This window comes from Micropterus salmoides, unplaced genomic scaffold (assembly GCF_014851395.1).
Source record: "Micropterus salmoides isolate LMB-PRFRI ecotype aquatic unplaced genomic scaffold, ASM1485139v1 Ms_hic_scaffold_14, whole genome shotgun sequence".
Lineage (NCBI taxonomy): Eukaryota > Metazoa > Chordata > Actinopteri > Centrarchiformes > Centrarchidae > Micropterus > Micropterus salmoides.
Genome location: NW_024040485.1, coordinates 26080874 through 26150551, shown reverse-complemented (window position 1 = coordinate 26150551; position 69678 = coordinate 26080874). Strand labels below are relative to the sequence as shown.

The 69678-nt window shown below is 39.7% G+C and overlaps 6 protein-coding genes across 6 annotated transcripts; 2 read left to right on the top strand and 4 right to left on the bottom strand.

Moving 5' to 3' along the window:
- Positions 1-9046: 9046 nt before the first annotated feature.
- On the bottom strand, positions 9047-24278 carry LOC119903000 (gastrotropin-like). The gene is given in 6 exon segments (XM_038719393.1): positions 9047-9956; positions 10560-10649; positions 10792-10967; positions 11085-11253; positions 11255-11277; positions 24263-24278. Coding segments are annotated over 6 exon segments (525 nt in total). The 3' UTR covers positions 9047-9905.
- An 8012-nt stretch (positions 24279-32290) lies between these two features.
- elovl8a (ELOVL fatty acid elongase 8a) lies at positions 32291-36616 on the bottom strand. Its single transcript, XM_038719392.1, is given in 6 exon segments — positions 32291-32439; positions 32583-32697; positions 34282-34361; positions 34364-34463; positions 34587-34705; positions 36463-36616. Coding segments are annotated over 6 exon segments (717 nt in total).
- Positions 36617-37690: 1074 nt separating this feature from the next.
- On the bottom strand, positions 37691-42849 carry selenop2 (selenoprotein P2). Its single transcript, XM_038718770.1, has 5 exons — positions 42700-42849; positions 41515-41773; positions 40163-40375; positions 39648-39756; positions 37691-39033 (listed from the first exon to the last, which is right to left on the bottom strand). Exons 1-5 carry the CDS (start codon positions 42728-42730, stop codon positions 38815-38817), a joined length of 831 nt encoding a protein of 276 aa, XP_038574698.1. The 5' UTR covers positions 42731-42849; the 3' UTR covers positions 37691-38814.
- A 1740-nt stretch (positions 42850-44589) lies between these two features.
- On the bottom strand, positions 44590-50084 carry si:ch73-382f3.1 (uncharacterized protein LOC100151273 homolog). The gene is given in 5 exon segments (XM_038718768.1): positions 44590-46109; positions 46419-46523; positions 46526-46593; positions 49242-49398; positions 49640-50084. Coding segments are annotated over 5 exon segments (864 nt in total). The 5' UTR covers positions 49790-50084; the 3' UTR covers positions 44590-45725.
- A 240-nt stretch (positions 50085-50324) lies between these two features.
- toe1 (target of EGR1, exonuclease) lies at positions 50325-56397 on the top strand. Its single transcript, XM_038718767.1, has 8 exons — positions 50325-50676; positions 51603-51643; positions 51793-51889; positions 52164-52322; positions 53228-53341; positions 53969-54117; positions 54560-54722; positions 54951-56397. The coding sequence occupies exons 1-8, from the start codon at positions 50563-50565 to the stop codon at positions 55692-55694; spliced, it is 1581 nt and encodes a 526-aa protein (XP_038574695.1). The 5' UTR covers positions 50325-50562; the 3' UTR covers positions 55695-56397.
- Positions 56398-56782: 385 nt separating this feature from the next.
- On the top strand, positions 56783-59017 carry tmem53 (transmembrane protein 53). Its single transcript, XM_038718769.1, has 3 exons — positions 56783-57038; positions 57229-57332; positions 57473-59017. The coding sequence occupies exons 1-3, from the start codon at positions 56984-56986 to the stop codon at positions 58172-58174; spliced, it is 861 nt and encodes a 286-aa protein (XP_038574697.1). The 5' UTR covers positions 56783-56983; the 3' UTR covers positions 58175-59017.
- Positions 59018-69678: the final 10661 nt, after the last annotated feature.

The following is a 69678-nucleotide window of genomic DNA, read 5'->3' as shown; positions in this document are numbered from 1 at the left end:
GCAGGTCTCTCAGCTCATTGTTTTGGTTTTCTGGCCCACAATTTCACTTGTTTGGTTCGGTCTCTGTTTGCTAAAAGGTGAGCCATACATTTATAAGGTTATCACAAGTCCAAAGTGGTGATAAAAAGGATTAACACTCCTTAAAGTTCTTATTGTTTATTATTATCCATACCCAAAATCCTTCAACTCTGCCTGTAATCAGTTCCGCCAACTTGAGCTGACTTGTCTGCTTTGCCTTTTGCTGTAACTAATCCAGATTCATATTTAAGTAGCTAAACTGTCTGTTGTGATACTGAGAGTGTTATGGTGTATATTCAAGAGGACCTGAGAACAGGACATGGAGGCAGTCCATTTATTAACAATTTCAAAAGAATGTGCAATGGTGAGATGTTGGAAATGTTGTGAGCAGGCAGGAATAGGAACACAGGAATAGGCAAACTAAGACCTCTCACCAAAAACCTGAGGCACAAGCTAAAACACAGGAAGGCAAAACGAAAACAAACAAAAGCTTAAACACAGGTTACACTGAAGTGAACCGAAAATGGAGAGACGAGACAGGGTTTATACACCGCAGGTCTCTGATTGCTGGATGATTCTCAGGTGAGCGGATAAGTCACAGGTGAGTTGGTGATAAGCTAGCTATGCCCAGACAACACACACACACACACACACACACACACACACACATGTGCACACACACACACACACACACACACACACACGCGCGCACACACACACACACACACACTCATGAATTCAGCAAAGGCATGAGTATGTGTAGACTTTAAGCATTATTACTGCCACATTATTAAAACCAGTGTCAATTTATTTGGGTTTAAGCACTGATGCAACGGTTTCATTCCAGGGTACCATAGCCCTCAAATTGTTTTACAGATGACTGCATTGTGGAAAATATTTCTTTTGAATTTAGGTCCTTAAGTTAGCAATAGATTAAAAATCTGATCCCATCATTTCTCCACTGAATGGAATAGCAAAACAAAATCAGGAAGAATATTCCAATAACAACACTGGGGTGAATGCAAAATGAAGGTGATCAGAATATGTTAGTGAAAGTTCAGAACTGTAGCCACTTACACCCCAGATTGCAATTTCCAGCCCATACGTGGTAATGTGTGCAATGGATTACATTTTTAATTCCCAACTGTGTCCCCAAGGGCCGGTCCTCCAACCCAACACTGGATCTCCATTAGCTGAAACCTCCAGAGGAACGTTGTAACCTTACCTTGCCCCAAGGTTCTGCTCCAGTTTTCATTTTTTGGCAGAGGACAGACAAAGACACTTGTCAGCATCCACATTCACCCAAGCACATCTCATGTGTAACACTGAGCCATTCAAAACGCACACACACAGCCTCACAAGTGGGTGGAATGTTCTGCATGTTTTTAAACATCCTGAAATACACACAAAAAACACTGCCTCTCTCGTCTTAATCTCAGTGTATTTTTTGAACAATAATCATGCTGCGGGGGAAATGTTACCTGCCAACAAGCCCACGTTTTTGTTCAGGCAACTGCAACACACTCCTAATCGTAATTTGGATGCATGCTAATGAACGCAGTGTGCAGATGGGAAGTGACAGGGCTGCAAATGATTAATTTCCACTCTGATGCACAATATCTAAAGTCAGTCTGCCGCTGACAAATTTATCAACACCAGACACCACAAATTTAAAATCCCAGTGACTCACACTTTTTCCCATGTCTTTGTTTCCTCTCTCCGTTGGATTCTCCCCCCTTTACCTCTCCTCCTCCTCCTCTCCAGCTGTTAAACCAATTAAATGCTCACAGAGGGTAGACTGCCCACTCTCCTGTTGAGAAAAATACATGCAATAAAAGCCGTCTCTGAGCAGAGCCATTGTGCGACGGCAAGGCCGCCATCTTTAATTATGGCCTACGCCCCCGCCCTTCTCCTCACTGAATAGAAGTGGGCTGTAGGTGCAGACATCCACTGGCACTGGATCAGGGTTTTGTGTTGAGCGACTGGCTAAAAGGAGGTGAGCTGGTGGATGGTGCTGAGGTTGCATTACAGAATGGTTTGAATAGCTGATCTCAGATTGAAAAGTTAAGTAGTAGAGAGTTACAGAGAAAGAGAAAAGGTTGAAAAAGGGTCAGAGAGAATAAGGGGAAGAAAGTATAATTCAGGGTATAACATATATCATTTTGGTATATACTCTGTTTATATCAATCCAACCAACAAAACTGAATTAGGAAAAAATGTATGTATTTTGTGAAAAGAAGAGGGAGAACTGCTGTAAAAGACTGTGAGAGAAGACAAGACAAGTTTATCAGTTTTTTGGCTTGGTGGGGAAAAAGGACAGAGCAAGAAAGGGCATCAGTAAAAGCTTAGTGTTGGAGAGAGACAACCTTCAGAACAGAAGTGATGTGGTGCTGGTAGTGGGGTCTAAAGGAGCGATAATATCAGAAAAAGAAAGAGAAATGGGGGCGTAAAGAGGCCCGTGCCCCTCCCAGTGCCCTGTGCCTTGAGGGGGGACCCAGGGCAGGTCTGGGGAATGCGAGACATGGAGAGGGGGGGGGGGGTGACAAAGCCAACTACTGTCCCCCAGAGAGAGGCCTTGTTCTGTACAAGAAGTCAGCCGCTCAAATGTATGAATAGATGGATGGCTGGCTGACCCGCTGTCTGGATGGATGCTGGTTCCCTGACTGGCAGGCTGGCTGGCCTGCTTGCCCACAGAGCAGGCATGTAAGGAACCAGGGCAAGTCTGGGGAATGCAAGGCATGATAGGGTAACAATGCCGGCTACTGTCCCCTGGAGAGAGGCCCTGTCCTGGGCTACAGGGGATGAGGAATCATCCTCCCTAGATGGATGGACAGAAGAATGAATAGATGACTGACTAGCCTGCTGACAAGAAAGCAGACCAATAGTTTGAGTGAATACCATGTGCACACTTCTGAAACTTTGCAGGACCTTTTTTCCTGAATGAGCAAATATTTCAAATGAATCTGTAATGTGCACAGAAGGATGGATGTGCTCAAATTGTATATAGGTTTTGAGTCAGGTTTTGCAACAGTGGCCCCCTTAAAACTAAATATGTTCCGTCACTGCGACCTCTTCTTCCCCAAATGTCTCCATGAAAACAAGATCAGAATCAATTTCATAAATTAGCTGCAAAATAAAAACGGTTTGCTGTTTTCTCGGAAATGTCTGCATAGATGGCCAAATATGAATTGTTATGTAAAGAGTAGTGTATATATTAATATATGCATTCATGCATAGCCAAATACACTGAAATTGTTTTCTGTGTTAAATTTCCAATACTGTGACTACTCCCTCTAACTTCTTGTCTTTAACTCCTCGCTGTTAAAGCTGTGTGACATACTGAATGCAGGACTGTAAGCAAGAAGATTCATGTAATTCTATACTGTATGTAGGACTGATTGTAAGAGTGAATGCAGAACTCATTGTAAAGTTGAACAGTAAATGAAAGACTGAATAGCACAGTTGTACCAGTCATCTTAACAGTGCACTCCTTTATTGTAGAAACCCCCAGTCCCACCTCTACCGCCAACCCACTCTTCTTTACCATACTGCTGCTCTGATGATGAATGATTGAAAAGGGCATTTGAATTTTTATTTAATTATAAAATCATATGAATGGAAAAAAAGTACCAGAAATGACACTAATTTGTTTAAACAGGTCTTAATCCATCCATTCATCGCTAAAATGCTTATCTGTTCACGGCTGCAGTGGGCTGGATCTTATCTAGTACAGCGGGTACTCATTTAGTTACTTAAAAAGTCAATTTAAAAGCAGCACAAGTGCTTTATCAATGTGCAAGAACAAACATCACAGATATGGAAGACATGGTAGGACATATAAGTGAATTGTAGGGCTCCAAAAGCTTTTCTGTTTTTCTTTTTTTACAATAAAATTTGAAAACATTTTTAAAATATTTCTTTGTGTATTTCATAAAGTCAATTTAATTTGATTTGTTGCACTTACAGAGAAAGCTGCCACCAGTACAAAATATGATTATGTCTTCTGCAAACCGGTGTCAGAACATTTGGTAGTCTGAATAGAAACTCAGAGCACGGGTCACATGTTGCGACAGAATATAAGTTGTAGATATTTTGCCTGTACTGGATTCAGTCGACTATTTTGGGAGTGTTACACCACTTCCAGCCACAAGAGCAAGCATGAAGTGACAATGAATTTACTCTTTTAAGATTCAAGATTCAAGATTTCTTTATTGTCATTCCACAGTACACTGTAGTACGAAATTACGTGCAAAGATCACAGCTTAAAAATATAGCACAGAACCAATTGGACTACAGTTGAAAATTAGCCTGCTGGCTAACACTGGCACATTTACAGAAATGTTGATTAATGTGCACTGTCCTTAAATAAATAAATGAAATGAAATGAAATTAAAAACACAGTAGAAATGCCAGATATTAGCTATTTAAAATAAAAGTGAATAAAAATGCTTATATGGGTGTGCAGAGCATGTAGAGTGATAAATATAAATATACAACTAAGAGAAGGCTGAAATATCTGTTTTCTCTACAATTTTGAGCTATGTCACATAAACAATTTCAATATAAAAAATCATTCAAATTGGGATGACGCTGCACACTTTCAGACACTGGCTGCTGGAAGGCATTCAGGGTGAGAAGTCTTGAGAGAGTTCAAATACTGCTTACTTTCCCACCTCTACACATCTGTTTGAAGTGGATGTCGGACTGTCAGTTTTGGAAAGTTAAATAATGATCACACACACACCCCTTAATGCTGATGTTACAAAATGATGTGGGTGGGTAGAGAGGGTTTCAGATCATCTGACAAGCACTTACTTTATCCAACACCTTTACAATGCTTGTGAAGGTAGAAAATGGCACGTACCATTATCTGTGCTTGTAGATGTATCTGCAATCATGTGGACATGGGATAAGAAAGGGATCTTGAAGAAATGAACTCACTGCTTTGCTCAGGTACAATCCATTTTGTAAACCGTGTACAAATGGGATAGTTGGAAAAATCTCTTTTAAAGTCGACTTATATATTCCAATTTTTGGTGGAGTGCATTGTGATACAACCACAATGAAACAATAGAGGCATAGTGTGAGAAAAGCAGCTGGGTTCTTTGTCCCAGGCTATAGCTATGAGCTGGAAATGCATGCAGTTAATTCTAAATTGAACTCCCTGGTTTTGTTCTCCAACCAGTTCGATCAACCATCTTTCACCAAGACAGGAAAACTTCCAGCAAATTGCCAGTGTTACCTTGGTTATCACAGGTAATTCCAGGTTATTAATGCCTAATGTGCCAATCACATCGTGGTATGTCACCCCTTCATTATCCTACCGAGAGTATTTTCTCTCTCTTGCTGTTTCTAGTTTTTATTATTGCCTCAATCCGTCTCTCATCCCCTCTGAATCACTTTCTCTTTTGTCTCTCTGTATATCTTTATTCAGTGCATTCCCCAAAGCACTATGATTTAAGCCGGTGTGATTGAAATTGGAGCGGGGGGAAGATAGAGGTACTTCAGTGGTAGCAAATAGAAAATCAAGTTTTTTTTGTTTTTTTTAAGAAATTGGGGAACAAAAACAAGCATTTCTGAGTCCATTTCATAAAGTAAATGTTGACTAAGTTGACTAGTGCTACTCACATATGAAGGAAGCTGCCACCAGTACACAATGGGACTATGTGTTTTGCAAACCAGTGTCAAAACATTTGATGAAATAAACAGAACTCTGAACACAGGTCAGATTTTGCCTGTACTAGATTCAGTCACAGTTGACTATTTTGGGAGAGTTATTTTCAGTCATAAGAGCAAGTACAAAGTCACACCTACCAGTATTATTAGGAAAATTAATTTACTTTTAATTTAGAGGAGGGTAAAATGTCTTCTCTGCTGTAATGCAAGTTAATGTTAAGAATTTTGAGCTGTGACCCATAAACCATTTCCTAACGGCAAATGGTAGGACAGTTGTCCAGTTTTATACCCCAAAGCCGAAACACAAATGTTAAATGTTATGTGGGCAGTGAGCCTTTAGCATTATAAATAAGTGTCTGTACTCAATGAGATCATGGTCCATTTATCTTTGGGGGGTCTGATCCTCTTAATTAAGACTTGAACCACCAAAAAGAGGGAGACAACAGTTCAGGGGTGTCTTTCTTACCTGTAATTGCAAATAATACAAAATATTTCCCATATTCATGCCTCAAGAAATACGATTTCAGACGCCCCCTAAAATGGACCATACGATTTCTTAACCTTAACGTCCTGTCACCAGCGGCTGTGCCAGTCCAGCTGGCCAGTCCATTGCATCACACGCTAATGGAGACATTGTAAGTTAATGTCACTATTTAGCTATCTAGCTTGTTTAATACACTTTCCTAACTTCAGAGTTTCTTAATTAGCATTTATTTTACTTAATATGATCTGACATTAGCTAGCTGATATCCCACTAAATCATTTCCAATGTTGGCTTGGCATTTCATTACCTTTATAAAATTTCATATTTTATCTACTGATGCTTAGGCATGAGCAGTAAAATTGAGGCTTAGATATATTTTCCTTGGAATCGGCACTCAAAAATGTGTAGTAAAGTGTGTGCGTTCTTACAATTAATGGGTTAAATCTGTAGTTATGTCTGTCTTTCTTCAGTAAATTTTTGTGCATTCTCTGCATGATCATTTCATTGTGCACTAGCAAAAGAGGAACACAAACCAAGGACAGAAAGAGAGGACTCTCCTTTGCCTCTAACAGTGTTGTGCTTTGACATAGACTAGTAGTAGAAGACTAGACGGTTTATCCTATGCAGGTTTGCAGAGACTCAGCACATTTCGCAAGAGGCTGTCTATGACAGGGCTAACACATCCAGACAGATGAACATTTACTGTTGGAGTCACACCTGTGGGATATTTAGAGGGTCCAGTTAACCTAAGCTGTAAATGTTTGTTTGGCAATGTGAAGTAATACTGAAGTGAAATTAGTCACAGACAAAATACACTCTCTGAATAACAAATTAAGTTATTAACAAGTTAAGAAAATGCAAGTTCATATTGTGGCTTGGCTCCAAGTGGGCTTGCAATGTACACGGTCACAAAAACAGAAGGAGAAACCCAACATGGAGATGTTAACAAGTCATTTTCTCTCCACATCTGGTTGCCTTTAAGGAGACCAATCAGAAAGAGGCAGAATGGCCAATCAGAAATAGTAGCCTTGGAAATAGCTAATTTGGCCTGTTTGTCTGCGAGGACAAAGGAAGTGATATTGCAGAGTGATTGCACCAGCGCTGAGCTACACAAACATTCTCAAATGACACCTTGCTTGTTGCCTTCCAACCCTAATTTTCCAGGAGTGTAAGATCTTGATTGCATCGTTGCCGGCAAGAGAGGACGTCTCAATATTACACCAAAACAATCGCCACCTCAGAGGGCAAAAAATAAATAAATTTTGTTGTCATTAGGGAGCTATTGAGTCACCAGCTCTCAAGTCAAGGCCAACACACACACACACACACACACACACACACACACTCTGAGGCACTAGTCTGGCAATTTTATTCAAAAGATTTGTACCTTACTCCAGTCCACTTAATGAAGCTGTAAATTTAGAGACATGAGAGCCTTTACAGTGCTCCTCTGAGAGCTGCTACAATGATCCTGGGACTGAGCTGGTTAATTAACTGATTATTTGCTTGGCTGGAAGCCACAGAGAAATAGGGTAGATGTGGAGAGAGACAAGAAGGAGGGGAAAAGAGAGGACAGAAGAGAAGGGGAGAATAGAAACAAAAATCAAAAGAGGACATAGATGAGGAACACTGGGCAGGCAAAACGCAAGTGTAGAGGAGAATAAATAGGGAGGAAAACAGAAGAGATGATGAATGAAGAATAGAATATGGTTATTATCAATGTTATGCTCTCAGTTATAGTAAAAAAAAAAAATTCAAAGGAATTAACATGTGTCTCATATAAGATAATATTCAGAGACTACCATTTTTATCAATAGTGTTGCAGCAATATAGCTTCCATCCACCAGGGACAGCACTGAGTGTACTGCAGCAGCTCAGTACACAGACAGAGGAAGAAATCCATACCATATTTGATTTGACATGATTTGTGTCGGTTTGTATTGACTTAGTCAGAGTAAATCCCTTGCATGACAAAAGTTCAAGACAATAGTTTATATTTTCAGCATTCTTGTAATGAAAAGAAACCCACGGTAATTGAAAAGTCTGGGGTCTTTGAGATGGCGGTTCAGCATAGAAGGAGGAAGTAGCGGTGCTGAGGAGTCTGCAGCCCCCCCCTAAAATCAGGGAATACACACAGATGAAGCCCTGAAGCTGATGCTGCTCTGCTCACGTCCTGTGCATGCCCAACTCCTGTGTAGACGAGCTGTAATACTTCCTCACTGTCACTCACAGTAGGTCAGAGCTTTTCTATCGCACACAAACATATCGAGGTGTTTTAGTGATTTTTGAGTTTTTCAAGTGTCCAACTGAATCAAAGCAATAAGAGGCGTCTGGGCACTGATCACCAAGTTAAATAGGCCTTTTTTACAATAGGGTATGTGATTTGGTTAACAGCTCTTGATTATAAAATAAGTCTAGTGACTTAGTGAGGTTCTTCTACAGTTTTTTAAACCAGACACCTGTATCTTCAGTACAGACTGACAGACTAGTCCACCAGTTGATGTATGTGATGGGCTCTTTAGTGATTCTGCCATTACTATGATGACAGAATGACACAACATTTACTGACAGTAAGAGAATGGATGGCTGTACAGGAGACACCTGTACAGCAAATCTCCTGTATATCTCTTTACTTTTTCTATGTTTATGTTCATATGTTTCCATGTAAGCACCAATAAACACCAAGGTCCTAGTATGTGAAAATGTACCTGGCAATAAACCTCATTCTGATTCTGATTGTGAAATTATTAAACTTGCAATGCATGATTTGACTTGCATTGTAAACAGATAAGATACATAATTTAATACAAATCAGAAACCGCAGAAATATAAAAAATTTGATATTAGTAAGAACAGAGAAAACCCAGCTAGCAAGAAATCTGAAGTTTATTGTTGAAATAGGTGAAGCTGACTGAAAAACCCAGTCACTGAGGTTTTGCTTTTGCAGGGGAAAAGCTGTCCAGCTGTCCATTAAAAACTGTCAAAATTCTGTTAAAAAGTGTAAATGTTTAAGGTTATAATCTGTATTATTATTATTTTTTTGTAAAGGCTAATCCAAAGTGGTTTAAAAGAAAAATCATTTACATACATTACAGTGTTGTGAGATGCCACGGCAGTAATTGTAACTAATCCAGTTGTAGGTAGACGACTTGTTTACGTCTACCTACAACCCAGATTAGTAATATTGCTAACAAAAATCCACATATTTGTCATCCTCTATCACCACCTCTTGTTATATTAGTCTTATATAACTGACAAACATATTTTAACTTTATTGCATATTGCACACTAAATGGCCATTTTCCATTTCTAGTTTGTGATTAGAGACACATTTACACGTTGATGCTAATGAGACATAAACAGTGTCTAGCGAACCTTTGCGACCCCATTCATATGGCTCATAGGTTAACTCATTGAGTTAAGAGTCAAAAACATTTTAATAGCGCTGCTACTTCTGCTGCCAATCCCTGCAAAGTTGAACCCATTGACCCCCTTTAAGCTGTGGCATTAATCAAAAGCCCGGATTCTTCTTGCATAACCTCTTATATTAAAAAAACAAAAACAGAAGCAGTGGCTTAAAATCACACATTACCCTTAAAAGTATGGCACTACAATAGGATACAAACAAAAACAAACACTAGGAAGTGTAGATGGAAACATGTTGTGGTTCATGTTCATATTCTAAGTTTATTAATCCATTTTTAAGCGGTCAAAGGTCAGTCAGCAGTTAGATCTTTTTGCTGGTTCTCTTCAGCACTACAGAACCAGCTTTGGAGGTCTAAAGACAGAGAGAGAGGAAAAATCACGACATTATTAAAGTAAGGAATATTTCATTCCAGTGCCTTGTTATAATTCAGAACATATCAAAACGTTTTTTGTGCTTTTTATAGCAGCAGTGTAACGTGTAAAATGTATATAGTGACCATAGAAGTTCCCAAACACTTTTACTGTATGTATGTTAGCTCGTGACTGATGACATATATATATATATATGACATATATCTATGAAAACATAGATATATATGTATTTTAACAACTTTCACTCACAAAATCCATTAAAGACAATCAGTCTTTTTAAAATCCATTTTTGAGCCTTAAAATCAAAAATACAATGTTTTATTTCTCAAAAGCAAAAATTGGAATAGATACTCTTTTACTGCAAATGGGTAACATTTGGAAACATTTGGAGAATTATCTCAGACTCAGGTTTAAAGGGTTAAACGTGAGACAGATGTGTCTATGTTTCCCGTTAGCAAATGCCTATCCCCGCCTGCAGAAATACAACATTAATGAGTCTAATAATCCCTGCAGGGTGTTGAGTATAATAACTGCTGTCATCGTGCTAGGTTCTCAGGACTAAAAGCCTAAGTGAGTGTATTACCTCAACGAGCTTGCCTCCGCTGATCTCAGAGGTGTGGTGGTAGTTGGGGAAGGTCACGCTCAGCTTGCCTCCCTCCATGTGCACTGTGGCCTGAAAACACAGGTTAAAATCAGTCAGGGAACCAGGGTACATTCATCCTCTATTCCCTTTCTGCTGTGTTTAAAGCCACCTTCATGGATTCATGTTTTTGCAATGCACAGCTGAAACCTTATGCTCTGGATTTGCTTCCTACCTTGAATTTCTTTCCTCCGATGGTCTCCATGTCGCACTCCTTGCCAACGGTGAACTTGTTGGTGACCTTGGCGTTTGTGGGGTAGATCTGGGTCCAGGAGAAGTCGTCGCCGCTCTGAGTGACCTCTGTGATCAGCTTGTAGTCACGGCCCTTCTCAATAATGTCATCAGGGATACCTAGAGTGGGAAAAGAGGTGGAGTGTGAGGTTATAATAGCCCAAATTAGTACAGAAAATCATAGGACAGAAGTAGGTAAGTAAAATGCATCTGTTGTTTGGCAGAGATCCATCTCACCAAGCAGTTTGCAGAACTCATCGTATCCCTCCTGGGACTCAGTTTCCCATCTTCCAGCAAAGGCCATTTTGGTGGTGTTGGTGGGTGGAGGCGTGAGAGCAGAGATGCTGAGGCAAGCTGAGGGAAATACAAGGTACTGAGACCAAGACTGTTCCCTGTTTATATACTGTACAGCCCTCTCCACCTCCTTCATCTGCATGTGATGACACAAGAGAGCAATTACAGCTGAAGATGATGACTACAATAGGCTACGAGGGAGAGGGCATTAACCTGCATAATCGGGAGTTTATGGAGTTTCCAAGCTGTGAGTAAAATGCTGACTGCTCATCAGGGCGAGCTAGTCGCTCACCTCCAGGTCAATGAACTCTCCTGCAATGGCTTTATGATCGCACCCCCCACTTTTACTGCTGCAGACTCTAAAATCAAATAAAGAGCTTTGTTTTAAAATACAATCCATCCATTTAAAGTAATTTTTTATCTTAAATGATCTGATCTGTAAAAAGATCATCATGTACTTTCTCAAGGTCTTTATTTATATGCTGTCATTGAAAAAAACACTCTACGATATAATGAAAGGAAAAATGAGTCATTTCAGTGCTTTATAACTTTTACATTTATGTAAGGAGCCCATGTTCATCACAATAAAGGAACATGTCACGGTGTAGCCTATCACCTATACATGCATCATTTTTGAACAACAATGTAGCTCTATAACACAGAGGAACAAGCTAAATCAGGCTCTCGCTATACAGACAATGTGTTTATATGATCCATTCATTGTTGATTTTGGTCTTTTTATGGGATTTATTGGCTTCTGAGAAAATGAAAAGAGAATGTGACTGATTGACAAGCTACATAAGTGTGGAGTTTACTACGTTATGCTTTAATGGAAATTTTATAATCTGTGTCTTCAAATATTTATTCTCTGTGAGATTACTTGATCTGGAATCGAGTAGATTGACTCCTGAACGTCACTATCAACATGCATACTGTACAGCTGAGGCTGCAATTTATAATGTAGCAACTAAAGCCAATCAGCTAAAGCAAGTTGACATCAATGCTCCACTGGAACTAACTAATGTTCCATGTTTGTGGGTGTGGGCGTTAATAGGAGCCCAACAGAATACCAAATATGTTATCCTAGCCATGATTTGTGTTTTTGTACATGTACTGCCTCTTATTATCCTAATTTTAACATTGTGTAACTTGTGATTAACATTCTGTTATTGATCAAGATGTTTGTGGATGACTTAGATGTTTGGGGAAGTTTGCATTTATTATTTTACTGTTTTATGTTTTGATTTATTGTTTTGCTTTCTTTTGTCTGAAAACTCTGAAAACCTACTAAAACGTTGATCTTAAAGATAAAATATATATTTTTATATAATTAACTGAAATTCCCTACAGGTAAATGAAACAGTTCTGACAGTAGATGTGCACGAGCAAATGAAATAAAAACAGCAAACTGGAGACAAAAGCAAGCACCTCTTAAATCTTCCTTTGAGAAAAACATAGTACATGGTCACACTGTTAAAAATACAGTATAATGTTGATTGTACACATTTGTGGTTGAAAATTGTCCATTAAGGTGACTACATGACTGAAGCACCACAGGCTTTCAACTCAGTCAAACTGTGAATAGGTAAAAGCTTTTGATGCTGCACTTAACTTCGATCTCACACAATACAACCATTTTCAGACCACTGATAGTGTTTCTAAACCATGAAAAGTCAACATGGCCTTGGAGCTCTTTATAGATACATAAAACACCATATTGGCCAACATCCTATAAAATACACCCACTATCTCTATCCCTCTTTTTACTATGTGTGTCTGTCTCTCTCTCTCTCTCTCTCTCGCACACACACTCACACACAAGGTCAGTGTGCTGAAGTTCACAAATGCAGTTAAAAAAACCCATTTCTCATCAGATTTAACATGCTATCCCCCACTGCAGCATCTTTTCCACATCATTTGGGTGAATTGTGTTTGTAAACGTCTGGTTGACCTTTGACTCCCTTGCATCTGACCTTCCAGAATATACTGCGTGATACAGCATTTTCTGCGTAATATGAAAGCTACTGAATGTATTTTTTGTGCATATTTCTTCAAGTTGTTTCCACAGGTATTGTTCTGTTTGAATGTGCTTTATACATCCTTCCCTTCTGTTGTCACTTTTTGTAAATGAATAGTTGGAATCAACCTTTATAAAGAAGGTAGGCAGTGGTGGAATGTACATGTGCTGTACTAAAGTACAATTTTGATTATTTCCATTTTATGATGCTTTATACTTCTATCCACTGCATTTTGGAAACAGATACTACAGATTCAAGTTATTTATTACAATATATCATCTAATCAACTAATAAATCACGATATATTATAGATTAAGCTAACTGGAAGTATGTAAAATGGTCCTTCACCTGCTGCAACATTAGTGATGCTTAGTAATACTGTATTATACTATACTTTTGCTTAATTAAAATTCCAAATAGATAAACATTTGTTAAGAACCACTAAACACTGTCTTGTGTTTTAACCTTCATGTAATTAAGAAAAATGAATGAATAAATGAAAAGCATGATGAAATGGAAGGCTTCAGGTTTGGCATATCCTTCACTGGTAATGAAAATACATTCAGGATTAGCCTAATAATTATGCATTCACCTTATAAATAACACACTGCTCTCAGCAGATTTTAATAATAAAAAAATAATCGGTGTCACTGGCCCTGGTGTTACTTGGTATCAAATTGGTAATACATTTTGTGGTATTGCACACCCCTAGTTTGAGGTAACTGGTGTGTGCAAATAAGTCAGCACATGTGTCAAACATAACCAGACTGCATATTTGGAAATACCAATTTAAAATATTATAAATGATAAGATTGATATTAGTTCATATTTTAATGGACTCTTAATGGACTGTTTGGCTTCACATTTTCCCTTTCTCCGATGTTTTATACTTTTAATTTGAGTATTAAACAGATTACTGCTGACTGCACCCACTCTTTTTTTTTTATTTATGCCATTGTTTCTCAAAACTATGCAGTTTGAAATATGCTGTATGGCTTCAAGAATACAATGCTATTGTTCAGATGTGGCTAAGTGCTCTGGTATAAAGGACGATGTCCAGTTTTCCAGCCTGTCTTTAGGTATTTGGATACTAATCAATTTACACTCAATTTGTACAACTTACAATGCAGAGATAGGCCTTCATGACATACAGTATATTATACACTGTACATAATATGTGGTAGCATCAATGCTTTTCCGAGAGAGAAACTACATTTTTATTTGCAGTGATTGCTGGTTACAGTAGGATGATCACCACCTGAAGGCTACTACCTTTACACACATTTAGATCATCATTTTATATCTGGCACAGGTGTAGAGCAAGACACTGTACCTGACAAATAAATCACATGCATAAATCTCAGTGGTGTGGTGGTGTGGGTTATGGAGCTGTGTAGTGTTTTCTTCATGCCGAGAAATACCGTCTATGGCAAGTAAGCAGAAAGTTAAGTGTGTTCAGATCTTCTGCCACCAGAATTTGATTTTATGCAGAATGTTCTGGACTTAAAAATGATCATCTATTCTCTCTCAGTTTAATTGTGTTTATTTGTCTCAAGGTCAAACCAAACCACAGCAGTGAATATGAACAAAGTGCAGTTGTTTATTGTCGATGTTGTAACCTTGCGGTTACACTTTAATAGTAGGCTGTAATTTAAACTTTTGCTGAAACATTCTCTTTTTTTTCTCATCTCTTTTTCCCAGAGTGTGAATCCCACTGGACAATAAGTAACTAGGATTACTGGCCATTACCTAACATCCAATCACATCTCGATGAAGTCATGCTTTACTATTGCCTCTCTTGTTGTTTTATGATAGAGATCTTTCAATATATGCGAGAGAGGAGAGAAATAAAGAGGACTAAGCTGAGCTGATGATGACTATGAAAAATAAGAAAAGAAAACACAAGAATATGAACAAATGAACAAGGAGTTAATGCACAAGAGAGGAGAAGAGGGGGACGGAAGAAAAGATTCTAAAGAAAGATACATATAGATAGATTCCTTTTATCTACAACTATAAAGAGGGGATTTGCGATGGAGGAATTAAAGGGGGGGAGGCCTTGATATGCAAATTAAGCTGCTGCTAATCAAAGCAATAAGATTAGCCTTCCAAATTGAGATGAAGAAAGGCTCCATTATCTGGGCCGAGTGTCATGTTTAATAACGCGGAACGGCATGGTAATTCACTAGTGATGCAACTGTATTCTATGTGTGTATGTGACTGTGTGTGTGTTTATGTGTGTGTGAGTGTGAAAGAAAGAGGAAAAAAGTATATAGAGAGAATTAAACATGTGAAAGACAAATTGTGACCTTGCCTGCCCATGGTGTCACCCAGCAAAAGTTTGTATTTGTGTGTAGAGATAGTGACAGAGGGAGTGAGAGGGCACAAAAAGCTGGATCCCATGAGAAAAAAAAGTGTGTGTATGTGTGTGTGTGTGTTTGTGTGCGTGTGCATGCTTGGCTTTGATGCAAATGTTTTGTGCTATGTTGTATAGAGAGATCAACACATGGGTATGGTATGGAAAATGCAGCCTTAGACAGACACTGACACAGAAAATTCAGCCTCACATGGTTTGATTAGAGACATTTTGTCAAGATAATTTCTAAAAGAGCGAGATAGAGGTGAACGGGCGTAACTGAATCAACTGCAGGTGGACTGCTATACATAAAAACACTTTAACAAGCGCACATTTTAACACATGCTTCCAATACGTCCTCAACGATTATCAAGTGTCCCAAAATGACATATAAGACCTATTTGTACTTGACGTTGGTAAGTAACAGTCCAGCGACAGGCTAATCAGACCATGAGTATGTTACGTAAGTGTCCTGTCACATGACGTTTTAACACATGGTAAATGTTGTGAAACGGTCTAGTTTGGTTAGCTTTAGGCAATAAATCCACTTGGTTAGGTTTAGGAAAAGATTGTGTTTTGGGTTAAAATAAGTACATTACGTAAGTCACATGAAGTAAGTAATCTGCAAAACATTATTTTACTTAAAACATGTCAACTTTGACTTTTTACCACACGGCACACGAACCTCAGTTTCCTGAGGGAAAGTCCTGAGTTTTCTTGACACATCCATCCACCCCACCGCCCTCCTTAAATGGACTTTGATGCTCTTTATACAACATCACCTGACATCTTCTGCCACTAGAGGTCGTGTCCTAACAAAAACGTGAATATGGTTCATAATAAGCTATATAATAATCAACCTATACGGCTGTTTGTTTGGTGAGGAAGTGTGTTTCACTTTGTACCAGTCTTGCTAAAATAGTGAGGAGACTGTATGCTTCCTGCCCAGCACCAAACGTTCAAGCAAAATTAGCAGCTAGTTGGTGACCATAGTGCAGCATTTAGCAGCTAAAGAGCGCTGATGGAGGAATCTAACAGAGCTAAAAGAGAGTGAATATTTGATTTACATTTGTAAAATGTTCAGAAATATGACTTCAAATGAATGTTAAAGTTCCTTCATGATATGTAAACAGGCTGCAGTTTGCTAACATGTCTGCCACAACAGCGTATTTAGGTGATCACATTTCATTAAATGATTGTGCTGTATAATTTGTGTGTAAAATTTGTATCTTCTAAGTAACACATATTATACCTGTCAAGTGTAGTAAATTAAACAGTACAATATTTCTTTCTGAAATGTTGTGGTGTAGAAATAAATAGCATTAAATTGAAACACTTAATTTATAATTGAGTATAGTAAAGCACTAAATGTACTTATTTTTCACTACTACTATCCTTAAGATGACCAAGAGAGATGTTAGCTTCCTCTACTGACCGCTACACTGCATTCAGTTCAGATTTTGGGTAAAATTTACGACTGCTTTACACCACAAAGGGAGATTGACTTATGTAAGAAGGAGTAACAGAAGGGGAGCTTCATTCTTTCAGCATAGGCAGTGTGCAAAATGTCACACAAAAGAACATGGTAGATTAAGTCATAGATGAAAAAAAGAAACCAGACGGAAGCATATGGAGAGAGAAAGGAGATAGAAAGGAAAGAGAAACAAGTAGAAACATCTGCAGAAAAGTGGTCTATGGGAAATATGAGATATATAAATACCACTGGTGTGTAAGAGAGGCTTCCAAATGTTTATGGTAATTAAACCAGTCTATCACAACTGATTTGAGCATGACTCTTGATGGTTGAGAAATGCTGCACATAGCACCTTTAACTTTGAAAACCCTGACAAGGAGAGCTGCCTCAGTAACTCTGGCAATGAGCCAATACCACCATTAAACACAGAGACAGAAATAGGCCATGGTAGCCGCCAACAGTAAGCATTCTGTTGTTGTTATCTTTACTGTTTCTCAATCCATCCTGACAGCCTTACCATCCTTTGGGGAAGGAAATGGCAGTCACTGGTGATTATAAAGCCTCCACATCCCCCCACCTCCACCCCTCATCCAGGGAGCCAAATTATGCCTGCATTAATATTTCATATTACACAGGACTTGTAGGGAAACCACATGTGTACTCAGCCCTTTGTCTTCATGTCAAATGAAATGTGCTCGGCAATCATCAGAGGGTGAACCAAAGTGGTGAGAGGAGGGGTGACGGCAGGAGGGGAGGAGGAGAAAGGAAGGGGTGAAGGGAGATGAGTGGAAACGATGGGCGGGAAGGAGAAGAGGGAGGAGAAGGAGGATAACAAGTGAAAGAAAGAGTTTACAGCTGAGGGAAAAGAAGAAGAAAGACCAGAATGTATGGGTGCAAGGAGAGATGAGGCAAGAAGGGGAGAGGAGTGGGGCTCAGCAGAGTAGATGAAAGGCAAGTAGACCAAAGAAAAAAATACAGGGAAAGAGGAGAAGAAAGGGGGGAGTCGAGGAATACCTTGGTGCTTTAAATAATGTAAAGAGGTGAAGGCATACGCTGGGCTGAACACAGAGGGTTGTTATGCATTTGAGAAAAGCCAGTGACCAGACAAGCTTTAATATTTTAGTTAGCTTTTAATATCAGCTGATTATATTTTTAAGAGACAATGAAGCATTACTGCAAGATAGAAACATGTTTTAAGGCACTAGATTTAGAAGCACATTCAGTAACAACTTTTAACATTTAATATTGCTTTAATATATTGCATATGTATCATAAAGACTGGAAGTAGTTTGATTCAAGAATTACCAGCATTGACAAATATGGAAAAGCTGGGAAACTTGATGACAATGAAGACAGTTTTTTCGTTTCTACATGCAGTCGCTGTGCCCATCTGTTAATGGTCAGCAAATAAAACTGAGGTCCCACCACAGAAAAATCACAATATCATGGCTTCAGAAAGACCAATGAAAAAAACATCCTTTGAGAAAACCCGTAAGCTAACAAAACAGAAGCTAGCTAGGAGGGCAGGTGGGACTAATTTATTGTCACTGAACGCATAGCAGTAAAAATGTTGCTGATGAAAATAGGTATGGTAATTAAGAACTAAAATGTAACATGCCACAGTATTGCATTTACTCTAAAAATGCTAAATCACCTATACATTTTGTTTTTTCTTCATTGCTATCCCTGTCTGCATGGACGTCTTTGTCTCACTCTATAGGCTTTCTCCTATGCAGCCCCCAAAAGGGTCACGGTGGGAATTGTGTTCCTTAACTGCTTTTGCATTATATCTTGCAATACTTCTGTCCTCACTTTGAATACATTTCCTTTGTTGTGAGATAATACAAAAGTAGTTTTAAAAATCCCCACCGTGACCCTTCAGGGGGGTCCATTCTCGTATGTTCTCGACTAGTCCAATGTTCCTTCCAGTTTGTCCCAGAGAAAGTGTTTGACTTTCTCAATGTGACCCACCAAGTTTTGCTGAAGACTGAGAACAAGAAGGTTGGTTAACAACACCGGTGCACAAGTGAAAAAGGGGGTCATGTAGTTGTCATACTGACCTTAAAGTTGCCATAACTAAGTTTTTAAAGCTCACACGGCAAAAATATATGACTTTCTTAAGGTGTAAAAGAGGCCAGGGTCGATGTACTGTAAATAGACCTATATAGATCTCCTAATGGAAATGTAGCTGCAAAATGCATTTGGTCTTTTCCATCACATTTTATATAATGGCAGAGTATTCTAATCTAATCTACATGCAAATAGACTTAGATCCGTCTTGTTTTGCTCTGTAGCTGATCATGATGCAGTTGTATACATCATTCATGTTTCATCAGCAGAATTTTGATGGATCAATCTAAATTAAGTTCAATTTAAGCTTAGAGGCAACAGAGGCAAGATAAACCATGTTCTTTTGCCTGCTGAATATGAGTTAGTGAAAGGCTGAAGGCAAAATTTGTGTGACCAGACCATGTGTCTGCACAATCACCTCCTGTAGCCTTAAATATCTGCTTAAAATTTAGAGAGTGAAATAGGAGAAAATCATGCACTTTTAAGTTGTGATTGTGAATAGATGTGTTTAAAGAAAGGGATCAAAGTTTTGGCACAGTGATTGGTTTAGTGATTGGTTGAAGGTTTTCAAGTGTCTTGTAATGTTGGGTTTGTGGTGCCAAAGATAGTAATTTTCATTCTGAAGTCTGTTATTTGACCTGCTGTGCTTGCTGGTAATACACAGACAAAGAAAGTAAAAGCAATGACCCGAGAAACATGGACATGAGTTTTATTTTTATTCTGACTACAAAATGTTTTATTTTGAAACAATGAAATCTATTTTTAATGATACATAAGGTGACTTTATCAGCAATGTCCAGTGGTAGATATCTGATATTTGTTTGGATTTTCATTTACAATTTCTAACAACTGCTTACACACAAAATCTTTACATGTCACACAATTTTTGAAACCTCTTACTCAAAGAGCAAAACTGCACCTCAAATCTCCAAAACCATAAGCTATTTCTCCAGCCTTTCACTCAGTTTTAAATTGCATAAAACAAACATTTCAAAATTCCTTGCACAATTATCTACCCAAGACACAAAAATCAACAGGCAGTGACTTGCATTCCTTTTCCAAACACAACCAATCAAAATGCTACACTTCTTCACCAGGTCACACAGCCACTCCTCACATGTGCAAACATCAACTGCTTAACTGATCACTAACAAATCACTGCTTTAGTATAGGCCTATAAATAGGTCAAAGGTCAGATTACCTGTTTTGAACATTGGAGGCCAACAATGGACAGAGAGCAAGGAGAATAGAAGGGAGAGGCAGGGGACGACAACGAGGACAAGTTCAAGGAGGAAGAGTTGGAAGACGAGAAAGAGGAGGATGAGGACGACAAGTTGGAGGAGGACGAGGGCAAAAAAGAGAAGGAAGGAGATCCATCTCTGATGAGATTAGTGCCACACTTATTGATCATGTGATCAACCAGAGGTTGACCATGAAAGAAGCTGGACTAAGAGTCCAGCCCAACTTAAGTCGCTTTACATTTGTATCCATAATTCAAACCTTCAGAAATTACAGTTTTTGCCCGTTGCTTGAACACTATAGACCCATGCTTAGACTAAAGTAACACAACTTGAAGCTTTTGTTACCATACCTCAAACACATGTACCCATACTTTAAACAAAAGCGCTGCTTTGCACTCTAGTTGCTATCCTGCAACACACTTACTCCTTTATGCAACTCACTTGGTCCTTTATGCAACTCACTTGGTCCTTTATGCAACTCACTTGGTCCTGCATACTACACATCTATTTCATACAGAAGACACTTCGTTAAAAAATGAAATCTCAGGGTGCCATTTGGAAAACACATGTATCCAAAATACAAAACACATCGAGTAATTGCAACCACTCAAATACACACCTGAAGGCACTTACTTGCAAAACTGAACACCAATCAGCCAGCTACAAAAAGCCCTCAGTTTAGCCATTTCAAGAACTTTGCAAGCATGGATGGAGCGAGAGCAAGAGGCAGAGGTAGAAGAAGATGAAGAGGAGGAGGAAGAGGAAGAGGAGGAGGAGGACAAGGTCAAGGTCAAGGTCGAAGAGGCCATGCACAGACCCCTATTTCTGATGATATAAGAGCAACTTTGGTGGACCATGTCATCAACCATGGCCTGACTATGAGGGAAGCTGGGCAGAGAGTTCACCCACATCTAAGCCGCTTCACAGTGGCATCTGTAATAAGAACATTCCGACTAGAAAACAGGTATGTCTTCAGCTCTCTACCTTCTACTCTACTCAGATGGTATTTACAGCACTGTACTACAGTATATCACATTACCACATCACGTGTACAGGGTATTACAGGGTGCTAATGCTCCTTTTGCAGCCAAAGTGGTAGTTTTTGTGAAACATACCATGCATGATTACTTACAGTATATTGAGATGTTTTAGTTCAGTGGATGATACAGTATATACAGTAAAGTAATGTAAGAAAAAGAAGCAAACCGACGACAGTTTGTGGTTGTACTTCTCTAGAATGAGTAGAAGTCCTTCTGGGGGAGGATGCCAACGCCTGTTCACACAACAGCAGGAACTTGCCGTTGTGCACCTAGTGAGGGCAGGCAATGCCATCCGTCTCCACCAGCTACGACAGAAAATACTTGCAGACAGGCAAGTGTTCAACAACATAAACCATGTGAGCATCACCACCATCAGACGCATTTTGGGAAAACACAACATCACCATGAAGCAGCTTTACAGAGTCCCATTTGAGAGCAACAGTGTATTGGTGAAATCCAGTAGCAGCTGAATATGTACCATATCAGTACCACATGGATTCGGAGAGCTACACAGGTATCTGTGTGATGGGGTGAGGGTTCTGTATGTGTAGCACTGTAGTGTAGTAATATGATGGGTTTTTTTGTTACAGAGAATCTTGGTCATGGATGGAGCTGCACAGCCTCATGAATTCATTTTTATTGATGAAGCTGGATTCGACCTGAGCAAAACAAGACGACGGGGTTGTAAAGTAATTGGCCAAAGGGCAATTGTGCACGTCCTGGGGCAGCGTGGGGGAAATATCATATTGTGTGCCGCCATAAGCCTTCGAGGGCTTCTGCATCATCATGCAATACTAGGTCCATACAATAGCCAACATATACTCACATTTCTAGATGCTCTCCATAATATAGTTGTACAGAACAGCCCAGGTTTGTGGTGGTATGGGATAATGTCAGTTTCCATTATATATTTCCATTATATATTTTTTTTGCTTTATCTGAATTCATGTTACTGCAATGTGCAATATTGAGTAGGCCTATTTGCTTTTTTGGTTGTTTGAAAATGTGCCTCCTGAAAATATGCCTTCTGAATAAACAGTGAAAATCAAAGACTGCAGTGTTTTATATAAAGTAGACTAGTGTGATCCCCCTGATCTGAAAGTGTATGCATATGATGCAAGTATGTGTCAGTTCGTCATCAGAGTTACATTTTGACAAAGGAATGACACAGATGTGAATGGTATATTTCCCAGTGTTGTGTCATGTTTACTTGTGTGTAGAGTTTGGGCACAATGAGCGAAGTTTTGCAAAATGTGTTCAAGCAACGGGCAAAAACTGTAGAACAGGTATGCAACTATCTAATCTATTTCACCATTACAGTATTGAACTGTAAAATACATAGTACTGCATAGTATTGCATAAACATTTGTAGCTCTAAACCATCTATTTACTGCACTGCATTGTATACATTAGATTGATTGTCAAGCTGTACCACAAAATATTGTACATTTCTTACAATAACTACATTGCACACACTCACACTGTGGAAATCTCTACAGAGTGGACATGGTTACACACCCCTACACACACACACACACACCACACACACACACACACACACACACATGCATTTGTTCTTTAGTATGCTACTATGTACAACACCTTTTCCACCGTCACTGCTGCAATGTTTTGCCAAATAAATATTTTCTGTTTCAACATTGCATTGGTGTTTACAGTGTACTTTTCAGCACCTCTCAGCAGGTTTCTTTCACTCTAAAACATTGTATGGAAATGTACACATAAGCCTAAGAAAAACAAAAGAGCTTTAGATTTAGAACAAAAGTGTGTGCATGGTATATCCAAAAATTTACTATTATGAAAAAAGTGCCATTTGATGCAAGTGCTTCCTTTTGGAATGTGTTTATGGCATTTTGAATGCAGTGTTTCATTTGGAAAGACATATGAAGCATTTTGCATTTTGTGTGAGCAGTTTTGGGAATTGTGTGTAGAGTTTTGAAAAAAGGAGACATAGTAAAAAAGTGTGTAAGCAGTTGTAAAAAAAACTGTAACAGAAGACTCTGGCCCAAATGTCCTCTTTGTGGCTCTTTAGAGTGGTGAAGAGGACTGACCATCAGAAATGATTTTATCACTAAAAGCAGCACTTGGTTAGTGATGATTGTTTTTCTTTGAGTTTTGATTTGTGGTAACTTTCTTTGACTGACACAGCGACTTTTGCACATGGCGCAGAACAGATCCAGCAGGCAGTACAGATTGGGCACTGACAATAATGTTACCATGTCCACCATCTTAATTTAGTGTGTTAGCATGCACATGTTCATAATTAGCACTAAACACAAAGTACAGCTGAGGCTGGTGGAAATGCTGTTAATTTTGCAGGTATTTAATCATAAACCAAAGTGATGATGATGCCGCTAGATGAAAAGCAAAATCACCAGTCAATACAATTCATTCTCTTGGGAACATGAATGTCATGTACCAAATTTCACTGAATAGCTGTTGAGAAATTTCACCCAAAATCAAAAATGTCAACATCATTTTGGCACTAAAGGAAAATCCAAGGGATCACAAAAGTCAATTGTATGAATTGTCTGGGAACCATAAATGTCTGTACTTTCTTTTGTTTTGTACCAATCAATCAAGTAGATGGTGAGATATTTCACTGAATATTTTTTGCCTGCAGCTAGAAGAAAAGTCAGGGGGTAGCCAAAGTCATTTTAATTAATTCTTAAGGGACGTTGAATATATATAGCAAATTGCATGACAATCCATCCGATAGTCCTTGAAATATTTCACTCTGAACCAAAAATGTCAACCTCATAGTGGCACTAGCAGTAAAGTCAGAGGATCAACAAAGTCATTAGGTTCATCCTCCGGGGACAATGAATGTGTGTGAAAAATGACACGGCCATCAATTCAACTGTATTTCAGTTATTTCAGTCCGAACCAAACTGGTGGACCTACCGGCTGACATTGCCATCCTTAGAGCCACGCCGCTAGGATGGGCAAAAAGTGACAGCTTTACCAGAAATCAATTTGGGCTAACGGTAAATTTACTGAATTAGGTTTATGCAAATCAATGAACACCCATTGAGTCTGTGCCCCTCTGAAACAAACCTCAGACAAAGCCTGAGATTGTCTGACCCAAAACAAATGATAAAAGCCATAAATCAAGCTATATGCCTGTCAAGATAAATGGCACATCCCCATACAACTGTGATAACACAGATACAGGTGGCACTGGGTTCATCCCATTGTCCATAAATGGGGACGGAGTCTCCAACAGATGGGGCTTCTCTTGTTGAAAACAAAGAAACACATGGACACATGCACATAAGTGATGACAAAGTGATGGATAGATGTTTTTTAACAAATGTGATTCATATTTGAGGTTCAAAATGTAGAGAGAGGGGAAAAAGACCTTCTCTTGTCCAAGAGTCTGTATTGGTGACTGCTTAGAGCTTCAAGCTTAATTGCACTCACACATACACACACACAGACACAGATACACACACACACTTGACAGGGAGCTACTAGCTGGTTGGACGGGTGATTAACACTAGCTTGCTTGTGGTTGAGTGTGCTCCCATCACGGTGAGATTGCTGCAGCCTCTTGTTAACCCTCGTTGTATGAAACAACCCAGTGGCTCACCTTCAAGCACACTTATCAGCCTCTTATTCCCTAACCTCTCTCACTACCAACAATTATGTCTGTGTGTGCATGTCCTTGTGTGTGTGAGTGTGTATCTCTGTTGATCTCACTAGCCAGGAAGTTAGCAGCCGCAGCTTCGAGAGCGCTTCAATATCCTTTCCCTCTAACCTGATTATTAATTACCGTCTGTCTCTAGCTGACCGCAGCCCAAATTCTGTCTAACACTGTTACCAATGAGACCGACACCAAGTTATTCACAAACAAGAGTCAGGAAACAGATTATAGCACATTCACTTACACAGCAGTTGCGCAGTTTTTTTTTAATATACCGGATTCATGTCTGCATCAAGTGTGACATTCAGTTGCAAGTACTTTAATTAATATGTATGCCAAACAAAAGTTTTTCAATCATGTGAAGTAAAATTGCTTAGGCGACACCTGTGACTAGCTTGGCATCATCTCAAAAGCGTCGTAACTCACCAAGCACTCAAGATGAAAACCCATCACCTGTAAAATCAGAAGTTGGTCAATGTGACTGTGCCAGGAAGTCAGTCATGCCTGAGCTGTACAGCACTCAGCAGTAATCAACTTGGACCTGTGCCTGCAGTGAGGCTAAGGGACTTCACTCTTTAAATGGGCTTCAATCAGCTGTGAGTTGTGTGTGTGTGTGTGTGTGTGTGTGTGTGTGTGTGTGTGTGCTTGTATGTGTTGAGATGGTGTGAAGATTATGTATTTGCCTATATGTGCGTTCTGTTATTTTAGTACTGGCCATACATTGCTGTTTTACAATTAGTGACACACACATACACACACACACGCACACACTCACACACAGGTAAAAACTGTAATAGTTTTCTCAACAAAGTGTTTATCCTCGAGGCATGCATGATAACATTTAAGTTTGAAAAAAAACGGGAGTTTTTTTCTGAGGGGGATTCAAACTGTTAAGTCCAAGCGTTGCTTAAATTTGCAGGTGTGCCAGTCAAGAGAGCAGCTGGGCACACTCCCCTTGGATGGGGTTGTGGGTTGCCAGGTTAGGGTAACAGATGCATTGAAATTGCATGCAGTGTGTGGATTGTATTGCATTTCATAGACGATCTCGCAATTTGGTTCACGCCAGAAAAACATCCAAAATTTGGATCAGTGCATGTAATTATTCATGATAAAGTTTGAGGTCCATGCAAATTCAGGAATTTTCCAGGAGAAACACCAAAACAGGAGGGCACCTGAAGATGACCTTCAAATATAGGAGAAGCCAAAGGAAAATGGGAGTGTTGGTGGTTATGTCTTGAGGCCTAACAAATGGTGTTTCCTCATTAAACACTTGAAAAAATAAGGAATGAGTTTTACGCATGTGCATCCTCATGCACAAAACTAAAGGTGCGTTTGAGATGACTGCGGCTGACTTTCACCGACTTGATAGTCTAACATGCGCTGCAGTTGACTGCAGGGACAGGGAATAAAAATGTCAAGTCAGACACATTCTGCCAGTGTGAGCTTACTCAGAGTTTTGGTATCTGATCTCTCCCTACAGTTGCTATTAAAACTGTGCTTGTGTTCAGTTATTATTTCAGGGGCAAGGGGCATGTTGTTTCAGGTACTGGGGAGATGATGAAATATGACCCATGTGAAGGAATGTTTCTTTCATTATAAGTAATATCACACGGGTTTCCCCAGGTCATGTTGGGGTCATTTGTTGAGCTAAAGCAAGTCAAAGCTGACAGCCTGTGACTCTCCAAAACAGTAGGTCAGTTTCTCCTGTGTGGTTATTTACTACATTGTGTTCGCACTCTGTATTGCTGTTGCCTGTCTCTCTGGGCTGGGATTCAATAAACAATGCTGCATAACACATCCAGAGAGTGTTTTTTCACGCAGTGCTGTTAGTACCTATGTCTGTCACACACAGTCTAAGATCACCTCTAGTATTGATCCTTCTGGTCTTGTTATCTTGAAATGAGTGTACAACTGTGTGCTTCCTAAAGGCAGAAAGCCTCAAGTTCTTTGAAGGATGAAGAATGGGTTGAATAGGTGTACTTCCTTTAAAGCTTCAATCATGTTTCCATCCCCTGATTAGTGAATTGAGGGATTTGCTTTAATCTCAAACTTGCTCAGTGGGGGCAAAGGCAGCAAAAAATGGTCTTATATTCTTTCAACATTATTTAACCAAGAAATCAGCTGTTATAATGACTCACAAAAGATTGCTTCCGAACTCTACCACCATGTTAAGCAGTGAAGAGTTCATTTGGCTTTCTCCAAATATAAGCTTCGTTACTTATTCTTTACATTATTATTATTGCTACGGCAGCTGCGGCTTATGTACATGCAGCAGCAGGTAGCTCCTTTAAACTTTTCAACTACATTTTTTGTTTTAATCTGTTATAGGAGCCATGCTGACCAAGCTTGGATTCAAAGCTGCTCCTTGCTAAAGTCTGGTCCCAACGAAATGGGACTTTCATGGGATGAAAAACATCACCGTCTTGTAATCTCAAACTTGCTCAGTGGGGGCATAGGCAGCAAATCGAAGAGCCACCCCGAAGTCCAGCAGCATGGAGGCCCAAAGAAAAGGTGGGGTCCTCATGGCTCCCGATACTGAGGGCTCACATAGCTGCCCAGTGCTACAGAACTACTAGCAGCATCTGCATTTGGGTCCTGTTACCCTGTTTGTACCCGCAATTACATGTCTGAAGTGTTTCCCACAATGTTGGCATTCAGTTTGACACATCCATTTTCGCTGTTACGAACCAGGAAACTGACACTAGATGAGCTTGACTAACCTGGCTGACCAATGTTGGGCTGACCAGGCTAAGCTGACTAGTACTCTACAGCTGACAGACAACAGCTGGCGCCTTGCCAAAACTTTCCTGGTAAAACTCTAGAATTTCTGATCCGCGTCTGCGAGCAGTAAACATAAATAGACTATTTTGACAGAACCATGACTCGAGCTTGTGGATGTTATGTCGCACATTTGGTCTCGGTTTCAGAACCGTTACACCCCTAGTACTTAGTAAAAGTATGTCCCTGTTGCATTAAGTGTCCAGTAAGCCATGCCTATAAGCAAGTGTGTGGAGCTCTGCAACTGAAGCACATCACAGCCATGCTGTCATCATTAACGTTATTATACATATGCTTTTCCGGCTGTAACATTTAGTGTCAGAGAAGTTGACTACGAAGTGATAGCCTTGCCATATTAAAATGTCTTTTTTAAAAAAAACAGAAGTTTGGCTTGTGTTTTCTTTGTAAGTTGTTTAATGTTGCTTTGAAAAACCCATGTGTAAAAGGGGGTAATTCTCTGAACCTTTTAGAGTTGACATATTGTGCTGATGGGTATTAAAAATGACTCGCCCAAGTAGCTGCTCTAACTTTGATTCAGTCACTTCAAAGTGCTTTTTCATGTGGTGTACTGTTATTTTGTCCGCCCCCTGTTGAGTCTGAGCACAGTCAAAACCAATATGCTGCTGGAGAGAAAAGTAGAGAAATAGTGAACATAATGGGAAGAAGTGATGATGGCAGGGGACATATAACGTAAGGGAAGTAGATGTGGTTAATTCATTTACATCTCTAATACACTTTACATTTCAGTCCACTAGAGAGAGCGGATGGGGCAGATCAACTTTGGCAATTATACTTCTATATCATAACAGATGGACCTGGGGGGGGGGGGGGTTCCCTGTTGGTTAGAGGGATTAAATGCTTGAAACTGGGGAGGGGATCTAAAAAAGGGGAGGAATAGATGGAGAGTGCGGGACACAGAGTTTATGGCAGCCAACAGTTGATTGGCTGTGACTGCCAGCCAATGAGTGTAAGATAAGAATAAAGTGACTGGAAGGGTGATTAGATCTATTAGCAGCTGGGGGAAGGGAGTGATGAAGCAAGGGTTAGAGTGTGATGAGTGTGTTTGTGGTTTTGTACTATATTAATGACCAGAAGGAATTAATGCATGTGGTAAATGGAGGACACTCATAAGTACAGTCTATCTATGTGTGTGTGTGTGTGTGTGTGTGTGTGTGTGTGTGTGTGTGTGTGTAAGGTCCAAAAATGTCATCCATAACACATGAAAATTTTTTTTATTTCATTAAAACATGAATATGCCGCACTTTCTCAGTTTTCAGATGTCATTATAAAGGTTTTCATACAGATGTAAATTTTTTGTACATGTAAGAATAAAAAGCTGTAATTACCATAACATAAAAAACATGAAGTAATTAACATAACAAGCAGAAATTGCTTTTTATATCCACTCTGTCATCTCTCCTTTTCTCTTTCTGTACTACCTTCCTGTTTCCAAATCCTTTCATCTCAGCTCTTTTGTCTCTTTCGTCATACTTTTCGTATACACGTGATTTCTGTCTGCCTCTTTCCCTATGTCTTTTCACGCTTCGTTTTGCAAGTGATACATCTTACCTCAACAAGATCTTTGTTGGGAGTTGCACATGAGCGGTTCCTAAGGACTAAGGACTACTAGGCAATTAGAAGCAGAGTAGGGCGGGTCGTGAGAAGCCAGTAAACACACCTTCGGTTCAGCTCTGACCAGCTTAGAAACATGGACTGGAGCAAGAGTTTCAGAGTGGTGAGTTATTAATCTGTAACAAATGTATCTTTCATCCATAAAGATTTAACTGAGCTCTGTCTCTACATCACAGTAACAACTTTATGTCCATTGACTGCCTGGAGGGTAGCTAGTGTTTGGAAGGGAGAGGAGAGCTGTGTGCTGCAGCTCAGTGTTTTTCCACCTGTGTTTTTGAGGGCATGTTGGACTAGCTGCTTGGCAAGAATTATGACGCGCATTTTGCTGTGACGTCACAGAGAACAAAAGGAAAAGGCTGGACAAACGAGCTGTTTTCAGGCAGTTCAGAGCAGTGTTTTCTGTGTGTGGGAGATGAGAACTCCCTTTGGGCTGGACTTTGGGCTTTTTCACTTTGTAAACCTATTACACGCACAAAAAAGATATTTAACTCAATATAAGAGAGGGGAAAGGCCAAAAAGCATAATATGACCTCTTGAAAACCACAGCTAGGCATCCCTTTAGTAGTTTCTTTAGTAGTTCTTTATTTTTGTTTTTACAGAATTTCCCCTCATATTCTTTAATATGTAATTTAAACACGTTTAGAGTTTCTTTAATGCCAATTAAATGTTCCAGTCTCTGTAATAATTACCTCTCAAAAATACAAAAGAAACCCTGTCATCTGTTAAATTCACCAAATTGTGAAGCCAACTGTTAACTAAGGCTTGGGATCACCTCTAAGGTCATTACACTTAATATTGCATAATTGCAGTCATTCACCAGGGGCGGACTGGGACAAAAATTCCTCCCTGGCACTGTAGCCACGCTAGCCCACCTTACCACATATCCCCACGAAAACACATTCACTACTTAGGCTACATTTGTTTACAGATGGTGAAATAATACAAGCAGTAGGTCTACTGTATGTAACAGCAAGTGCTTCACTTTGTGTTGAAAAGAGCTGGTGACATAAGGTCTGAGAATAGGGGTGTGATGAAAGACTTTGGTCAGGAGAACAAGACGAGAAGATATTTTAACACTATTTTGAAGTAGTGTTTGATGGTAAAATGTATGAGCGGGGGGTCCTGGGGTCCTCCCCCAGAAGATTTTGACTTAATTTCCTGCATTCTGGAGACATTTATTTATATGAATGGCAGCACATAATTCAGCAGATGACAACTCAAAATACAACAATAAAATGGAGCTTTTTTTTTGTTGCTTAAGTAATTTTCTTGGATAATGCACATTTGTTTTTTCTATATTTAATTAATGTTTTCTTATTGTGCAAATAAACAAAGCATTTTCATTTGTGATTTAACATTTGTTGTTCCAAGCTATTTTTCAGAACATATTTTAACCTATTTGCTTTCAAAAAGTGATGGAGACATGTCCCCAGCGAACATAATGTAAATGACACCAATGGTAAATGTGACTGGCACACAATGCTCAATAGTTTTTTAAGAGCACACAACAAATTTGCACATGCAGTTAAAACAATGGCTGTCCATCTGAGTATGTTGTAGAGTCTGTGCTCTCTGTCTGTTTGTCTGCTGTTACTGTCTGTCTCTGCTGCAGAGTCAATTACAACCCGACTGTTCTTCTTCCTACCTCTACCACACTCCCTGTCTCTAGCATCCTTCCTCCCAGCACTAGCCTACAAGAAGACCAGGGCTCTCTAGCTGTACCGATTTCAGCAACATCCATGAACACAGTAGCCTATACATTGCAGAAAAATGTTTTCTCACACACTGCACTCAACATTGGAATACACATGAATAAAAATATTACTCACTAGCCTACTTAATTCTGCTCTCCTTGCCTTCACTTCTAATATTTCCACACAAGCACGGAACATACACCTCTTTCTTTTTCTCTTCCCCTGTATTTGTCGGCCCTCTTGACTTTCTCTGTCAGCAGTGGGCTGTTTTATGAAGTGGCCGAAATGACACAGCACTCGCGATTTTTACCCGCGATTCCGTTTTCACCCGCGGGTGCGCGGAGGAGGCAATGAGGAAGCCAATCGAAACCGAAACCAACATTGTACCTAGTTGCACCTGCACAAAAGTGTTCACTGTTACTTTAACTGATCCATGCTTGTGAAATATCCACCTTCTGAGTCTTATAATGTAATGGGTGATCATTTCTCTCAGTGTTTTGCAAAAGTGTTTCCCCTTAATGTACCTCAACGGCCAGCCCAAGTAAAGCTGATGTGTTGGAAACACTGATATTAATATCAATCTGACCAGCCCACCCCTAAACAAATAGTCCTGCCCCTCTTGCATATGCCAGAATTGCCAGGTGGCCAGTCCACCATACTGACCTATATGCTGCAGCTATATAGAAGAAAAACCTACAGGACGCATTGTGTCTTTACCAGTGCTTTAAGTAGAAAGCAGATGGTCCAGTAGTTAGTTAAGTAGCATCCATGCTGCTAATTCATCTAATTATGTCAGCAGCTGGTCAGAATGTTTTTTGGACATATATCCTGTACATGTAGTGGGAAAGACTTGCAGACAATAGCAACACCACAATTTTACATACTAGATGTTAAAAGTTCTATATTTTATTCAAAGAGGCCTAATCAGAGCCAGAAAGTTGGCTGTTTTTTACGCTACAGGTGGAACTACTTTGGTTAACAAGCATCCAAAATGATCAGACTGAATTACTGTATACCAAAAACACAGAAAGAATTGATCCGAGATGTATTTTGCTACATTAACATAGTAAAGTGGTTCATTTATAGAGATAGGAATGTAATAAGTGATAAAATAGGAAGGAAAAGAAAAGAAAAGCAGAGGCTAACTGAATGTGGGAAATAATGTCACTGAGGTGGACATAATTACGCACACAAACACACTGACGAGCTGCAGCAGGTGAGGTAGCGCTTCCACCAGAGGTATTCAGGCATGCTCGGTCCCAAAGCTGCCAGGCTGCAGTACAGATACATCACTACGTGGACCTGGGAGTTGATCAGCCCAATCAGGAAAGCTATGCACATATGATGAGTAAAACATATAATGTGCTTGGGCACATGTGTCAGTGAGTGTTCTCCTGTAAATGGAAATCATTTGCAGAATTTGTTCTTTTTTCATGACATTTTTGTAAGTTGATGTGGGTTGATGTGCACTCACACTGGCCACCAGCCACATATTTCACCCCGGCCCACCAGCTGAAGATCATGGTGGCGTGATGACAGCCGTGAAGGAAGGTCAGCTGACTCTTCTTCTCCCTCAGGATAAAAAATATCTGAACCACACAAACATAAAGGCAAGCATGATCTGCAGGTACAGAAATACATGCACAGGTAAGCAGAAGTTCTATCATCTTTATTTGGAAGTTGCTTGGAGTTTTAAACAAGAAATTTAACTTTACATAACCCTTCACAACTTCTTTTCATCTCCTTCCACACTCAGTGAGCTCTATAACTTTGGAGAGTTAGTATATTGGGTATTGATGGAACAGTGGATACAACACATGCCTTTGATATGAGAGACCTGGGTTCAGTTCCTACTGTGACACATCCTTAACCCCTAGTTGCTCCAGAGGTGTGCAACCTCTGACATAACGCAATTGTAATTTGCTTTGGATAAAAGCTAAATGAATAAATGTAATGTAAAACCACCAACACACTCAGGTCATCTGGTTTCCAGAGTGTAATTTCTACTGTCGAATAATTTGTTTCAAGAAGAACAAACTATTTTTAAAGTGTGATTTTAGGATACACAGATATTTCAGAGAATATTTTGGTCATCAAGGTTTAGTTCACAAAAACCTGTGAATGGACGCTTCAAACTATTTCTACAGCGGAACTTATCTACAAAAGTATGATGTAGTAGAACAACTGACCCTCGTGGGTAGTTGTCACTGTAGTCGACTGGCTGGTACAGCAGACTGTCTCTGGTCACCCAGGAAGAGGCTGGAAAGACTGTATTTCATCTCTGCTTTCTCTCAATCAGTACAGGGACCTTTCATCCCATTTTGTCAGACACAAATTGGCAGTGAATGAGTGAAATCACTTCCTGTTTCACTGATGGCTCTCACAATAGACAGGTCACATAAATACTGCATCCCCTGTTAATTACATTTGTCTGACCTCATAGCTAATAGCATAGAGAATTTTTATGTTTTTAAACCTGAAATAAACCTGCAGGAACAAGGTGACACAACACTGACATAGTATTGCCTTTTAAGTTGATATTGTTAGCAAACAGTTGCCTATTTATACATCCAGCAGGGGTTAAGCAACATCAACATTTATTTGGAGTTGGTGACCTCGCAGATATAAGTCCAATATTCAGCTTTTTAGCTGATAAATGTTCACCAGCTACTGTATATGCTAACTTAAACTAGTTTGGAGTGTTTTCATTGGAAACAGCTGCCTGCTGCAGCCCAAAACAACATTAATAGAGTAGTGTGCTGAAAGACCCTATAAAGCTCTGTAGAGCTCAGAGGGAACTGTCCGGTGATTAGTCTCAGTGGCTTCGTCACTATGCGCAACCCCTTTTACATTACCAAAAAAAATATTGATTATGGCAGCTTTAAAGAATAATGTCAACATTTGAACTCTTGAGACGTGAATCTTTTTGCACCTGTATTTGTTCCATATTTTACTGCTTCTCAAACTTCATACCAGCTTGGATGATTTAGGTTTTCAGGATCCAATTGTTCCTTTCATTCTGCATGTCAACAACTGTTTGGAGGTTGCTCACATGCAACAATAGAAAACCCTCCCCTTGCTCTATGCTACACTGAGCTGTTTTCAGCTGCTACAGCATCCAGCTTCCCATTTACGTACATCCCTTACAGACGTTCCCACATACAGTACAATACTGTCTCATAGAACATGTGTGCAGACAGGCAGACCATTGCAAAGTTGTAAACTATCAGGACGGGTTTAAAGTTGACTGGCTACCCCTAGATTTGGTCCCCACCCATATAATGGCCAGGTAGCACAGAACGATACAGCTGATTGGCACAGGAGAGCAGATCAGTGGCCAACTGTCTGTCCTCTTGTCTAGACAGAGAAAAAGCAAGAGAAAAGCAAAGACTGTGTTTACGTCTGACAAGAATACTAATAATATATAATATCAAGAAATACGTGAGTTATTACATTGATAAAGTGAAAATAAAGACATGTCTCCATTTTCCAGAATCCCTAAGTACAATAATTTGTATTTCTGACACATAGTGAGAGCCTGGTAACCCTGAGATAGAAACACATGAAAACTGAACCAAAACAGCTTCAAAACAATATCTGGAAGAGGCCCAGCTCAAAAAATGGCTGATACAATACAGGAAAAGCACTACAATCTTTGAAGGCCAAAAATGGGAAGTACACAGAAGTACTTGCCCCTGAGAAGAGAAAATATTTACAAGAGATCTTTCTTTCTTTCACAGAAAGTGCTGCAGCTTTACGGATTTTAAATTCAAGATGAAATCATGGCTGAAATATTTAACACAAACACTTGATGTGGCTTAATGTTGTCAAATCTGGATGTTGTTGCTCATTTTCTTGTACAGTGAATATGTAATGGCATAACAGTGTATTTTATATTGGAGCAAACTGTGACAGATGTTTTACATTATTTCTAATCATGTATGACTTAATGTAGGATTCAGCAAAGGTGTTGTCAAAGATGTATTACCACTACAATAAAGTTGTATTGTGTTATATTGAAACATGGCTTGGAACTCTCAACCTTAATCAGGGTCAGTAAGTAAGTGCAAAAAAGTCTTCTGGAAGATGTGATACTTAAATGGAAAAACATCACAGAACAAATTAAAACTATTTGTAATGGGATGCAAAAAGTCTTTTTTGCATTTGGTGTTAGCAGAGTGAAGTATTATTACAAAACAACTGACATTTTGCAGCTCCTTTGAAAGGTCTTAAGTAAAGAAGAACACTCCACTGCAAATTTGATTAAGCCACCTAGAGATAATCTGCATTATAATTCAAGGATTATGTTCACTAATCCAAACGTATCTCTTGATAATGGATAATAAGTAATAATCCTCTTGATGAATGGCTGCCTTATGTGGACAACAGAGTTTCCATATATGATTAACATAATGACAGTGCTGCCATCTAGTGTTTGCAGATGAAAGCTCTGCACGCAGCAGGTCAGGTCAGTTACTCACACAGCAGTACAGTCGTGGTCAAAAGGTTTTCACGAAGTGCTGCTTCCGTGTTTGTAGATATTTTTGTCAGATATTACTACTGAAGTATAATTAAAAATTATAAATAAAAAGCATTTCATAAGGGTCACAGGCTTTTTATTAACAATTACATTCAGTTTATGCAAAGAGTCAATAGTTGCAGTATTGACCCTTCTTTTTCAAGGCCTCTGCAAATCGCCCTTGCATGCTATCAATTAACTTCTGAGCCACATCCCGACTGATGGCAGCCCAGTCTTGCATAATCAATTCTTGGAGTTTGTCAGAATTTGGGTTTTTTTGTTTGTCCACCCGCCTCTTGAGGATTGACCACAAGTTCTCAATGGAATCAAGGTCTGGGGAGTTTCCTCGCCATGGGCCCAAAATTTGATGTTTGTGTTCACTTTGGTCTTATGGAAAAGTGCTTCGTCATGCTGGAAAAAGCATTGTTCGTCACCAAACTGTTTTTAGATGGTTGGGTTGGTCTCCGAGGATGTTTTGGTACCATTCTTTATTCATGGCTATGTTCTTTGGCAAAATTGTGAGTGAGCCCACTCCTTCAGCTGAGAAGCAACCCCACACATGAATGGTCCCAGGATGCTTTACTGTTGGCATAACACAGGACTGATGGTAGCGCTCACCTTGTCATCTCTGGACAACCTTTTTCCAGATGCCCCAAACAATCAGAGAAAATCACTTTAGCCCAGTCCTCAGCAGTCCAATCCCTGTAACTATTACAGAATAATAGTCTGTCCCTGATGTTTTTCCTGGATAGAAGTGGCTTCTTTGCTGCCCTTCTTGACACCATGCCATCCTCCAACAGTCTTCGCCTTACTGTCCATGCAGATGCACTCGCACCTGCCTGCAGCCATTCAGAGCAAGCTCTGCACTGGTGGTGCCGCAATCCTGCAGCTGAATCAACTTTAGGAGACGGTCCTGGCGCTTGCTGGACTTTCTTGAGCGCCCTGAAGCCTTCTTCACAACAACTGAACCTCTCTCCTTGAAGATCCATTTTTTTTGCAAGGAAGAACTTTGCAATTAATTGCAATTCATCTGATTTCTCTTCATAACATTCTAGAGTATATGCAAATTGCTGTCATAAAAACTTTTGACCAGGACTGAGCTGAGATGCATGTGTATTGGTGTCTTATGTCAGGACGTGAGCTCCCCCTTGTGGTGTTGGTCAATTAATCAGCTGTGTTGTGGTTTTGGAATTGTTTTTTAGATGTAGAATCTTTTAATAAGAGACAACAGGTGAATAGGTGCACTTCTCCTGTACTGAACATCAGTAGTGCGCTCTGTCTCAAATACAGAGTCAGCCTTTCTCCCAACTCTTTAGGAAACATTCCCCCTAAGAGTGGAGCTCACAAAGGTCATCTTGGTATTGTCTCTTGGAGTTTAATGAACGAATGAGTATCTCAGTAAAATTAAACACAAATTAAATTAAATTGTGAAAGAGGCTTTGAAACAGCATATAGGGAGATCAAACTTACAAAACATATGATTGAACAGATAAATGAATTAATATTCATGCAATTTAACATGTTTTTGGGGCCTGGGGTGATGGTTGCACTGGGAGAAAGGACTGCAGAAGGTGGATTGTCTCTGCCTCTTCCTCTCCTCCTTAACATCTTAGTGGATCAATGCCTCACAGCTTCTAGGAATGGACGGTGCTCTCACATTTTCTTTTACTGCTTCCCAGCACACAGTGACCCAGTCTCAGTGCTTTCTTAATGTCCAGTCACTCTCCTGATTGAGTCACCAATTTGACGCATAAATCTTAACTTTATACCCTCTGTCCAGTAGGCAGTGAGCAATAACATATGTACATAGTCTTTTTAAAAGGGAACCATAAATAAATATGTTTGTATCCAAGCATTTTGTTTACCATTCCACCACTGAATGTAAGTGAAAGCACTAATTACCGTATTGACACAAGCAGCAGACTGAGTGGATTAAGTAGTTTAGCCAGGCCAGGCATCTAAAACCTGCTGAGGTTTATTAAGTAGGTTTAAGACCTAAAGCATTGCTGAATAGAAATTTAAAGCAATCTGCAATACTTTACAAGAATCACAGTATACAAAGCTGGTGGTGCACTATTCATTCAATCTGGTGTTAGGACAGAAACATGCACGTAATCATGGGGAAGAATGACAACAAAGGAACTTAAGTTGTATTAATTGCAGCTAACTAAGAACTGCAAATATTGACATATGCTTAAATATTTCATGTGAAGTCTTTTTTGAGGACAGGACAATCCTGTCTATCAATCTTTTCATCTCACCAAGAAAACAAATAAGCAATCTCCCAAAACTATTACTTTAAGGTCTCTTTATTGTGAAAAGGGATTACTGAAAGAGAAACAAATATCCTCCCATCTCCAATTACATGAATTGTACAGGTACTACACAAGTCACCTATCATAACACTAAGAGACACCAAATGTATTTTCTTTTAATGGAGAACAACCACCTAAAGGTTCATTCTACGTTCAGGTAATTATTCAGAAGTAAAGTTTTAAATCTACAGCAAATGTGCAAAATGTATTAAATAGGGCAATGGTCGTTTTCTGTTGTGATTTATATCTTACGATTTAATTGGATTAGTATGCTAATCTAATTTATTATACCACCTCTCAAAATACTTGTACACATTCAAGTGAAGAAAGGACATCACTTGAAACTCTTAAAATCTTTGTTATATGTATATAGTAATGTAGTAACACAGCATATCACTTTCAGATCCTGCACGAGACGGGCTTGACAGAAGCAGAAATGAACATGTTTGAACGGTAATCTGACTGATGTCTTCTCAGCAGCAGTGTACAACATCCTCTGACTGGGTGACAGGAACCATCAGTCCATCCAATCTCTCCACACACATCCATCTACAGCCTCCTGCAGACAGGTTTTGTACCATAGACTTCATTAATGCGAGAGGACAGAGTAGGACTGACGACACCATCCACACAGAGGAGTGAGGTGTGGAAATAGCTAGCAGAGAAACCACAATCTGATTACTGCTTAAACAGATTCAACCACTCAGTGAACTGATGTTTACCTGTATGTTCTGCCATCAAAATAAAAATATTTCACCAAAAGTAAACCCATCCTAATTAACCTAATCAGAAAGAAGCAAGTAAAAACACTAGTAATTTAATTGGCACCCTAATTATTCACCATTATGACTGTGGTTGCCGGACTGCTGATGCTACTGCGGATGGGGGTGATGATGCTGAGCAGGGTGGTGGTGATGGTAATCATGAGGATCATGGTGGTGGTGATGAATTGGCATAGGAGGTGTGTCTCCCTCGTCTGGATCATCAGTGCCCAATTGAACTGTGGGTACTGTAGTTGACTGGTTGACATTAACCTGCATTGTCCCGTTCTGCATGGTGATGTTCTTGTCAATTGATAAAGTAAAATTAGCCTGGGGAAGATAAAACATGTTATATAATTACTAATGTTCTAGTTTAAAGCAACACTAATTGCATTTACACATCTAGCAGACATGACACAACATTTTCATTCACTTAGAGTTTTGTTTCTGACCAATATTCTCTGTTATGGTTTCCACCAACTCCTCAGATAACTAACTGCCTCCTTTCTTAGCTCTAGGTGCTAAATGCTTTGCTATGCTGAACATAGCTTTGTCTGTGTGCTGCTTGGTGCTGGGCAGGTCGTGTACAATTGGTTTATCAGAGCTTTTTTTTTCAAACTGAAAAGAACTGCCTGCTGCTGGGAACAAGGTTAATGTGGGGCAGAGTTTGCAGGATGGAAAACCAAAACAATGAGCTAAAAGAAGATAAGGAAAGTCAGAGGCTGTGAGGTGCAGAGTTGGGTGATAATTCTTTGTGGGTTGGTCACAATGAGCGACCATTTTCACACTTCATATAGCCATTTAAACTATTGTTAATATGGCATTTTATTTTGGATTGAGTGAGTAATTCATACTAAACCTTGACAATCAATTGTGTGTGTGTGTGTGTGTGTGTGTGTGAGTGAGTGAAAGCATTTGCATGTGTGTATTTTGTGATTACTCACAGAGCAATTGCAGATGTTTCTATGATATGTGGCTCTGACTGCAGCCTCTACATAGGGGTAATGCAGGAAACTGTAAGGCAGCACTATATGGTAGGTGAGCAGACCACACCTGGAGAAAAAGGAGAGAGAGAGCGAGAGAATGAAAATGTAGATGGGAATCTTTGCAATTTGATTGGTGCTTAAGATTAATTTGAAATACCATTCGTTTTCAATTAAACTAATCTCTTCATTTAGTGAGATAAATCATAGTTGTGCTTTTGCAATCTTTCATAAGAGTGACCTCTATTTTACAATCTGGAAATTGGTGATTGGAAGAATCAACTATTAACGCAGAGCACAGTCAAAATCATGACATGAGACCCTAAAAACTGGGAGGCCAAGGTGCTGGGACTAGTAGTAATATTTTATGCATTTTATGTTTGCACTCTAGCATCATCAAAGAGCTGAAACATATGGGTGTTTGTCACAAAACATTTTTTAATGGAACTACGTCTTGACGAGGTGACTTGTCTTACCTATCATAGACTAGGAAGTCATCTTTGTCACCATCCAGAGCATCCCACACGTCAGTCTGAAGGGCAGCCTGCTGGTACACAGGAACACCAGGGGGCGCTCTTCTCTTCAGCTCCCAGAACATGGCTCTGGACCGAGCCTCACGCTCATTTACTATCATAAAAGACACCTCTGTCATGTTGCTGCGGTTCAGCTTGTCACGCAGGCCTCCAATCCTAAACAGTGACAGACAGAGAAAGAGTGAAAGCTGGTTATAATGTCAACTCACCGCTAATCCAGACACTACAGACAGCAACTCTTAATTAAAATCAATGCAGGAGGAGTTCGTAAAGGCACTTTTATCCACCCCACCAATTGTGTTTTGCATTTTTACAAAAATGAATTTGATCAAAATGTAAAATGAGTATTTATAATTTAATCTTTCAAATTCTCTGGAAGTAATACAATATAATGGACAGATAAGACAGAGATCTTTGCTTTGGTCCCCGCTTGGCAGGTTGTATTGCCATATGTGCCAAGAAGAGAGCTGAATGACTGTGTGTGTGTGTCAAAAGGTTAATCCTTTAAAACTTCAATCATGAAATAGCCATTTCAAATTTGACATAATGAAGAGTGCCTAAATTCTTGTATTTTTTTCATTGGAACATCTTCCAAACAGCAACATCTTTGACATTTTCCAAACTTATTTTTACCCTCCTGATCCTTTTCTTCTTTCTCCTGGAGAGAACATAATGTGTAAATAATTATGAAGAACTTAAATCATCTCAACCAAAAACATCACTGATATCTTTGACGGACAGCAGACATTTGGACTTGTTACGGTAGGAGTACCACATATGTTACTAATAACATTAACAATGGCTCTGTTCTGTTCAAGTGTCCCAGTAAACCATGACAGTGTGATAATGAGCCAGCATACACAATACCAGGACCCTGAAATTGAAGCTGCTAAATGGAATTAAGCCATCATTCATTTTATTATTTTCCTACTGTGACAATTCAAAATGTCTGCTGTGAAAAAGCACTACTCAGGTTAAATGTAGTCAAATGTTATCTGTCCATCCATCTATCCATCTTCATCTGCTTTTCCAGGGTTGGGTCGCGGGGGCAGCAGCTCCAGCAAGGGACCACAAACTTCTCTTTCCCGAGCCACATGAATCAGCTCTCGTTCCCAGGCCAGTGTGGAGATATAATCTCTCCACCTAGTCCTGGGTCTTCCCCGAGGCCTCCTCCCAGCTGGACGTGCCTGGATCACCTCCAATGTTATCGGTGCCCTCTGATATTTTTAACACTACATATCACTGATATATGCCTATTGAACTATTAAATTGTTTCATGAAACCTGGTTTCTTACTTGGAGGCCTGAGTGAGACAGAACTGTCAGCTGGCCTTCAGTAGTGCCACCACAACCACATTTCCCAACAGCTCTTGCATAGGTGCGCGTCCCTTTATCTTCCAATCGGGGGCGGGTTTGCAGATCCTGGAGGTGTCATTGTCCCTCTCCACCAACACACTGACGTGGTAGGCCCACAGCAGACCTGGCAGGGCCGTGTACAGCCACAGCAACGAGAGAGAGCGCATTGTCCCTCCCTGGCTGGCTGGACTGAATGTACCTAACGAGAAAGACGTGCAGTAAACCATGTTTAATCAAAAGGCACTCTGTGCATTGTCAGGTCCTTTTTTAACATCAACTGTAGCCACATTTTGAGACATGCATATAACTAAATAAAAAATCCAAAAAGAGGGGTTAAATAAAGAAAAGTCAGTGAGTCATCATCAACTTTAGCTCTTCACAAAACTTGTGCCATAGCCTCTACATTGTATATTGTTGCACTCGTGACGACATTAATGCAGTCTGTAGAATACAGTGCAGTGTGGGGTAAAAGCAGATTCAATCTTTGGCAGGATTCCCCTGCCCTAAACCAAATGGCCAGTCAGTCTGATCCCCAAATAATTAAAAAAGTAAACCCTCATTGTCTCTCTCATCACATGTGGAGATAATTTGCAAAAAGAATGCGTTATGGGGTAAACAGCCAAAGTGAGAAGAATGTCGGGGGCAAATGGACAGACAGGCTGGCAGGCAGGAAGACAAAGAGACACTGGGACAGCAATATTTAAAGCCTCAGTGGCATCCAAAAACTACACTGTCTGTACAAACAGATAAATTAGCCTTTAAAAAGACTAAAAGTTTAGTTATTCAGTGTCATATTTGATAACAATCAGTTTATCAGTGTGTGGAAAACAACCCCACAGGTTCAGTTTTACCAACATGAAAGAATGGCATCTGTGTCCCATTAGCTGTGGCTAACTACTGAATTCATATGATTATATTAAGTGTCTAAAAGTGCATTAACAGACCTTAAAAGTAATTGTTTTGAAACTATGAATAGGTTTTTGAAAAAAAAAAACCTTCCCCTCTGACTCAAAATCTTATTTTGAAAGGACAAACAAAAAATCAATTGGTTAGCATGTCTTTTAATTTACTTTTCAAAATAAAAGTGATAATTATTAAGATTTGAGCCCCAAAAGAAACTCTTACCTCTGTCCCCACTCTGTCCTGTGATCCACATAAACAGACAGTAAACCCCTGTTGTTTTTAAAGCCTGTGGGGGTTGACTAGGCACTTCCCCCAATTCAAACAGAGAGAGACAGAGAGAGAGAGAGACAGAGAGAGACAGAGAGAGAGAGTGTGTGTGTGTGTGTGTGTGTATCTGTACACTTAGTGTGTAATCTTAAATACATCACATTCAGATAGTGGAGTTGTGATATAATGTAAATATGTACAAGTTGCAGACAAAATGTGGTAAAACCCTTGGTGTCAAAGGACTTTCATTTGAAAGTATCTAAATCACCAGCGCAAACAGAGCTACAAAGGTGAGTCATGTTATGTAAGAATTGTAACATAGGAGTTGGAAAAGCAGCTAAGCTAATAACGAAGCTAATAACATTACTGATAGCTGCATTCCATCAAGCTTTACCAATTTCTAAGCCCTGGTACTGTACATACTGACTCACTGTCTGTCATGGCTTACTGGGACACTGAAATGTAGCTGAGCCATTGTTGGTGTTAACAGTAATTGCTGTGCCACATAATTGTAAACAGTATATACTAATTGTCCTGCTTTTTATGAAGTTGGTATACAAATATATCTGCATACTTTATTGTTACAGTCTAACACTAAATCAAACTGCAATGCCAACTTAGCAATATATATATTTTTAAAATCTGTGCTGTTATCACATCACCACCTGTAATTTAGTGTAATTTCTGTGGATCTATGAGCAGCTCCTCCCATTCCTTTGAAAAGTATTGTTTGGCCATTTTATGCTTTTACTCCATAGTCGACAGTAGAGAGATGACTAAATAAGGAGATAAAGAAAAAAGAAATCCTCCATTTACTTTGTGCACTGCATTGTACAGCAATTAGCAATTTAGGCTTTTAGCTGTCCGAATTATAATATCATTGATGATCCCCTGACTTTGGCTCTAGCGCCATCATTAGGGCCAATATTTATTTGGGCCAAATATTTGGTTTATGAGAAATACCTGCAAAACAAATGATTAGCAAATGTTAGCATGAGAACAAACTAAGATTGTAAACACCTGCTAAACATCAGGATGTCAGCACTGTCAATGTGTGTTAGCATGCTAACATTAGCATTTAGCTCAAAGCACTGCCTTCCCTACAGAGCTGCTAGCGCAACTGTTGTTTGTTTACCATCAAAATAACTTCTCCTGTGATATTGATCTCATTACTGAGCAATATTTACTTAACTATGCGTGACTCATTCTTTTGACTGTATAGAGGTGAATGCCACCCTCTGACAAACAAAACCATAGTTCCACTTTTGTAAGAGGCCAAAATCAATAACAAACTGCAGGAATATAGGCCAAAGTGAAAGACGTACTGCAAAGACTTTGTCGGTTTAAAGAAACAGATGTAAACTGTTCTGTATACACATACTGTGAAGCTACAGTACTTTAATGTGTTAGTCAGTCTTCACAAATCTGTATGCAATATTTGACACTTGTATTAATCTTTCCACCTAAATGTTGTCCTCATATTCCAGTTCAGCTCAGGTAACAAGCCACATGCAGGACAAATATCTAATCTCTCATGTGAGTGATTTGCTCGAAGTCCAACCTGGGCCAAAGTAAAATGTCATTCTTTGTTTAATGCTGAATAAAGATAACTTGACACACCTTATCTGGCCTGTGTGAGTATTTAGTAACTACAGTGGTATTAAAGAAGACTTGTGGTTAGGGTTTGTTTCACTAGTGGAGTTGAGAGCTTTCATTTCAATTATGTAACCATCGTAGTTATGGCAACAATGCTGTATATTTATAACTGAGCTGCGGGATGTGTACACCTACACTTTTTGATATAGGGAAATGTCTCACATTCACACGCATGAAAAATACAGGTCATTCTTTATAATTATTTTATTTTCTCACAGCACCAGTGTTTTGGATACTGGATATCATGTGACTTGCTGAGTAGAGCAAGCTTTTCTTGATACCCTTCCGTGCTAACTACAACTGCACTGCAAATGTGAACACTTCAAGACAGGGCAAAGAGTCAAATGTCCAACAAAAGGAAATTTACACTATCTAGTGTAGAATTACACTACTTGTAGTTATTAACCAATGGAGGGTTTACTTTTATTCCTTTATGCTCTTTTATATAATTTGTCAGTGACAGAAGATTTGGGACCTTCTGGAAAAACTGAATGCAATGTTTCCCCAAATGTGATATAAATAGGTTACGTGAATTAAAAATTGATATTCTAATTTTGATGACCGCAATTGCGTGATTTGTAATAGTTATTTCAAACAGCATGGTTACAGACCACTTCCCAGACCCACTATCCCAGTTGTGTACTACTGTTTTACACATACACAAACCATCACATGATAAATATTCTGGGTGAATTTTAACAAAAAATAAAGCTTGCATAATGTACAAGAAACTTTTTACAGTGTAACATATTTGCATGCCACAGTAGCCCTCGTACTATCCGAATACTCAAGCAACCTAACCAAAGATGAGCTTAACTGCTCTCAGTACATTTGAGTATATCAAATACTACCAGGGTTTTATTGTGCGAGCTAACACCGTCACACGAACTTCTTAAAACAGCTTTAAACACAAGCAGAAAATTCTTTGTGCAAATTATTTCTACACTTTCCACACAATGCCACACTATGGTAGTCCACTTTGTCACAGACTACATCGAACGTCTCCTCACATGTTGCAGCACATACTGTAGTAGAGCATCTTCAGGGTAAGAAACACCATACACAAAGCTAGACTAACTGCAAGCCCCAGCATCTCACAACAGTGGAGCCATGTCTTATTGGTGCAGATCCCAAGCACAACTGGTGACAATGCAAATGAGTCGACTCACAATCTCTGTCAAGCGAAGCATACATTTACATTGATGCTCAAGTCTTTCTTCATCTTCCCATCGTTACTTGAAGTCAACATCTGCAGACGTGCAACACGGCAAACTCTGCACATTCTTCCCTTGGTTAGAGTCAGTAATTCACGCAAGCTGCCACGATCAGGACAAAACACCAATCAGTTCCTCCTCATCATTGTCCCCAACACCCTCTGTGGGACTGTCACAAGTGGCCATGAGCCCCAGGCCCAGCTCTGCCAGCTCCTCACAGCTCATGTCAGTCGTCATCATGATCTTAGTCTCCAGGCGGTTACACAGAGTCCTGTAGGAGGGCAAAGGGTATCCCAGCTCCCTCAAGTACTCGTAGCCTTTTGTGCCAACTGCACAGCGTATTTTTCGGGCCTTCATGATGGTCTCTGGAGACCAGACGGCACGTCGGGAGCGTTTGGTGAGGGAGAGGGCACGAATCTGGTCCTCATACAGAAAGTTCTGGAGACCCTTCTCGATCCGGTCGAGTCGATATAGACGTTTCTTCATCTCCTCTGCCTGAGAGAGACAGAGAAGAAGACAGTTTGTTGGGGCTATTTACTGAGCATTCCCTCAGTGATTTCCTTTCTCAGTTTGTTTATCTTAAATTGCCAGCTGCCCACAGTCAAAGTCAGATTATTACAGCTAATGTGTAGTTAGAACAGTAGTGTAAAAAAAATAAAAAAGTATTTGATTTATTACTTTTCTCTCAACATTTGACGCACTGAACTTTCTAAATGGTTCTGTTTAACATATTCACATGCAGCACATTGCCCCCTCAAAGACAAAAACAAAACACAAGAAAGGAGACACCAGCAGCCATCCTACCTCCTTCTGTAGCCTTGCAGTGTGCTGCATCTCCTGCTCCAGCTGTTTCTTGAGGAGTTGACACTGTGTGCAGGGCTGCCGGTCCTCAGAGGTCCTGTCTGCATCTCCTCCTCCAGGCCGGCCAGAGGGGTGCGTCTGGCATATCCGTGATCCCCGAAATTCAGCTCCTTCTCCACTGCAGACACAGAGCAATGTCCTACTAGCATTATATTTCCTGGCTAGAATATGGAGCATTTTACATGAACTAACAGGCATTACATGATTTGGCACAGTAAATACTGAATAATAATATTACTAGGGCTGACCCCGAATAAGATTCGATGCTTCGATGGGCGGAGCCTAATTCGACTGTCAATCTCACAGTCGAAGCTTCACAGCGAAACAAGGATCATGCCATATTGGCGATATAGGGGTGCTCAATGGCTGACTTTACATAGAACTACCAGTTTTCTCCCAATAAGTTAATATACAGCCTATTACAATATACATTTCAATGTTTAATGCTGTAAATAAATATGTAAAAAGAATAAAACTTTCAATAAATGTTTTTTAAGTGCGTGAATAAATCCATAATTGTAACCCTAACCCTGCGTCGTCAGTGTTTCATTTGCTGTCCCAGTTTTCAGTCAGCATCACATATGTTTAGGTCTCGTGCTAAAAAGCAAGCGCAGGCACAGCCCCACTAGTCATGTCTTGCTCCAGCCCACACATCAGTTGCTTCCAGCCTGCACTCTGCTCTCAAATTCTGCTGCTGGTGCCTCGGCAATACAGCGTAGCCTGAGTTGCCCACCTATCATCTCTGCAACCCTCACTTGCTGCTGGCTCTACCTCTTCAACATAAAACAAAGGCTCTTTTTAAGAGCCACTCACTTATTATTGAAAGAGTTGATTCCTATAACATTAAACGAATGAATAGCCAAATATATTATGTATATAGATATTTAACAAAAGTTCAGTCAGGAAAACTCTCTTTCTGCTAGACTACACAAGTTATCATAAATAGTAAATGAAATGTGACAGAAAATACATTTCCTGACTTTAAACCTTAAAAGACTAGGCGCATAACTGCCACGTCACTTCATGTGAACAAATTTTCTTTTACATCACCTGTTATAATCATTTATCTTTACTTTATTCACTGCCTGAAGGAAATACATACAACTCATCAACCCTCCTTAAAAACATATACATTACAGCCATTACTAAAATTAATATAGTTTATTTGCAATGTCTTGATACATAAATGCAAAGTTTGTACACAGCAATGTGTGTTTTTCTATTTGGAAAAACATTTTTTTTTTTAAACGCATAGTTTATACACTGAACATGGTTTTCCTCAGGAAAACTCAGCCCTGTGTAAATCTGTCATGAATTCTAATCTTACTTCACCCCTTTTTTCACGCGACAGCTTTCTGAGACGTGGAGCTAGACTTAAAAGAAAGAGGTCCTCCTCGTCTGCCGACTTGTTGAGAACATTCCTAAGCTGACACTCAAAGTCATCCATCTGTCCCTGCCGTTTTTGTGTCTCGATTGATTCCTGTGGAGCCGGGGGTGCAGGGGTAGCCCATGGAGCGCAGTATGCTGCAGGGACCTGGGATGCTGAGGTAGATGTTTGCTTCAGGGACACATCAGGAGCCAGAGATTCAGGGTCAGGCAGGGTCTCAGGAGATTCATCAGTGCCCAGAACTGGAGGGATAGACAGGCCACTGGGAGGTACTTTGATCAGGTAAACAGTAATGGTATCAGACGGGATACCAGGTGGTGCTGACTGAGCAGGCAGAACCTGGGGACTAGAGGATCTCTTTTCTAGAGATGGGGACATATTGGAGGAAGCAGGTTTAAACACATGCAAGAGTGATGCTGCATATGTCCATTTCACATAACAAACCTAAGCTATGTTTACGCATATCGCCTACCTACACCAAGCTACCTGACTTAAAACACACCCGACGTTCCCACTTTACTGGAAATACATTTCCATCATACTGCTTTCCTCCTGATGTCTCTGTATAACCACAAACTGGTCATAATTCTGGGAATTCAGACACACAATATAAACGGTTGATATTGGCCACGCGGGTATTCGTCACAGCGCACAGCGGTCAAAGTTCAACTGGGTTCGCTTAGCGCTGCATGTGCGCTTTGTTCAACGTAGCAACAAACTGCCATGCCGCAGTGCAAGCCACTGAAAATAATGAATTTCAGAGCGCAGCGGTGTGTCTGTAAGGGCCTTTAAGCATATTAAATAGTAATCATCAATCTGCCAAACCTGTTAAAAACATTTACCTCAGGGGGAACACAGTGAAGCAATTAAATACTTCCCAAATATACAGTATTTGCTTTAATTGATTAGATTCATGCGTCTGACCACCTGACAATTCACTCTCCTTTTAGCTCTGTTTTGGTCTCCACCAATTCCTGAGAATATATCATGACCTTCCTCCTGCTAAATGCTCAGCTATGTCCATCAGCCACTGGATAACAGACATGGATGCCTACAAAATGATGAGAGGGGCAGAGGCTCAACCCCACAGTAATTGTGACCAATGTAAAACAAATGAGTTCAGAAGTGGCTTAAAATCTTCATGGAGCTGCAGAGTTTGGTGTTAAATCTGTGGAATTTTGGCACTTTAAGCAAACCTTTCACTTTACACAGAAGCATTCAAATTAAACATTCCTCTGGAAAAGGTTACACTTCTTCAGGTTACAGGAACTATGGCCAATAAACTAACTGGACCTGTCGCCAAAAAATACAATCCCCATCTACCCTACCACTTGTAATAAAATATTAAAGAATAAATGCCATTGCACATTCAGAATTACCTGGTTCAGGTTTCATGGACAGCAAGATGTATGGAGAAGTGACAGCAGGGTAAGTAGGGTCTCCACTGAACAGAGTGGGGATGGCATTGGGCTTCAGCTTCTTTCCCCCTGTTGGAGACCTCGCTATCTCCTCAAACTGGCTCTGCTCAAAATGGTCCTTGAGAAAACAAGACAGGAATACACATTTTTATTCTTCTACTGACACACCCGGTCAGAAGAAACAAGAACACGCATACAGTGAGTGCAAAGCTCAGAGGTGGCAGAAGAAAAGTAACGTTAAAGAATGATAATGATCAACAAATAAAACTCGTATGTCTGTCCTGTTCAATTAAACTTTGGGCTCAATGCATCGTCTTGTTAGGTCACAAACAAACATGCCAGTCTCTGTGTAAACTTACCTGGCAGAGTCTGGAGTGAGGAGTTGGCTCGAAGTCACGTCGACAGTTCACAACCCACTTCTTCTTACGGTCAGGGTCTTTGGGGAATCTGAACAGCTGTTTACCTATGCTGGTTGAATTGGAGCAGTTTGGAGCTGAGCAGCCACCCATTGCAACAGTCACAACAAAACAGCAAAGCTAAATTTAGCAAACGTTAAGATAGCTTGGCTGGCAAATGAAGCTCAGCTGAGCTTTGTAACCATTACTTTTATACTTTTATAACGCGGTGTAAAAATAAGAAAAAGTTATATTTGCGTTAAATGTTATCTCGTGGAAACCCGAGTGCCGTCCTGAAAGACTTTTACACCGTCTTTCATGCATACAAGTTAAAATACTTTACCAGAGAGAAAATGTTTCTGACTTTGTTGGAGCCAAAATGGCGCACTTCACCTCGATAGTTAAGTACAGTGACGTATCGTTTATATGTGTCTATCGCAAACGCCTGACTGAAATCTTTATTGAAGAGCAAAACAGTCGAAAAGAGAAGGACAATCATAGCATAAAAGTACACATTTTCCGATTAAAAAAATTACAGATCCATCAATTCTGAAATATATGTGCGTACATTTAGGGGCAAACATTTTTACATTACATTTGCGCTCAGGTAATAGTCCAACTACCAAGTTACAGGACCCCCGAGAAGCACGTTGAAATGTTTACGGTGGAGGTGCTGTTAGCTGACGACTCGAGTGAGTGCTAATAACAGTTAAACTAAAAGCCAAATATATGAAGATAATATAACAAGTTAGGCATCCGCGTACAGACGCTGACAGTGAGAACTTTTGCAAGGTAGAGCTAATATTCCCGCGTAGCCGTCGGTAACTGCATAAAAGGCGCGAATAGGAGTTTGCATAAGTTACTACATAAATTAAGTTGAGACAAACATGGCATCTTCACTGGTAGTTCCAGTAATTGATGTTCAGAATGATAATTTTAAAGAGCTTTGGCCTGCAATGGTGGTGGCCATTAAAACGTCTTCCTTTGTTGCAGTGGACACGGTAAGTTAAGGTGTGTGTGTCTGTCAGACTGCCGTACGTGGAAGTAGCCGTAGTTTCCCCCTCTTATTTAATATGTTAGCAGTGTGAGCATTGGGAGATCCGATGAGCAGGTCCAACATGTGAACAAACTGTAACGTTACATCTTTAAGGTCAACCCTAAACCAAGCTGTGCCTCTTTTAAGGATACTGTGACAAAACCATATACTTTATCATTAATCAACAACTATTTTGATTGATTTATTGTTCAAGTAATTTTTTTTAAAGCAAAAATGACAAATGTTGCTCTGGTTTGAGCTTCTCCAATTTGAGGCATAACATTATTTAATACAACTGAATATAAAAATGTATTTTTAGATGAATTGCTGATTAAATTTCCCACCAGTTTTAGACTTTAGGACAAAACATTTGGAATATGGCCACCTTTTTTTGTACAGTCTGTGATTTTTACTCTCTCTTGTTTTTCTTTGGTTCTCTTTTCTAACCAGGGCTGTTTGTATGAGTTTGTAGTTTCTATAGACACTTTTACCTGCGCATGCACATCCCTTATTGTTCACTGATGATAGTGGTAATAACAACTATATTATTATTATCATTGTTGCTGTTGCAGCATGTATTTGTTATTAGCATAAGGTTAATATTATTTTCCCTTCTTTCTTTCCCCCCAACCTTCCATATTCATTACTCCACACACTGATTTGTTAAATCTCACACACACGCATACAAAACTCATCCCTCCCTTCACCAATATCTTAATTAAGCAGGTCTAACCTCCACCTTTCAGACTCTTCACATCCATCACTGTAACTGCACTGTCTGTCTTACTGTCTGTATGCTTGTCTGTTTCAAATACCTTCCCTCTTTGTTTTGTCACATCATGATTTCACAGATTAAAAAGAAAATTAATAAGTGGTCCATGTATTTTTTAGGAGCTGAGTGGTCTTGGAAACAGGAAATCCTTGCTGGCCGAGTGAGTAAAAACATAAGTGGTCCTCTGAAACAGTCGTGCAAGAAGTCATGCATGTAGAATATGGTTTTGAGTCAGTGCCATGCCATCTCTTACTGCATGTCAGTGTATCTTTCTGTAAGTTGTCCTTTACTCTCACTGTCATGTTTCAGATCTATAGAGGACAGATATAAAGCCATATGCCATGCTGCTCGATCTCGTTCCATCCTCTCCCTGGGAATTGCCTGTTACAAGAAACTGGACTACAAGGTACAATAAGATGATGCAAAAAAACTTGTGCACATACTTTTGGCCATATACTGTAAATGAAATGAATGACGATTATATATTTCTGATGAGCTTGACATACACTAGAAGGAGAATGACAATTCTCACACATACTTACATGGTTTGTGAGTATCTGATCTGTCTCTCACATCTTCATTACATTTAATGTGCAACTGCAGACTTCTTTAACAGGTCATGTGGTATGACTGTGAGGTTTATCCTCTGCCTCTTCCTTCTTTTATCCCACCTCACCCAGGCTGCAGACACATACCTGGTCCAGGTGTATAACCTCACCCTGCTGTGTTCAGAGGAGTACATCATAGAGCCTCAGTCAGTCCAGTTCCTGGTACAGCATGGATTTGACTTTAACAAGCAGTACGCCCATGGAATCCCTTACTACAAGGGCAATAATAAGGTGATGATACATGCTGTGGTTTCTAAACCTTGTCCTGAAATCGAACACAGCCGCTGTGCACTAACTTGAAATGACAATCGCAATATTTAAAAGCTTCTTCTTCTTAATGGTGAATTGTAACCGATTAGATCATTATCGCCAACGCTTGGCCGCGATTGTCACCTGCCAAAAAATCTGCAGGCTTGATCACTTGACTTCAAATCAATTTTATTAAGAATAAATAAAAATGAACATACTTTTACAATCGCAACTGCTAAAGCTTCCCCGACTGCCATTTTTACAAGTTAGGTTGGTGGTCCCTCCCCTTACACTACATAGCCAAGATGGTGACCGTGGAGAGAGAAGTGTCCAGCGTTACACAATTAACTTGCATTAGTTCCATTATTACATACAGTTGATCATTATTATTTTGGAAACAGGAAATCCTTGATTTTGTAGCATGATTTTAAAATTATTATTATAATTACTTTATTATTCAGTGATAACATCCTTAACAGTTAATGACAGTAATGACTTAATAACTTAATTGAGCTTCCTCTGGAGCCACAAAATACTGTCTTCTATAATGATATATGGAATATGGACTCCGCTATGTTTACATTCTTAGAATAAATTATTTCTAAAATGGTGCTTTTTCATTAAGCTTGTCTTTATTGTGAGTGCTCTTTTTTGTTTATTGATATGGTAGAATGCAGATTAATTATCATTGGCATTTCTCTGCTTCATGCATCCCAAGATGCACACATTATGACAGACACATCCTGTATATAGACCAGACACAAGTAGACAGACCTACAAGAATGTTATGTTACCAGACCCAATATAACAGAACACTGCAAAAGATACTTGACCTTTCTCAGATGTTGATTTCTAGCTGTCTTTTCTCTCTCTTCCTTCTTTGTCAGGGAGGATCAGATGACCGTGGCGTCCATATCCGTGCCTTATTCATTGAACTGCTGCGTGCCAGGAAACCCCTGGTGCTCCACAATGGACTCATCGACATGGCCTTCCTTTATCAGGTACCACCAAGTTATTATGTTTGCTGTTCAATTTCATTCTTTTACTGTTTGCCTTTAAAATAAAGAAAATAATAATTATTTAATAATAATAATAATTTTTTCCATTTAGATAAATAATAAATAGGCTTACATTATCTTACCAGGTCTTTGTTGGTAATAGAGGTGCAATGATTAGTCGATTAGTCAGTCACTATTAAAATTAATCAACTATTTTGATTGATTTTTTTTGTTCAGGTCATTTTTTTAAAGTGACAAATGTTCTTTAGTTCCAGCTTCTCCAATTTGAGGATTTGCAGATTACATGTTTTTAATACAACTGAAACTGAATATCTTTGGGAGTTGGACTGTGGATCAGAAACATGTGATGGTTTTGGAGAAAATGTTATGGACATTTTCTTTATATTTTCTTACATTTTATAGATGAAACAATTTAAAAAATGTTGCATCCCTAGATGGTATCTAGTTATTTACCTGTGGTTATCTAGCTCTGTTGAAAAATAGAGAATGCACACTATCTCAAAAGTCATCAACAAAAATCATGATTGACATTGACTTTACCGTAACGCCCTTCTCACAGTATGCTGCTGACTGTTTTTTAATGCAGTGGATTTTGTCTTTCTCTACCAGAGTTTTTATGCTCATCTGCCCGAGCGCTTGGCCACCTTCACGGCCGACCTGTCTGAGATGTTTCCTGCTGGCATCTATGATACCAAATATGTCACTGAATTTGAGCTCCGGCTCACTGCCTCCTATCTGGAGTATGCCTATAAGAAATGGTGAGTATTGGTTTATAGTGCAGAGTTCAAATGAGTGGTATGAAGTAGACCCAACAAGCCTGCATAGAGTAGATCAGCGAATATTGATGCTGTAATCCTCTTTTATTAAAACAAATTGAACTTTTTCATTTATTTGCTTGTTTATGTCCCCTTGTCAAAAGGACAATAACTGGTTGGAAAGTGTCCTTAACCTCAGCTATAAAATTAGTAATTAAGAAAAACACATACATCCACAGTGTTTTGAATTTAATTGTTTGTATGTCAATCATAATGTACAATATCTCACAATGTAAGAAAAATGATGAATGTGGCTGAAGTGAAGAGCAGAGCAGAATGTTTTTATTATTTTCTATATCAGAACACCTCAGCATGCATTATTGTACTTGTGTTCTTTTGTGTAAAAATAACATCATAATCCTTTTCCATTTCCTCCTCTTTCCAGTAAGCTGGATAACAGTCGCAGTGTGACGTCTGGAGGGGCTGGACTCAATGTTCATGTCGAGTTCTGTCAGTATGCAGGTCACATGTCCAGCTATGTGGACTACAGAGCGTGTCCAGCTGTGGCGTCTCCCGAGGGACAGACTGACATCTGCGAACGCTTCTCTGTGAGTTTCAACGTTTGTTTGTTTTTTTACCTAAAAGAATCTCTGTTTTACTAAAATTCTCAAATTGAAGTAAAATTAAACAAGTGAAGTACTAATAAGAAATAATCTTTCAGTGCCTAAAGTAAAGGTTTAGTGTTTCTGTATCTATTCGAACAGACAAGCCAAATAGACTATTTGTGTGTAAATATTTTTATTAACCCCTCCTTTCTGTTTTTATGTGTCGGACAGGCATTTGGCTGGTGTCCGAATGGTAACCAGTGTCCATTATCTCATGACACTGACCTGATCATTCTCCAGGACGAGAAAGTCACGGGGGACAAGAGAAAAAAGAGGAAGAGACAGAGAAACAAGAAGAGAAGTGGGGGTGAGGGCTCTTCCATCTTTGATGGTGCCCCTGAAAACAAAATACCCCACATGGAGGTGGATCCCGAAGAAACACCAGATGACCAAGGAGGGGCTGAGCCATGCTTAGAAAGTGGACCTGTAATGGACAGTGACAGAAACACCAAACAGAATGAAGGAGATAACATGGTGTGTGAAGACAATACAGACTTCAAGAACTCCGCAACAACTACCACAACTGATGATGACGAAAATACAAAAACCAAAACAGACGATGTTGTAGAAAGCAGAACAGAAGACAGAGGGAGAGGAATAATTGGTGAACACCCGTCTAAGGCTGACGATCAGAAGAAGAAAGCTGACACAGGAACACATCGGGCGGGGTTTGATGCCTTCATGACGGGATACATCTTTGCCTACTCATATGCCTCCATCAAGAGGGACAAAATGGAAGCTGTAGAGGAGAAGGAGCACAAGGAGGAGGAGGAGCAGTCGTGGCTTCCTATGTGTCTCAATAAGGTCTACCTCAGTGGCAAGGCAGCTCCTCTCAACGTGGTTAAAAGCACTTTCTCCAAATCGTCCAAGGCCCATGTGCAGAAGATGGAGATTGTGTGGGAAGGGAGAAAATAGTGTGAATACTTTCATATAGCATGGCAAATACACTGTATACATGTGCAGGTTCACAATATTTTTGTTTTTTAGCTATGCCAGCAGTGTGGCTCTACAGATGGCAATGTCAGTCCACCACTTTGATCTAGACTGAATTATTTCAACAACTATTTGATGGTTGCTGTGAAATTTTACAGACATTCATGGTCCCCAGAGGATTAATCCTACTGACTTCAGTTATCCAGACTTTTCCTCTACTACCGCCAATGGTTTATAAAAAAATATCTTGAAATTTTGGTTAGAAAGCCATTTGAAAAACTTTGGTGAGCCCTTTAATTTTACTCAAGAACATCAGGTGCACAGTTTTAAGTATTAATTCAACACTTCTAAAAAAACATTCCCATCAGCCTCAGTTGTACTTTATCTTTAGTGCTTATTAGCAGATATTAGCATGCTAACACGTTGGTCATAATGGTTAGTTTAAGTTCTTGACAAAAACGTTAAGTCTGACAATGTCAATTTAGGGAGATAAAATGTCCCCCATATTTGTTATTTTTTAGCAGTCTTCAGGGAATTTGACCTTCTAATCAAACTGAGGGGGTGGCATTCAGACTGTCAGTTGTAAAACCAGCAATAAATTGCAATGCAGAGGCACCTTTTGATTTAGCTAGCAAGTATTTCTAAGGTTTCCTGTGGAAAATAAACCAATGCTCTTTGACAATGATTCTTTTGTCTTTATTTCATCTTTGGGTTTATCTGGAGGAGATCAAACCGTCCAGAACTAGAATCATACACAACCAGTACAATGATTGAATAACAGAACATATAATGTGAATGGGCAGCCCAAGGTAGTTGCTAATAATGCCGTTGAATTGCTCTCTGTGTGAGTGGCTGTAAGTAGCCTATAGGTCACACAAAAAAAATATACAGTAGTTCCCACTCACTAAAGGGGCTTACACACCTGTAGTGCTGTTCATTTAGTCTGGACCAAGTGAAAAAACACTGTGTGTTGGAGCAAGGAGGCAGTAATGCAACTTGCAAAGGATGCCAACTGCCGTAAAATCCCAAAGAAGAAGAAGAAGAGGGGCGGTATTAGCTGGATGCTACCTGCTGTTCAACAACACGAAGAAGAAGAAATTCTCGGGCAGGGAAGGGAGACTGTAGTGACTGGAGGTTGACAGTCCACCGACCAACATGTCTGACACTGTTAAATTCAGCGCTCTGTAGCTTGTCCATCATCCTGTTTACACCAGCCAAATGAACCAAACATTAACGTTAGAGAACAACAGCTGATACTCCCGCATACAGAAATGGCAGACCATGAAATAGACTACAACATCGTGTTCCCAGATGCAGGGACGTCGGGTGAGCATCATTTCATTGTACTGTATGTTCATGCCTCAGTTAGCTTAGCGTACATGCTAACATTATCTTACAAAGAAACCTTGAAAATGTAATTCTGCTGACTGTTAGCTTAGCCTGCTGTCTTAATGAAGCTACGCTTTGCTGTGACAGCTTTGGTACCACGCTGCTTTATGGTCTGGTTTGTTTTCAGAGAGACACTGGCAGGGGACAAAGGAGCCAGTTGTGATTCTGCTGGGCTGGGCTGGTTGCAAAGACAAACACCTGTCCAAATACAGCTCCATCTACAATGAGCAGGTTAAAACTAAATAAGATATTCTCACAAGACATTGTGTTTACTGCAGCGTTGTTGCATTTTAGAAGAGGCACAAACCTGTCAACAAGTTGTACTTCTTTCATTTTGACTTGCTTTCTGTCTCTGTTTCTTTCACTTTTAGGGATGTGTCACCATCCGCTACACAGCTCCCTTGAAGACGGTCTTTATCTCGGAGTCGTTTGGCTACAATGAGCTGAGCAGTACGGCCCTCAAGCTGCTGGAGATCCTCTATGACTATGAGGTGGAGAACAGCCCTATTGTCTTTCACATATTCAGTAATGGAGGCTTCATGCTGTACCGTTACATTATTGAGTTGTTGCACAGTGATAAACAGTTCAGCTCCCTTTACGTAATTGGGGCCATAGTGGACAGTGCCCCAGGTAGTGGGAATGTCCCCGGGGCCCTGCGTGCACTGACGGCCACCCTGGGGCCCAAAATAAACCCTGTTTTGAGGTACATCCTCTTAGCCATTTTTGCAGTGACTGTTTTCCTGTTGCGAGTTGTGCTGTACCCTTTAACCAAGTATATCCACAAGAACCACTATGACGCAGTGCAGGAGAGGCCGCCCGCCTGGCCTCATTTCTACCTGTACTCCAGAGCTGACCAGGTGATCAGGCACAGGGACATTGAGCTCTTTGTGGAGAGTTTGAAGCAGAAAGGCGTCCCGGTGGACAGTTTTGATTTTGTTTCCAGTCCCCATGTTGGTCATTTCCGGGATTTTCCTGAGCATTATGCTCTTAAGTGCCGCGATTTCCTGGTTGCTTGCATGAAGGACTTGGAAGGGACTGAGATAAAGAAGAGACAGAGGGTTCAGAATCAATGAAACTTGGAGAGAACTTGCAAGATTTTGCTAACCCTCTGTTTCAGATTTGTTGAAGAGAGGTGAAGAAAGTCAGACAGCTTAATTATTCTCAGTGGTCAGGTAGAAAATAAAGCAAAAGATTTTTGCCATGCAGCTGGTGTTTGAGCTGAACTAGTAGAAGATTTAGGCAGTGTTTTTCTGTCCTAATGCACCACAATGGGAAAGATGTGGTCTAAGTGTATTGCACTTAATTCATGTCTGGAAAACCGGTCATATGAAACACTGTAATTCACACACCCCTAAACTGTGTAGCACAAAGGCTTAACCCAGCCTACTCAAATGTTTTTGCAACAGTCATAACATGTAAAAAGTAACAATACAAACTATTGCTATACACTGGAAAATAAATCTTGTAGGATAATTTAATTGCTATTTAATATTGCTGTGAAATGTGATACATTGTAGATTAGTTGTAGTGATTCTAAAACTGAGGCTGGGTATTGGGAAATAATAATCTGCATCTTGTATTTATGAAATTTACAATGTATTTATGGTTTTAATCTCACTATTTGACAATAAAATGTGATTGCAAGGGTGCTTACAATGAAGGAAACTAATCGGATGGGTTTTTTTCTTCTTTTTTTTTTAAATAAAAAGTTCTCAAACTTGTTGCCTTAAAGCAGTAAATTTCTTTTTTTTTTTTTTTTTTTGTGGGGGATGTAGAATACCCAGTCCTAATGTCACACACAGTTGATTTAGTTGAAGGAAAAAGGTGATTGACTATGAATGTACATGCCCAGCACAAACATTGTGTTCTTTCCAACTGATGTGCCTTCAATAAATCAGAATGCTCATAGAAAAGTATGTCAGCCTATTTATTTTTAATGAAAGTACCTTGGAAAAAAAATCAAGAAATCCAGTGTCACGTTGATCACGATGAGTAGGAAAGTAATTCAGCACCCCTAGTTAGATTATCAAAATACTGTTATACAGGTGCTGGTCATATAATTAGAATATCATCAAAAAGTTGATTTATTTCAGTAATTCCATTCAAAAAGTGAAACTTGGATATTCTATTCATTCATTACACACAGACTGATATTTCAAATGTTTATTTCATTTAATTGTGATGATTAAAACTGAAAAATAACGAAAATCCCAAATTCAGTATCTCTGAAAATTAGAATATTATTTAAGACCAATACAAAAAAGGGATTTTTAGAAATGTTGGACAAATGAAAAGTAGGAACATAAAAAGTATGAGCATGTACAGCACTCAATACTTAGTTGGGGATCCTTTTGCCTGAATTACTGCAGCAATGCGGCGTGGCATGGAGTCGATCAGTCTGTGGCACTGCTCAGGTGTTATGAGAGCCCAGGTTGCTCTGATAGTGGCCTTCAGCTCTTCTGCATTGTTGGGTCTGGCGTATCACATCTTCCTCTTCACAATACCCCATAGATTTTCTATAGGGTGAAGGTCAGGCGAGTTTGCTGGCCAATTAAGAACAGGGATACCATGGTCCTTAAACCAGGTACTGGTAGCTTTGGCTCTGTGTGCAGGTGCCAAGTCCTGTTGGAAAATGAAATCTACATCTCCATAAAGTTGATCAGCAGCAGGAAGCATGAAGTGCTCTAAAACTTCCTGGTAGACGGCTGCGTTGACCTTGGACCTCAGAAAACACAGTGGACCAAGACCAGCAGATGACATGGCACCCCAAACCATCACTGACTGTGGAAACTTTACACTGGACTTTTGTGCCTCTCCTCTCTTCCTCCGGACTCTGGGACCTTGATTTCCAAAGGAAATGCAAAATTTACTTTCATCAGAGAACATAACTTTGGACCACTCAGCAGCAGTCCAGTCCTTTTTGTCTTTAGCCCAGGCGAGACGCTTCTGACGCTGTGTCTTGTTCAAGAGTGGCTTGACACAAGGAATGCGACAGCTGAAACCCATGTCTTGCATACGTCTGTGCGTGGTGGTTCTTGAAGCACTGACTCCAGCTGCAGTCCACTCTTTGTGAATCTCCCCCACATTTCTGAATGGGTTTTGTTTCAAAATCCTCTCCAGGGTGCAGTTATCCCTATTGCTTGTACACTTTTTTCTACCACATCTTTTCCTTCCCTTCGCCTCTCTATTAATGTGCTTGGACACAGAGCTCTGTGAACAGCCAGCCTCTTTAGCAATGACCTTTTGTGTCTCGCCCTACTTGTGCAAGGTGTCAATGGTCGTCTTTTGGAGAGCTGTCAAGTCAGCAGTCTTCCCCATGATTGTGTAGCCTACAGAACTAGACAGAGAGACCATTTAAAGGCCTTTGCAGGTGTTTTAAGTTAATTAGCTGATTAGAGTGTGGCACCAGGTGTCTTCAATATTGAACCTTTTCACAATATTCTAATTTTCTGAGATACTGATTTTGGGGTTTTCATTAGTTGTCAGTTATAATCATCAAAATTAAAAGGAATGAACACTTGAAATATATCAGTCTGTGTTGAATGAATGTATACATTATACAAGTTTCACTTTTTGAATGGAATTACTGAAATAAATCAACTTTTTGATGATATTCTAATTATATGACCAGCACCTGTATGCTGTATATGTAATAGGGGAATTTCTGTCAGTCATTATGTGTGGTGTTTTTATAAATCGCTAAACTAACATAGGTTAGTGATTTTGGTGATACTGGAAAAAAACAAACATTCCTGATAGTGTGTTTGACTTTTGTTTAGTTTGCTTGTTTAGTTGTTGTAAATGTTGCTGCCAAACAAAGTGAAATTCAGTTAATATTTCTTAATTTTGTTTTTTTTTAAATACATATTTGCAAAGAAAACGTCTGCACACTGTCTAGTAATAAAAAATAGATTAACTTAATAAAGTATGTTTCTATCAAATTAATATATGTACTAGCATAAACCTTGGATAAAGAACCAAAAATTAGTTCTAATTACTGGGATCCTAACGGGAATATATATACACTGAACAAAATTATAAACACAACACTTTTGTTTTTGCCCCCATTCATCATGAGCTGAACTCAAGTTCAAGAAGTTTTTCTCTATGTATACAAAAGGCCTATTTCTCTCGAATATTGTTCACAAATCTGTCAAAATCTGTGTAAATGAGCACTTCTCCTATGCTGAGATAATCCATCCAGGTGTGGTATATCAGGATGCTGATCACACAGCATGGCTATTGCACAGGTGTGCCTTAGGCTGGCCACAATAAAAAGCCACTCATAAATGTACTGTATATACATGCATATATACTGTATATCTTTGCAACTTTTTGACCCACCAGTCCTCTTAACTGGTTTGAATACATATTTAAAATGCTTAAATCTTAAAACACTATTTTCACTGGCCTGCCTTCACAGGTAATTTGTGATTAGACTTAGAATAAAATCCTTTCGTAAAGCCATTTTGCAATATCAAAATAATCAGTCATATTGTCCAGACCTACCATGCGCTATGGATGTGTTAATGTACATAATGCACTGTGGGCCTGGATAGTAGAAGTGAAGCATACACCTGAAGTATATCCTATGATATTTATTGGTCATTTACAATGGTGAACAGGGTGTAGTCAAAACAGCATTTTATCATTTTAATCAAGGTTACTATTAGTTTATGGAAACTCTTTCCTTTATTGGTTGAGGGCTGTTTTATTTTAACTTCAGCTGATCTCTTGACTGTTCCTTTGCTGATGACCAGAAGGACTTTGTGTACAAAATAAATCATCATCTCTAGAGGTCTCACTGAAGTGAAGACATCGAGACAAGGTGTCTTATGTGATCTCATACCCACAGGCAGATAAAAATCCAGCCATTTCCCCTCTACTCTCGTCATGGGACATCAGGGACTGTTTAAAGAGCGTGGCTCAGAATGGGTCCAGCAGGGATGGTTATTGAATGTCTGTGACATGTCAGATTTGACATTTGGAAGAGCAAGTCGTTGGCATTTGTCTCTGCGCCAGGCCTGCCACATGGCACTTCATGTATCATGTAGAGCTGCTTGGAGGAAAGGGAGAAAGAGGAAAGTTTACATATCGGCACAGACAGATGAACATCGCTTACTGGAGTGCATATGAGACAGGCTGCCCTGATCCTGCAGGTGGTCTCCTGCAACGCTTCAATGATGTAGGTAGTCCTCCATGGCATGCCCTGTTTACTCTGAATCAAAGTGCTCAACAAATGATGTTATATATGATTTACTTTACCGAAAGACATATCACAAACTGTATTACTATGACCTCAGAAACATCTACAAAATTGGAGATTTCATGTTTTTGTTATTGAGAAAACCAATCACATTTAGAATATAATGGAACAAGTATTCTTTACTTGAGCTAAAGTAAAGCAGAAATTTACGATGTAAAAATCAACCATTACAAGTCCTGTTTCTCCATGGCTTCACGAAGACGCATAGTTGCTGGCCTTTTTCTGTCACAGATTGACTATGGGGATACTATCTACAGGTTTGCCTCTCTGTCCACTTTGTCCAAACTTGAGCCCCTTTGTCACTCAGCTCTTAGATATGTCACTAACTATAGTTTTAGGACACATCATTGTTTACAGTACAGATTGGTGGGATGGTCATCTCTTCACTTGCGCAAGCTTGAACATTGGTATGTTTTAATTTATAAGATAATTTTAGGTAAACTTCCAAATTATTTAAACAGGACAATTTTTACCTTTTCAAAGTTATAATCTCAGGTCACATAACAGGCTACAGTTCCAAGTGCCTGCTATCAGAACAGAGGCTGGAAAGCTAAGCCTGCTCTATTATGGCCCCTGGTCTTGGAATGATGTGCAGACCAAGCTCAAACGTCAATCCCTCATCTCTCTAAACATAGAATAAAGGAGGTGGTCACTGCTAACTGCAGCTGCTTTGACAGTTCTATTACCACTTAACTCCTTATTAAATCTATGATCTAATAATGTTGTTTTTGTGAACAGTACTATGTAGGGTATTATGTAATACCGTGTCTCGGTGTTGTACAAAATGTTGTTGTGGAGACTTGTTTTGCTGTGTTTTCTGTTGTACCTGATGTACCTTCTTATTGTTGCTTGGTTATCTGTTTGATCCTACTATCTGACCCTGTCTTGACTAGGTCTCACTTGTAAAAGAGGTTTTAACCTCAGTGTGACTTTCCTAGTTAAATAAAGGTTAAGAAGAAGTAAATATTGCACTGAAAGTTCCACTTAAGAAAAAGTACATGTATTAGCAACAAAGTAAATATTATTAAACCAATTTCCTTCATTATATACATATTATATGTATCATATCATTGGATAATAATGTAAACTGCATTTTATGTTATAGTTGCAAACGTGGAGCTAATTTTCACATTAAAATTTCCTTTATTGCCAAATACTATTGTACAAGTTTTGCAATGTACTTATAATAGATCAGAATGTAAGAAAAAAGACAAACAAATAGTTTGAACAGGCCCTGCGATGGACTGGTGACCTGTCCAGGGTGTACCCCGCCTTTCGCCCATTGCCAGCTGGGATTGGCTCCAGCCCCCCCGCGACCCTGTACGCAGGATAAGCGGTTGATGATGGATGGATGGATGGAAGTAGTTTGAACATTACTGCACTATAAAGGCTACAGAACATACATTAATGTATACGATACAACTCCACAAATACTGTGTCGAAAGAAAAACAAATTATTACAGACAAATCAAATCATACAAATCAATAATTTTAACTTTTAGCATCCATATCATAACGACTATTATATTACATTTACAGTGATTTGATAAAAGCAATAAACACAGGGATTGGTAGATCGAATGCGACTGACGCTGAACACCAGAACATCCGTGGAGCAAATACAAATAGTGACATTTCATCCACAGTGACACTAATATTCCTCAAGAGGGCAGCATTGCCTCACAATTCCCATATGCAACATCTCATTTCAGGCCTCAACTGTGCAAGCCAACTAAGACAAGGTTCAGCAGTGGATATTTTATTCTGGGCTGTGAAACATTACTTTCAGAAGCTGTTTCTGTGCATGTTTGCACTGCTTTGAATTGGGCAAAAAAGGAAAGATTGATGTTTATTTGTGCAGCAAGACATAACATCTTCATGTGAATAGCAACATTGCTTTCTTAAAATACTACTTTTCTTGTAATTTTTCTCACATTACAGACAACACAGAATGAGAACAAGGCATCATTTCCAAGTAAAGAAGGAATGAGTCTTTTCAGTTAATGATGGGAGATAAAGGCAGGGAAAGAGAAAAACTGCGAATGGATGGGAAGAAAAACGTCAGAACACCCCCTTCCCAGAAACGCACTGAAAGAAGAAATTACCCCATGGAAGTTAATGAAGTCTCACAAGTTGATGAGGGGAAAATTGCGACGAAGAGGGGTCAGCGCTTTCTCTTTAGCCTTTCCCTCTTCCGCGGAAAATGGCTACGGTCAAGATCCATACTTTTAGAGGACGCTGCACTCCAAAGCAGAGATGGAGTGAGAGAGATGGCTTGGGGGGGGGAGTACTGGGGGTGGGAGTACCAAGATTAATGGTATTAAGTGGTAGCACTTGGCAATGCGGTAACATATCGTCTATGTTTGCTATTCCACACTGATAGTTTCATAGACCTTGGCTTTACACATTGACTTTTAGGTGTGATTTACAGGATTCAAATGATCTGGATGGCTTTTCATCATTGCAAGACCTGCAAGCATCTTCAGTACGGAGTCACATCAGTGCCAGTTTTATCTTAGAATACAATCAAAACCTTAGAACATACCAGTTTTTCCCCTCTGCACTTTGGATTGCTGGTTATCTTCCAGAAATCCGTTTTTTCACAGCAACATTTTTTCCTTAGTTTAATGTCACTACCAATCGAAAATAAATGTTTGTATTTATGTACATGTTGACATTTTGGATGCTACGCTGTAAACCCCTTTTCTACATCATTGGATGGAAAAGTGCAGTATTTTATCTGACAGGCGCGCACACACACACACACACACACACACACACACACACACAAACACACAGTAACAGATATGATCTAATGGTAAATCTCTGTGCCTTTCTGTGGTGATTTGAAGTGATTGAGAATAATGTTTGACATTTTGATTTTAAGTCTGACATACTGTGATTTTTATAGCCAATGATCACAAAACATTTTGGGGAAGAATTTCTCTTTACATGGTGGTCTGCAATAACGAAAAGTACAGTACTTGCAATAATTGGAACTAATTTATAGTTCTTTATCTAAGTTTATGCTATTAATTTGATCAATAGATAAATACATACTTTAACTAGTCCACTTTTTTATTACTGAATTCCTCTGCATAATCTTTATAGTGCTCCCATTCTGATCTTTACACACACACACACACACACACACACATACCCAGGTGTGTCACGCTGTCTTTTCCAGGCGACAAACCTTGCCTTTCTCTCTCGCTCCACGGGACAGGCCTTGTGATCAAGTTGAGCCGACGAGAAGTCACTCAAGTCACCCTCTCTTCCCTCTAATGAGCAAAGTGTCTCGTGGAAGCCGAGTCCGAGACAGCATGGGAGCTCCCCCACACACGCAAGTGCACTCACACAAAGAGGAATAAATGCGTCACGAGTGCACACCTTTAGTAGGATGAAATCCAGAGGATCAGGACCAAAGTCCCGTCCTCCTTTGAGTAACTTTAAAAGGTCTCCTGGTGTTTTGGGTTGAAGAATGAAGAGAAAATTGATGTGTGTGTGTGTGTGTGTGTGTGTGTGTGGGGCTTGAGAAGGGAATCGGCTTGCTGGACCAAACAGAGAGTCGTCATCAAAATCTCCCCTGGTCTATCTCAGCCCCTCAGCCCTCTCTACTTAAGACCAAAAGAGGCAGAAAAAGCGATGGAATGTTAGATAAAGGGGAAAAAAGACAGAGAGACATAGAGGGAGAGGAAGATGGAGAGTGAGAGGAACAGCAGTGTAGAAACCCCTCAGCGTGTGTGCAGCCTCTCTCCCATCGTGTGGTGCAGCAGGCTGCCTCTCTCAGCCTATTCAAAGTGAGTGTGTGTTAGTGGAGCAAGTGTGTGTGTGTTTCTTCACAGATGTCCTTGAACAGAACCCCCTCGGCTCTGCGGATCCCTGCTGCCACTGGAGAACATTTGACAAGCAGCAGGCTCTTGTTAGAGCGCTGTCAAATTAAAGGTGTGTGTGTGTAGGTCTGAGAAAGTGTGTGTGTGTGTGTGTGTGTGTTAATGTGTGTGTTTCAGAGGCTCTATTCAGAGAACCTGTCAAATTAAAACTACCAAACAAACTGTGCGTGTCACACAGACAGGCCAAGTTGCGTGTATGATGGCAACAGTGGGCCTTGGGCTGCTTTGTCTGTTTGTTTGTGGGTGAATATCTGTGTGTTTCTGAGTGTCCTTGTGTATGTGTGTGTGAGAGAGAAAGAGACATTTTGTGGTATGCATCTGTTTTTTTTACATGCATCTTTCATTTGTTTGCACTAAACCAATACATACACACATTGGTGTGGAGGAAAAATGAGGTGTGTCTAAAATTAATATATTGTAAGTGTCACACACACACTTATCCTCAGTTTACTTAAGACTTATAGACAGGTTTCTTGTATACAAACAGTAGTCAACCACTGTAATCAACATAGATTATGCATTGTTTGTAAATTCTTGTTGACTTAATAATAAACTGCCATTTCTGCCAAATGTTATGAATACGCGATTAGTTTAAAAAGTCGGAAGAGACTTGCTTTGCGTTTTTTTATTATTTTTAAGTAGCCTATATCCATAGCCTATATGATATAGCTTCCTCTGATCTGAGAGGCTGCAGTGTTTCAGTTCGGCTGGTTGTTGACTCCTCAGGTTAATTATTGTTCCTGTAAAGTCACTTTTAAGGTTGGGGGGCGGTGGTTGAAAGTAATTGTAAGGTAACAAGTGACATGACTATTTACTTTTAATACCCAGTAATAAGTAAAGTTATATTACTACTTTTTAAATGAGTAATAAGTTAAAAATAAGTCATTACAATTTCTGAGTAATTTGCCCAACACTGCTGCTAGATATGCCGTTTAAACTGATGTGCCGCAAGGACAGAATGCTGTATTCTGCTCTGTAGTTGAAATATCCAGCAATTTGATGAGCCTATGATCTATTTATTAATGTAACATTCATTTGTACCTGTTTTGCCAAACATGTATGAAAGAAATAAAATGATGAATCATTTTCTGAAAAAAGGTGGATGAAGTAATGTAATGAACATTAGATGATAAATGATCATTAGAACAAATAGGAAACGTGTTCTCCTGCAGGTAGTGGGGACAGACACAGACTTAAATGCAGGCAACCTTCATGTCAGGACTTTAGATAATTTACAGCAAATCCTGCTGTGTTTGTGTGTGTGTGTGTAAAAATTTGGAAAATTCTCAAATGGGTAAAATTTGCAGGTCATTTGTTATTTAAGAATGTGGGTTTAGCATTTAAATTGGATTTAGGATAGTGTTTAGGCAGGCATGGTTGGGCAGTGGTTGGGAACACAAGCATTGGGCTGCAAAATAAATCTGAAGCCAACTTTGGAAAATGCAGAAAACTAAGTAATTATAGGCATAATTAAAAGAGGGACTCAACAGCTCACATTTTGATTAACCTATAGCTTACCATGAAGACTGGAAGCAGGGAAAACTAGCTGAGCAAGTCTGGCTCGGCCAAAAGATTCTTCCAGCATGTTGATCCTCATAAAAACCAAAACTTGTCATTTTTACATTTTGGTTTTTGGATAGATTAAACAAACTAAATATTCCCTGTTAATTACTAATCTTTAGATGTACACAGATTTTTCCCAGTGTTGCAGTCTTTATGGTAATCTAAGCTAAGTGCCTGCTAGCTCTTGCTTCATAGTTAGCATGCCCATATTAGATAGCTGTCGATCTTCTCATATAATATAGTATAATAGTGTTTCCCAAAATGTCAAAGTATTCCTTTAAGGGTTCACAAAACGTTGGAAACCACATTAGGTGAGGGCTAGAATTAAGATTATCTTCACACGCAGAGTAGAGTGAAAGTTAGCCATGTAATGGAGAGATGAATTTAAGAAAAAGGATATTAATAAATGCGTTATGTGTCTTTGTGTGCTAATTGTAGAGTTCTCACACTACAGAGTCAGCGTTAGTGTTTTAACATTGCCTTCATTAACAAAATGTTATGATTTATGCAGTTGCTGGCAGACTAATATCTTCAGAAGTTTTTTTCCCCCTTATCTTGTAGCTGGGTAGCCGATTCATCTTAAAGAGTGATGAGGGGAGGTTGCTCTCTATGCAAAACGCATTAAAGCTAAATGAGAAGTCTATTACTCAAATATGGCTGATAATCCGTTAGCTAAAGACCCCTGGCCGCTAACTAAACAGATTAAGATATGTCATTGCCACCGCGACTAGGATGACAAAAGTACACGACTTATGTTCTCAGACACACACAGATTCCACTTCAAATATGGTTTCAAATAGGCACAGACAGTAACTCCTTGCTGGGTATGTTGTATGTAACCACACTTGCAACCATGCTTGGCATATCGCGCAAACACACACACACACATACACAGTCTCATATACACATTTATTGTTGGTCATTTAATCCCATGCTTTCTCACACGCACACACACACACACATGCATGTGGAGACACACATACACACACAGACCATCCACACCCGCATCCATACACTTATCTACATACAGTGTCTCCTTGCCAACTCACTTCATAGAATTAATTCTCTCCTCTCCGCCCACTCTGTTTGCATGTGTGTGTGTGTGTGTGTGTGTGTGTGTGTGTGTGTGTGTGTGTGTGTATGAAAGGAATGCACAGGGGACTCATGAAGAGGCCGTGTTTGTATGAACATGGACAATTCATCATGGCTTGATTAACATACAAGATTTTATCTCCCTTTCTCCATCCCTCTCCATCTCTATCGCTCTCTTCCTGTGCCTTGGTCCAGTGGTGATAATTACAAATAATGTATTCCTACCGGTTAATTTACTGAAATCCTTTACACAGACACTGAAAACAAAAGAAACATTTTGAGAATATCAGAGTAAAGCCACCCGACAATTGTGCAACCTGACCGCAACACTAAAGAGCCAGGCTCATTGGTATGGCAATCAGAGCGCATACATAGTGACGGTACTCCATCACACTGCCCTCCCCTTCAGAAAGCACACCCATGTGCTTCACCCTTACATCCTCCAACCATACTTTTCTCATCCCAGGGTGCCTCCACCCACTAGTGCTTCACCTTCCCTATAGGGGAATAGGGCATCACCTACCCTGGGGGTCCATCATACAGTACAGTTCCCAAACTGGGCACGCCTCCAATGGCACCACGGCAAGCCATCCCACTTCTGACACCATATGCAGCAAAGGGAAAAAACAGTCACCCCACCTGGATTTGAACACCTGTCGACAGGGTACCAAACAGGCAACCTTGACACAACACCAAAGAGCAACGCTCATTGGTATGGCAGTCAAAATGATTACTCAACCGTAGTGACGGTACTCCGTCACAA

Bases quoted from the DNA above. Each gene is read 5' to 3' on its own strand.
- tmem53 (XM_038718769.1), top strand. From the start codon at position 56,984: ATGGCAGACCATGAAATAGACTACAACATCGTGTTCCCAGATGCAGGG. The intron at 57,039-57,228 runs GTGAGCATCATT...GTTTGTTTTCAG, and splicing joins CCCAGATGCAGGGACGTCGG to AGAGACACTGGCAGGGGACA. The intron at 57,333-57,472 runs GTTAAAACTAAA...TTTCACTTTTAG, and splicing joins GCTCCATCTACAATGAGCAG to GGATGTGTCACCATCCGCTA.
- toe1 (XM_038718767.1), top strand. From the start codon at position 50,563: ATGGCATCTTCACTGGTAGTTCCAGTAATTGATGTTCAGAATGATAAT. The intron at 54,118-54,559 runs GTGAGTATTGGT...TCCTCTTTCCAG, and splicing joins GAGTATGCCTATAAGAAATG to TAAGCTGGATAACAGTCGCA. The intron at 54,723-54,950 runs GTGAGTTTCAAC...TGTGTCGGACAG, and splicing joins ACATCTGCGAACGCTTCTCT to GCATTTGGCTGGTGTCCGAA.